Raw genomic sequence first — 68,711 nt, forward strand, 5'->3', positions numbered from 1 at the left:
ACAACAATCCAACAGCAACCCACCGAGCACCGCTGAAACTGTGGCCAGTTTCTGTTCCTGCTGCTCGCTAGCGAGGTTAATATGTGCGACTGATTTATGTTGGCAGCAGCAGCAGCAGCAGCAGCAGCAGCAGCAGCAGCAGCAGTAGCATCAGCAGTAGCATCAGCAGCAGTAAGACTAGCAGGAGACGCAGACTGGGATTGCGATTGGGCTTGGCATTCGGACGTGGCGGCTATTGCCGTCTTTAGAGTTGGCGCCAGGCGCCAAACGCACGCAGCACATCCTTCATCCTTCATCATGAAGCGCTCACATGCTGCCCCCAGCCCACTCGCCGTCAACCTCGCCCCTTGCTTAGCCTGTAGCTTGCGTGGCTCGACGCATTATAAATGATTTTAATAATTTGAAACGATTTGTTTAGTTCTGCATCAAGTCGGATAAACGTCGATGATTAATTAGCAGCCGCGTCTCGGCTAGGACAGCAGCAGCATGTGCTAAAGCGCGCCGTTACATAAGCATGTTTTCTATTTTCGCCATTTTTATCGCTTTGCCATTAAATTTGTATGTTTCGGCGCGCGGCATTTGCCTACGAACTGTGTGTATCTGTGTGTGTGTGTGTTTGTGTGTGTGTGTGTGAGCTTAGACAAAGGCAAAGTGAGAAAGTATGAGTAGGTTGATTGTGTTGCTGGCTCAATTGCCGTTAATCAACTTTGTGTTTTGTTCGCGCATCTTACGCAAAGCGGAAATTAATTGGCTATCCCCCAACCCTAAGCCCACTACAGCCCTAACCAACCACATGTTTGTCGCTTTCGCGTCTATTTTTTTCCCAAGAAATGGCGCCAATTGTGAACTCACAAACGCTTGAGTGAATACATATGCATATGTGTGTGTGTGTGTGATGCAAATTATATATGTACTCATTTTTTTGTCTGTGGCCCTTTCTAGTCACGCTTAGCTGATCGTATCATAAAGACTTATATGATACACAATATGAAATATTTTTGTCAATTACTTATTTAAATACAAAAACAACAAAATTTGCAGCTATCACTTGCACATTTTTCAACTGTCCCGCTCAAATACGCAACACTGCGTGGTGAAATTCACAATAAACAAAGCAAATATGCAGATCAAAGCGCGTGGTCAAAAACGTGCGAGCGAGAGTACAATTATGTTTGCACTCACTTACACTAGTTCATAGTGCCGGACATGATTTCACCATGCAACCTTGCATATGCACTCTCTATAGCGGCTTGATCATGCTCAATACAGCAAATGTTAAGCAGACAACTGTTATAAATCTGTAATTGTAGATGTTAACATTGTAGACGTGCTACTTAATATAATGCGCTACCCTTTTAGCTTGTGTACAGTAATTAAATTTGTAAAATAAAAAAAATTAATTATTTATACAGTTTAACAACGGACAGGCGACTTTAAAACCAATTTATGCAAATGCATACGCAAATATTTGCATTGAAATGTACACAATGCCAAATTGAAATTATTGTTCTATATACAAACATATGTGCGTTCGTGTGTGTGTGAGTGTGTGTTTGCGTGTGTGTATGTTGTTCCAGCTGCATCCTTCTGACTTCTGAGTTAACCGCATCCGCATCCGCATTCGCATAGCTTGGTCAAACCTCGAATGCCATCGTCCTGGTTGCCGTTGAGTCAAATAACAAACTGTTTCCAAGGACCTGCTGCTTGGGCCATTTGTTTACCAGCCAAGGATACATTAATTCTAAATAAAATACTTTGTAGGCAGCGCTTAATTACCAGAGAGGGAGAAGGAGAAAGAGAAGGAGAACGTGTTGGAGCTGCCATTGGATACCTGGGCCAATTTGTCCATCTGCTGGGCAATTTGTCAATGTGTCATTATTATTGACACATTTAATCCATAATTGTCAGCATTATTTGCTGGACAAATTTAAGGCCATAAATTGAAATATAAAGAGTTATAAATATGTTGGGGCAATCGCCCGATGCGACCGCCGCCTGCAGGCAATATTCACAAATTTATTATTTGAAACGCATTTCAGTTTATTTTATATAATTTTTTCAATATATATTTTTTTAGTAATGCATTGCGACAGCCAGGCCCAGCATAAATCATAATGCAAGACAAATACTTAATATTTGTTAATTCACAATTTGCATATTTATGCGCATTTATTGACGCTCCAGCAGGCTTCACGAATTCCATTCGCATTACTGCTTCGATTTATAACATTTACAATTTAAATCATTATTAATATATATTTTAAATGAAATCATTAAATGCTCTGTACGCCGTATTGATGGACATCCAGATATATTCAGCTAATTTAAATGACCAATCGTTGGCAAATTAAGCTTCACTTGCGACGGCTGCATCTCCCTCTCCCTCTCTCTCTCTCTCTCTCACGCCACCCACGCAGCATCCTGCTCCTGCTCCTCCTGGCCAGTGTCTGGGCGAATGACAATGCCATTTAATTAATGGGAAAAATCAAGAGTTTCAATTACGTGGCTTGCATTGATAGAAATCTATGGGCAAACATGCATAGCTACACCTGCACACACAAGTTCACACTCAGAAAAAAAAAAAACAACTTCGCTCTAAATTCTAGCACAAATATTAAAGGCATGTGCTATAAGGAAACTATAGAAAATATTTATTACAAGAATTTGCATGCTTGCAATTAACAAAATATTTGTAATCAAAATAAAATATTCCCAAATGATGTACTCTATTTAATGCATGTCAAATAATATTATCTTTAAGAAAACAGTTATTCAAATAAGAATTTTAGTCTCAATTTCAGAAACGTCGAACCTTGCTGGACTTAAGCAAACACTCAGTTTCCGTGAAGTGTACACAAATACCAAGCATATTTGAAGGCTGGTCTGAACTGGGCTGGGCTGGGCTGGGCGGGGGGAGACAACCCTAACATACATGAGTGACAGGTAAACGGAACGTAGAGAGAGCTGGAGAAAGCTATGTATGTTAATTATCTGGCACTATGATTTAACTGCTCATCTCTTCATTGCATAAATGTATTTGAGCAGTTGCCGTTCTCAGGTTCATTCCTGATGCAAGTGCTTCACGTTCGATTAGTTTGAGTGCACATATGAATATATGAATACAACTCGAATCGATGGGTATTTTAATCACTTTCCTTGCACTCAAACGCACACTCGTTTGCCTGTTTCCGAGTGCATTCAATTACTTAGGATAATTGAATACCCACGACCGGCTGACTGACTGGCTGGCTGGTTGGCTGGTCGGGCCCTTAACTACATACACTTACCCATCGTCGCGTGGCTCGCACTCATTTTGTCACGGATGAAATTAATTAATAACTGCACTCGCCGGATGACTGATTGTCTTCAAGGTGCAATAAAAAAAATGACACGCTGCGTGTCGTGCTATTATGTCAACACAGGTCACTGGGCGTGGCAGCTGCAGCTGCAGCTGCTGCTGTTGATTAAGTTAATGTGAAACGAATTAACACCAATTCTGCCCATAATCGGCGGCTCAGCCAGGCGCAGCCCAGCGCAGTTTGCTGGGAATGAGGGCAAGTAAATCTTGAAAGTATTCTAACACTTTTTTCATTACTGCTTAGTTATCGTTGTTCTTGTTGTTGCTCCATTTATTTGCGAGATTTTTTTAATACCCTGTAACAGTTTGAGAACGGGTATTCTGCACCGATTCGATAGCTTTGTATGTGAACAGAATCCCACTATAAGCGATCGGATAGGGAGAACGAAATTTATTTACGAATACAGTTTTTCATAGTTAAGAGATTACAGGGTGTCTCCAAGCCGTACCCTCGCGCCTTGTTTGTTTTTTAAGTTGCTTGCATATTTTGCCCAACTTCACTTGCTGACTGCGATTGCCGGGTAAGGGAGGGCTTGCCCGAAGCTGGGCTATAAATTTATTGCTGAACTTTGAAATACCACGGCCGCAGCTACTTCCTCAGCCTCGGCTGGAGTCGAAGCGTTTTAAAGAAAAACTTGTGCAGCTGTATTTTTCGCAATTATCCTTGAAAATGCAAGCAGCCAAAGTTGGAGCGTGTTGAAGGATGCAGCGGAAATGTGTTTTGGGGTGTTGACACGAGCGCAGCGACTAAAACTATAAGACTGAGAGAGATAGGAAGAGAGGTAGAGGGAGAGTGGAAAGTGGTGGAGGGGGGAGGGCGGAGCTGCGAATAATTTATTAGTTGCGTAAAGAAATCATTTATTTGTCGTTGTCTTACGGCAAGCTGAGGGGCACGGGATAAACCCCCTGTTGAAATGAAATGAAGCACAGTTCGGGTAGCACATTTCCATGGTTCATGTCTTGGCTACAGTTTGAGCAGCACTGTGCAGCAAGGTGAACAACCATTTGAGACGGCCAATGGCCGGGTTGTTGTCGCAGCTAAGTTAAGAGTTGTGATTTTATTAAAATTACATACACTTCACATTTACAATATGACGAGAATTGCAACAAAGGTTAAGAGTCCCTAGAGAACTAAATACCGCTTGGCTGGAGCCCAGATCCGTCTCCGGACTGAGCCCTTGCGGCCTGCCATTGATTAGAAATATGTTTCGATTCGGATTACGATTAGCAACTAAGTGTAGTTAAATATTAACAGCAGCGGTAACGGCAGCACCTGGTCTTCCCATCGGCTCACTTTGTCTTGGCGGTGCGTAAATTCGATGCTGACAACAGCGACCTGGTGGGTGGAGTACGCTCGTCCACATGGTAGCCATTGGGCCGTCGTGTGGCCGCGTCATGGTGCTTGCGACCCATTCGGCTAAGAGTGCTCGCGCTGGTTGCGCCATTATGCGGTGGTGGCTTGCGTGGCAGCGTGGAAGTCTGAAAATGATAAAGGCATGGGATTAGCTCAAGATTAGATGGTAACGAGAGTGCCAGATGACATACGCGCTTGTTCTGCTCCTGCGAGTAGTTGATCTCGTAGCCCTCGCTGATGTGCTTGGGCTTCCAGGGCGCCAGCATGGAGACAGAGCGAGAGACGGTACGCGTCATGGGCTGCAGAGGCGGCTTGGCAGCAGCCCCACTTCCAGCTGCACCGCTACCGCCCTTGCGCAGATCATCACGAGACATGGAGCGACGGCGCAAATTGTATGGCTGTGGTATATCACCCACGGTGGTGGCATGCAAATAGACCACGCTGCGCTGGCTATGCAGACTGGACTCGCCCTCGGTGCCAGAGCTTTCCGCGGGATAGCGTTCCCTACAATAAATAGTATTGATTAATCACTGAGACAGACAATCATTTTGCGGCCACTTACTTGCCGTAGCCGCCATCTGCACTGGGGTGCAACCCTCGTCGTTCGGCACTGCGAGCCGGCTTCGGCGGCCCCAGTAGCGGCCGCTCCTCAAAGCGCTGTGACACATCAGCCGTGCGCTCCAGCGACATGGCACGCTGAGCAACATTGCCACGCTTGTGCCGCTCGACGGGCTCCGGCTCGGAGCCGCTCTCCGATATGTCGTGTAGCTCGCGGGAGCGTGAATAGTGTCGCCGCTTGCGGAAATCCACCTCGTCGCTGCCGTGCTCCAAGTGCTGCATAGAGCTGGCACGTTGCCGAGCCGTTGTCACGGCCTGCCCGGAGAGACTCTGGCGATAGTCGCGCGACGGCGGCGGCGGGCTACGGTCCAGATTATAAGCGCTCTGCGAGTGTTTCGAGTGCGCCAGCTGTGGACGTCGTCTAGGCGTGGGCAAGATGTGAAGGTTACTTTAGGTTACTTTTACTTAAGATATCGGCTGTACTTACCGCGGCATGCTGCTCGCCTTTGATATTGTTGGCGGATTCGAATCCAAGTCTGTGTCACCAAAGAAACGCAAATTCTTGGCCGGCGCTGCGGACGCATTGCGTTTGCTACGCTTCAGGCTGGAACTGGCCTCACTGTGTCCATTGACCGAAACGTTCAGCTATGATAGAAAAGTTATCAATTAGTGAGTGCCCAAGAAAGAGACGGTCAACTGCTGCGCCTACCTGCTCCTTGGGATTGCTCTTGGCACGACGATCCAGGGACTTGAACCAACTGGTCTTCTCGGCTTTGACTGGCGTCGAGCTGGCCGTTTCCTTCTGCTTCTTGGGCGGCTTATCCGCGGAGCCGCGCTTCAGCAGCAAGGGACTAGCTTTCGGTGTGGAGAGACGGCGTCGCATAGAGATGTCCATAGTCTGTCGTTAAAAGAATTTGCTTTAGTTACGCTCACGCTCTGGCTCCAAACCGGGTCAAAGGTTTGCCCATTGCCCAACTGCCCAAGCAGCAACAGGTTGCCCAGCAATGTGGGGCAGGTGGCCTTTACACGAGCCTTGCCACAGCTCATGCCTGTCTAATGAGTGGCTGCAGCTTTGGCTGTGGCTGTATCTGGAACTGTGGCTGTAACTGTAGCTCCGACTATTGCTTGTGGGGGCGCACCAATCAACAATAACAGCAACAAGCGAGAGTGCTCGACTAGGAGATAACCTGTACACGTATATATCATAAAATGTATAGCCCTCAAATATGGCACCCAAAAGCATGTGGCACAAGGTTTGGCTTAAAACGATGTGTCCAGATCTTATAATCTTCAAGGTATGCACATAAAAGTTATTTTAAAATTGATAATTGTCAATCCTTAATGGCAATTATTATCCTTTATTATGGCAATCCACGAGAATATTTATGACGTATTCCAGTTTTTGCAAACGGTTTTAAACGATCGTTTCGTCTCAGCTGATCTTGAGCAAATATATATATATATATGTATATATGCTTTCTTCTTCCTTTGCACAAAAACCATCATACCTTCATTTAGGTCTTGTCATGGGGTACAGAGTATAACAATGTCAGCTCACGTTGCAAACAAACTTGTTTTGCCATTTGCGAATGCGAATTCGCTCGTTTTGGCCCAATGAGACTTTGCCCCACTTGCGGTTGATATTATATTTAGGCAGGTACACAAGGCACATGAGAGTCGAGTGTGTGGCAGGGTATTTATGTTTGTTCTATGCGCTGTTGTTGCTGTTATTGCAGCTAACAAACTAAGCTTTGCAATGGAACTCGGAATGGAATGTCGGAAAAAATCTAAAAAAAAAAATCGAAGCAAACACTTCGATTTGACGCTTACGCACCCACCTGAAATAATTAAATATTCAAATATGGCCGCCGCCTTAATATAGTTTATGGCCCCAACTTGTGCCATAAATTAGCTAACAACATTATTGGCGCACCATTTGCTGCGTATATTTATATCTGTTTTGGTCATGAAGAATCTTCGGAACGAATGCCCAGCACTTTATGTTCTTTCTTTGAAACATTTATTGTGCGGCTCCGATTTTTATGGCCATCGGGCATGAGCATGAATAATAGCCGCATATTGTCCAAATCGCTTACCACCAAACCATTCGAAAGTTTCGCTGCGGCACGCAATCATTTTGACAACGGTCCCTGGCCACATACTCACACACACAGAGACCACACCTTTTGATCACAAAAGAATCTGCAATCGTGTCTGGCCTCTCAGATGACGCCCCCGCGCTCCTGCAGGATTTTTGGGCCGCCCGCTGAGCTGGCCAAAAATGCTGCTAATTTGTTTGTACCTATCAATATTGTGAGCTGAGCAGGCTGCAAACCGATTTCAAGCGAACCGGTTTGAGCCCGGAACACCATCTTTACCCTGAGCCGAACCTTAAGCCTTCACCAAACAAAATTTAACAGCCCGGGTGCATCGAACCGAACCTGAATATGGCATTTGCTGCCACGCCAGCAGGTGAGGTTGGGGCAAGGCATTGTAGTGTGTCTTGCAATATCCGCTAGAACCAACGGTTGAGGCTAGCAACATCCTCTTGACAAGGTCTTGTAGGCCCACAAATCCGTTCAAGCATTGCAAATTAGCTAAGCACCAGCTGCAGTTGCGCCATGGCACAATGCCAATTGGCTGCGGGGCCCAACACCTCGGCACAGTAGCCCGAAAGCGTTTTGCAATGTGGAATCTGTGTGCGCAGCTTAATCAATTTCTCATACGCCCCGTTGGCCGTCGTCTTGCTGTCAGCTTTCCTAATTCTCGAGCAGAGCAGATAGTGAGACAGACAGAGAGAGAGAGAGAGAGAGAGAGACAGACAGAATGACTGACAGACTGACAAACTGTGTTACTGACAGCTGGTGCGTGGGCTTCGCTTTTGTTCTAGCTTAAACGCTGAGCGACGCCTCGTCGAGCTCTTTGAGTTCGCAACTCTATTTGGAAAACATTATTTAAACACAATTTCAAGCATTCTTTATGGCAGGCGACGTCTTGATTCGACTCGGATTTGTTTGGCCCCCTTCAGATGTGTCTCGAAGTGGCCCCAGCTGACATGACGTCGAGTCGCTGTACCATTTTCGGCTGTGCCCAGACGCCCACCTGGACAGCGACTGTGAGCAGGAAGTAGACGAGTCAAACAAAAAATAAAAAAAGAATAGTTAATATCGGCACGCCGAAGACTAGATACCCTTGCTCATATCTAACTGAATAATAGCAGACAAAATATTTCTATGCTGAGCCTTAATACCAAAAAAAAAAAAAACGATTGCTTGAAGAAGAAGATCCCTCAACGCTGGGATAATAACTTAATCTATTATAATAAGTGATAATAAAAAAATAATTTTTAGCAACAAATATATCTCAACTAATGCATTAGGCATTTTCTGGGAAAATTCGAATACCCCTTGGCAGAGCATCAGAAGTCACAACAATTGCAAAAGTTCGCACGTACCGCGACGGTTTGAGGGTGAGTCGGGCTCAAGACTCATCGCCGCAAGTTTTGATTAATTCGAAATTAATAAGAGCCAAACCCATGACCGAATGGGCGAGTTTAAGCAGCTTCGCTGACCAAAACTGACCCATCAGAGGGTTCAACGAACTCTAGCCAACAAACGCTATCAATTGGCCATTAAGAGCTGGGTCAGACTTACCTTTGGTTCGCGTGAGGTCTCTTCGGTCAGTGCTTGATGTTCGCGGTAGCGCGAACGCATCTCCTCCTCCCGGACCATATAGCGCTCCTTGTCCTTCTCCCTGCCCCTGTGCTCCGTGTTCTCCTTGTCGCGACGACTGAGGGTGCTGCTGGTGCCGTTGGTTAGACGCGACTGTGTGTCCTTCTTCGCGCTGGAGACATTGCTACCGCTGCTGCGCCCGCTGCCGCCATGGCTGCCACTGCCGTTGCCCGTAAACAGCTGCTTCACCTTCTCGAAGCCGCCCAGCTTTTTGTTGCGCTTCAGTGTGCTCGAATCCTCACGCTGTTTCACCTGCTGCGCTTGCTGCTCTCGGCGTCGCAATGTGCTCGTGGACACCGGATACTTGTCCAGATTCGGATCGAAGTGGGAGCCATCGTCAATAGAGCGCTCCCGGTACACATAGCTGTGACGCGTCGACGCCGATTGCCGCTGCTGTTGCAGCTGCTGGGCGCTCTCGCGGCGCTCCTTGCGCAAAAAGGACTCGCAGGCCCTCATATCATCAAGGGCCGTGCGCTTGCGCCATCTGTTTTGGACATATAAAAAGCTTGTACGGAGGTCAGTGCTGAAGCTACAAGGTGGACTTACCGTGTGGTTAGGTCGCCATTGAAGGACTCCTTGCGAAAATCGTTCTCAATGCCCGAATCGCCCTTGTCAAAGCTACGCTGCTGCAGTTTGTCGCGCTTCAGGCTGCTCTGCCAATAGTCCTGCTGCTGCGGCAGACGTCCGCGCTCTGTGATGCGTAGCTCTGGTGATGATCTATATTGATCCGTTAGCTGCGAGTCCAGGCTTTTCGGCTCCTGCTCGTGTCGTTCTGCGGAATTGTAGTCGCGCTCAATTTCCCTTGGCGAGGAGCCGAGACGTTCACGATGCCGCGACTCGCGCACCTGTCCATCCCTTTGTGTCTCCCGCACATAGGTCTCCTTAATGCCACCGTGACCATCGTCATAGTACTTGGTGTGGCGGTAGCGCGAGCTTTTCTCCATTTTCGGCAGCGTGCTGCTGTTCTCAGGCGTCGGGTGACCCCGATCCTGTGTATACTCCATCTGGGTAGGCCGATGGTAACGTTCATCAGCAGCCAACTCACGGTCCCGCTCTCGCTCTCGCTCTCGTTCCGGGCTGGGATAATCACGAAACCGCTCGTGCTCTCGCTCCTGCCTGAAGTTGTGCTGGCGTTCCAGCGTGGCACCCTCGCCAAAACGGCGGGTCAGTATGCGGTTCTCTAGCTGTGCTCTCCTGTAACCCAGCTCATCGAGGTAGGGCGCCGGACTGACGCTTCTTATAACCGGCACAATGGGTGGTTCTGCACGCCGTTCCCTCTCACGCTCCTGTTTGGGCATCTCGTCCTCGTAATACACCTTGCGTGTCTCAAAGCCCAAACCCTCATCCTCATCGCTGAGATTACGTGGACTCAATTGTTGCCAGGGTGATGGCGAATGAGAAGAGCTGGCCAGTCTCGCTGGCGGTGGTCCTCCGTTCTGTATGGGTGAGTAGCTACGCTGCGGTAGACTACGCAACGGTCTGTCGTTGGCCCTAGGTGGCCTAGGCGGTGCGAATTCACGCTGTGGTGTGCGCGAATCGCGACCAGAAACACGCTGCTGCTCGTCGCTGAGATCGAGCTGGGCGTAGGTGATGCCCTCGTTTGGCCGTATATAGGAAAAAGCCGGCTGACTAATGACCGGTTGGGGTGAGAAGCGCTCCATCGAGAGCCGCTTTACAAGCCCATTGACAGTGCGACCCTTAGTGAGCGGCAAGCGCTCTGCGGGCTGCTGCGAGCTATGCATATTCTCGCTGGACTTGGACTTGAGTGTCTCAATGCGATCCCGAATACCAGCGGATATTGAGGGTCCTGAATTTGTACCTGCACCTACACCTGTACCAGATCCTGATTGCTTTTTTAATAAAGAGCCGTCCACTTGCGCCTTGGATCGGCTGCGCGAGAGCAATTCAGTCAGACCCTTCTCGCTTTCATGCTTCTCACGCACTGTAACAGCGTCTGATTTGCGTCTCTCGCGTTCACGAAAATAGTCCTGCTCAAAGAAGTCCTCTCGTTGCGTTTGTTCAATGATCGGACTCAGCTGTTGTTTGACTGTAGTCGGTGGTTCGTTCTTTTTGCTCACTTTGCTGCGCGCCTCCTTATGGTTGGCACTGCCAACATCACTTTTACTGCGAACTAAACGCCGACCGCCGCCGTCCTCGAAACGTGGATCCCGATCCAATTGGCTGACATTCGTGTCGCTCTTGCGACTGAAAAGTCCAAAAATTGAGGGCCGCTTTACTGGTTTCTTGGTTGCCGCCGCGTCGCTGACGCTGCGCGCCACGGGTTTGCCCTTTTTGCGACGCGTGGGTAGCGAATGGAAACGCTGTGAATCGCTCGAGGCGCTTTGGCGCTTCTGCTTCACACGGAATGTGGGTATATTATCCCCGTTGGCCGCCTTGCTTTGGTGTTGACCGGCCTGTGCGATGACTAGGGCGGCCTCTTTGCGTATGTCCTCGGGATCGATATCCGGCGGGAGCTGATGGTAACTTTGTGGTATGCCAATGCTGCCAATAGGCGCTAGATCTGTCGTCTCGTAGTCGTACTCCGAGGGCTCGTTGGGACGCTTGGCTGCATGGAGAAACAGAAACAGAGAGAGAGAGAGAGGGGAAGAGAGTTTCGATTAGCAAAAAGTCACAAAGTTCGCTTCGGCGAACTACTTCGCATTCATGTAATGACAATTAGCACATTAGCCGACGCTCGCCTCTGCTGGCGATGATGTAATACGTAGCCAGTCGCAGCTGTTGGCCAAAGCCTCAAAGTGTGAATTGGCAACAGCTGCCTCCTAAATAAGGCAGCCTGACTGGCTGCTGCTGAATCGTTGCCACTAACAATGGACTCAGCATTAGCCCACGTCTCTTGGTACGTGTTGTACTCTGTAATCGGGCGCTGTAAGCGCTAATGGCCATTGAAGCGTCTCGGCCCGAGCCGAACGAGGCGCTACTAGAGACCGCTTCTATTCGAAGATCATCAAGATTCTTTCCATCCACTTCCTCACTTGTTCATAATCATTATTATTTAATACCCCCCGAAAACAAAAAACGTGCCGCTTCATCTCTATCCCAAGCAGCAGCCGCAGCGATCATCATGACCAAAAACAAGATTGAGAAGCAACAGCACCACCAAACTACATACAACCAGGGCAACCAGTAAAAACAGCAGAAACGTGCGTGTTCTTTGATAGCTTTTTTAGCTCTTTTTGTTGCCAATTCGTTTCTGCTACTTTTCTGCGGCTCCTCAGCTTAGCTCTAGCTAGCCAGCTGAACGGGAGCAATCACAACATCTTGACAATCAGCGCTTGTTAGGCGATAGAACATGCTTCACACAACACATCACACCAGTTCGTTGCCTAAGTCATTTGTTTTATCTGCTTGCCAACTGCATTGACCTTGGCCTTGCCATACTCAGCCTGTGAATCTATAATGAACTCCATTACAATTTTCTTAACTTAAAAATCAAGCCATTTTGATTATATGTTATATGTATTATGTCTACATATTAAAACCGTATATTCAATTTTCATTTTTCGATTTTAATACTCTCAAAAATACAACAAAAAATTCTATTATATTAAATATTTATTTTAATTTTTCTGCTCAATTCTAGGCAGCGACCTATATATTCCTCCGCTCCAATTGGGATTATCATTCACATTGGCGAGCTTGCCACACCTGGCCAAGTAAGAAATGAACCTGTGATTGGACCAAGTGACAACTGATTTGATAAAATGAATAATGACAAGCTGGGCGTGGCAAGTGTCAAATTGGCAGTCACCATTCAAGCGGGCAATGTTTGATAATTGTAAAGCTATACGAGAATTCCATGACGACTCAAAGCGAACGCCGCTTGCCAAAATGATGAGCAAACCGCAAGCTGTGATCAGTCATATGTGTCAAGGTGAAATGTAGCTATGCAGTGTGTTCATACATACTTTCGAGCATACATACATACATAAATACATAGCTTCAAGTTTGTACGCATTTTTAGTGTGCGTTGGGTGCCAGTCGACATGCGATCTGTGGGTCTTTCGAAGAGCCACTCGCATGTTTAGCAGACTGCGGTTGTTATACCCTTTACCAAATATAAATGGGAGAAAGAGGGTATGAGGTTTTTGATGACGGACTATGTCGGTTTAGCCATGGATGTCCGTGCAAACCGCAATCAAATTTATTATATAGGTTATATTATGTACAGATTAAAAATATGGCACTTTTTGAATATCCCATTCTTCTTAAAATTGACATATTCGCATATTTGAGGGCTATCGATAAATATCATCAACATGCGACAGTAATGACAAAAGTTATTCAGTATGCATGAAACAAAGGAAATAAGGAGCACAGCCTCTGCATAATGGTCATAATATCATCATGGCGCTAAGTTGAGGGTATCTCTAAGTAGTTCATTCGCAACATATTGTTCTTGTAATGTTGGCATACGCTGCAATGCCTTTGCGTTTTAGCTGGAGGTGGTTTTGGCCGCGTATTGTGGCTGCTTTTAGGCAACAGGAAAACATAAATTGCCACTAAGCGACAGTTGCTGCAACTTGAGGAGCCAGTAAAACTGAAGCTCAAGTCAATGTCAAGTAACAGTAAACGCTTGAGCGCATTCCCAAGAGAGAACTGAGAGAGAACCACACAATGAACTGGCTGTGAATTTCAGCGAGTGCAGCTATGATTGATTGCGAACAACAACACCTGGCGCAAAGGCAAAGGCTGCTGAAAGCCATTCATTAATTTAATCATCGATCCACTTAATGAATTCGAGCCAGGGCCGGCGGGCTCTATGATTTGTGTGCCCATGCCGAATGAGTTCAAATGAGTAGGAGAGAACTTAGGCCTCCAGGAATCGGCAAAAACAAGTCTTCGAAAATTTTAACGCATTGCGATAAAATATCTGATCCAATTTTCCGGCGGCCCAAACCTGCCTCAGCGCCTGTTCCGGTTTTATTATCCATTTTTTTTCGGCATTTGCTGTTGCACTTAATTTGGTTTTCGTGGTAGACAAGGCAAGCCAGTTAATAGTAGCAGTTGGGCTTTATATTTTATCGCAGCACACTGACCAAGTCTCATTCCATATAGCTAATAGTAGCAGTTGTGTTTTATTTTTTTCATTCAGCTGACTTTCACTTGGTCAGTTGGCCTCTTCAATGGCTCGAGCGGGATTGTATACATGATGGCATGTGCTTGCCTCATTAAGAGCCAGCTTAATGCCATTGGCGATACGTTTAGGCCAACAAATGAATCATATCGAAACGCGCCCACAATCTGTCATGAGCTAGATAACAGGGCTCTTAGGGCTCTTTCCAGCTTCACGACATGCCCACTACTGGTCTAAGTTCAAGTTCCTGCGCTAATGAACCGACCGAGTGGACGGGACTCACACTTAAAGAGACCCATGCGAAAGGCAAATGGGCAGGGGCATGCATGCCTGTGCCAAAGATCTTGGGGCTCAGGGCCGTTCGCCTGCCGCATGCCACGGCGCGGCGCGGCACGGCGCGCCTTTGGGGCATTTCAATTAACCTGCGCACTTTCGATTTCATTGGAACGGGGGCCTAGGCCTGACCAAGGCATCGGCATCGGCAACAGTATCGCCTTCGACTTTGACTTTATCTAGGCGGTTCGAGTGCAGCAATTCCAATGCTAAACGGCTGCGCACTCATTCCAGAATTGAAATAATTGAATGCCCTTGTGCGCTTATCGTGGACCAGAGGGTTCCCAGGCCCGACCAGGCCTCCCTCCTAATCACATCAAAAGAACAGGCCGAACCGCGCCGCGTCCTTGAATGCCAGCGAATACGCATGCCAGCCCAGCCAGGCTCTCCGATGTGACAAGTATGCAAATAAGCTAGTGTATTTTGACATGAGCCTGCACTCAATCCCGGCTCGAGCCGACACAGAATCTAGCTACTCGCTGGGCCTAATTAAAATAGCTGCACTTGAGAGTCGAAGTTTGAGTTGGGGCTGCTGTTAAAGCTCTCATCGAATGGCTTTCAAAACAAATACAAATATAAACTTTCGCTAAAGAATGGACGCGGCTGTAAAAAGACTGGCTAAGACGAAAGACTTAAGCGACAAACTTGTTTTGCACAGCAGCTGTCAACAGCACATTAAGTGAGAGCAAACAACAACAACAACAACACACACACACACACACAATCACATACACAAAGACCGTCTATAGACGGTACCTCGAGTGCCAAAAGTTCGCTAAATATAATCTGAGACTCATTTCAATACACATTTCGATAAACAAATGACGCAATCTTTGCATTTCAAAGTGATTTTTGCGCCAACTGAAGTTGCCTAGCAGAATATGGAGTTGTCTTTGATGAATGATTGAGCTGATGTCTGATCGAGCTGATCGAGCTGATCGGCAACTTCATTTACCCAATTCGCAATAATATCACTTATAACTCGATAACTTCAATACACATTTAATAACTGCGGCCGCGACGACAACAACACCCAATGCCAACCGGGTAAAGAACCTGACTGAGCCAGCGACTGAGTAGCGACTCAGCCAACAACTAAAGAGAGGGCCGAGCTGCTGCCAGCTCTGCTGCCTACGCCAATGTCACAAAAGCAAAATAGTGCGAAATGGTGGGCAGCAGCAGCCAAAATGCGACTTATTAATTAAGTTTCTTTTTGCTGACTGTGACAGTTGTTATTGTTATTGTTGTCGCTCTTGTTGTTGTTGTTGCTGTTGTTGTTGCTCTCACTATAAAACAACATATGCAAATTATGAATTAAAACAAAATATAAAAAACATAAATGGCATTTTAATGGTGGCAATGGTAGCGTGTGCTCCCAACCTCGCAAATCCGCGTCTATGTCTTCGACGTCAACGTCCCCCTTCCCTTTCGTGCGGGTGGAGTTCTCAACCACGTACAATCAGGTTTGACAAATTCAAGCAAAACAATTCTATGTGAAAATTGCGTAGTAGGCGAAGCACAAACAAAGTCATCAAATCAATTGTTTAATATAATCAACTATAAAATACCCTGTAAATTGTGAAGAACAAATAATTTGGCTATAAAAAGCTCCTTCTGTTATCTTAGCTGTCACTTATCCTCATGATTATCATACACCTTTTGCAAATATATATTGTCACAGAGTATACGAAGAGATCTGCAAATCAATTTCGCAGTAAAAAGCTCTGTTTGTGTCTGGAATCGGCTTGTCTGCTGGCTGTTATGAATTGTCACATTTCTCATACCTTTTTTGCTCATAATAAACACGAAGCATGCGAAAAAAAAACAACTAATCAAATTCAAAACTGGCCACAAATTAAAAATCACAGCAAGCAAACGGCATAGAAATTGCACGACTAGGAAACACTGCGGCAATTTCATAATGAGGCATACTCATTTTTGTTAAACAATTAAATTAATTAATTAAAATATATGCGAGCTAATTAAAATACGTGTGCATTATAAAAATACAGTAGCAAACGGAGCAGGCACTCATTTAATTACGAGTGCAAATTGCAAATCTTACGTCATGATCTACTGAAGCTACCCAATTACGACAACTTGCTGCAAGATCAAAGCCATAATTGAATCAATTAAAGTGACGCGTTATGGTAAACTCCAGCGTACTCTGCAGCCAGCCACAGATTATGTCATTCACCAAGCGCATACAGGAATATATGTATATATATATTTCTATAGATGCCGGGCATTGGCAGTTCAAGTATAAACAGTAGCATCTGCTCTGTCAATCTCGTGCTCCCGTGTGCCCCTGCCTGTCTGCAGTTGTCCGCCTTCAGGTGAGCAAGTGCATCAAAGAGACAACAATAACAACAATATTTACAGCAAACGCAATAACAACTTCAATTACAACAACAACCGTCCTGAGCTGTGGCAGCCTCTGAAGCAGACTTGTTTTTGCCAAATTTGTCGCTACGCAAGGTTGCCTACGAGCTGAGACTCATACACTCACACTCACACTCATATTCATTCTCATACTCAGACTCAGACTCAGACTCATATTCACATTCATAAGATTGTTATTGTTTTTATTCACTTGTTCATCAAGTGAGGCTCAAGCAAAGAGCAAAACTTGGCTGAAATTAGCCTCAGCAGCTCGAACGAAATGTGGCTTTAACCCCCACGAGCGGTTAATTTTCGCTATATATACACAAATACACGAACATTTTGAGCTCAAATTAAATCATCATTTTATCTATGTTTTCTCACATAATTGCCTCAATTTGCATGTGAACAACAAAGTCATTTAAAACATTATGGTTAACTACGTGTAGTCTGTGTGTCGTTAAATGTTAAATGCTGGCGCCTTGGCCGTCTTTAGATAGGACTTGAAGATCTAATTTCAGCAAATAAATCTAATTAAAATAACACTAGATAGTTGTTTTGCGTAAAATGAGACAACAGCAATGAAGTGGAGAAGATTTTTGCAAAGATTTATAGTGGGCTTATAGAAAGGCCCACCAAACTTGTTGTCTAGGCCAAATACAAAATGAAAAGTCGACCAAAGAACGTTTACAAGATTTGGCGCTTAATTAGATACAAACGCAGTTCACACCATATTTGTGTTGAGCCTCTTTCGCAAATAAGATACAATTTTTGCTAGAACTGCAGCGCCCATAAGGAGATTCAAGTCAAGCCCAAAACAAAAGACTCAGGCAACAAACGTGGCATGCCAATTACAACACACACACACACACAAACACACTAAGAATGGGCGCATCTATTAAAGGCAACTAAATAATTTACATTTGTGCCGCTTTTGTCATAATCAATTTTTAATTTCTTCATTTCAGACAGACGCCATAAATTCCATTCCGGCTTTGGTATAAATCGCATTGCCCTGCAATTAAATGCGGCTGCTTGGATGGGCGATTGTTCTTGTTGTTGTTGTTGTTGCTGTTGTTGTTGTTATTGTTGCTGTGGCTGCTGCCAGACATAATCATAACAATAATAATGTAGTCGACTCTGGAGACAAACGGACAGTTGCCGCAGCCGGGACCAGCCGGGGCCAGCCACAAGCCGTCGCTAGGCATATACATAGACTTAATGCGAGTGCCACTGATGAGTTTTGCTGCCACAGTCTCCCATTTGCCCCACTCCCCACTCCTCCCTCTAGCGAGCCTCAAAGACAGATGTGCAAAGTGATACTTTTGGTTTTAACAGGCAGACGCAGCAGCGGCAGTGGACAGTGTGTCCCCCTCTCTCTCTCTCTGCTCGGTGCTTGTAATGCCTTATAAAAATATATATATGCATATACATAACATATATATCTACTTATTTAAAATAGTTATTTGTGTGGCTGACTTTTGCGCGATTGTGTGTGCTCTCGTGCTCTCAAGGTAAACTACATTTTATTGTTGGGGCGGCATTGTTACGAGCATTGCTTTTGGCATTCGTTCTGGCTTACTCGCCCACTTCTCGCTTCCATCTTTATATATAAATACAATATATATATATACCCTATGTATGCATGCAATCAATATCAGCTGAGAGACTCGTCGAAATAGTTCAAAGAATTATGCATTTGATGGATGCCCAAATGTCATTTGCCAGCCCAGAGCAGAAGCACATAACCATTTTGGAACAGCACGAAGGTGATCCGCTTGCCAAGTGTCTGACCATCTTAGAACCCAACAGTTGAGCGTCTGCTGACTGCGACTGCGACTGCGACTGCCCAGTTAATTAGTTAGTTAAATTATGTAGTCAATCCGTTGCCGATGTGCTCAGCGTGGGTTGTTAGCGGCATTGATTGACCAAAATTAGCGTGTATGTCACTCAGTGTGTGCGTGTGTGTGTTTGTGTGTGTGTGCGCGCGCGAGTTTCTGTATGCATTCAAGAAAGTGCGAACGTCATACAGAGTATCACCCAGTCGGCCACACTCGACGAGAACACACTTGTTAATAATGAAATTTATTTATTGTTAAATTATGACAGCTTTCAGTTAGGCATGTGTGTGTGGGTGAGTGTGTGTTGCGGTTATTTTGAGGTTATGTTCCTTAGCACAACACACTGACCTATACGCTTCACATGTACATCCCGATTGAAGCTGACACGTGGTCCGCCATTTGTTGCTGCTGCTGCTGCTGCTGCTGATGTTGATCCTGGCAGTTGTTGAGGTTGCGGTGGCATTTTGTCTGATTGTGGATTGTGATTTGTTCAGTTGTTTATTCTGGTTGCAGCCGCTGCTGCTGGTTGGGATCGCTTTCAAATTTGCACTTTGACTTGGAGAAAAGTGTTAAGCTGCCGTTCCAGGCATTTTCAGATCGGTCTAGAAACCTAGGTTAAATTCTTGATATGCGACTCATCAAATCTTTTGTACTGCAAATCGAAATAAGAAAGATAACAAATCTCAAAGTCAAATTTACGAGCCTTTTGCATTTTTTAGTTGATATTATTTTTGTTGATTGTTGTTGTTGTTGTTTTGTTGTGTTTAGATGCGGCCTGGTTAGATGCGACCTCGTTAAATTTGGTTGGGTTAAATAAATCAACTTTTTACTTGCTTGATTATGGTCACTTCACATGTGCCCCACTGTGCCACCAGCGAAAGTGTTATTAAAATTAAATCAAAGCTGGTAATTTAGCACAAAGCCAGAAAAAAGAGCCCTCATCCTATTTGGCTTACAAGAGATATTTCGCATCCATTTGCAGACAACGCAATAAACCCCAAGAAATTAGAAACGCAAACAAGAGGAAGAAAACCAACAAAAAAAAAAAAAGAAAAAAAAAAAGTAAAAGAACAGGCAGTGAATAGAATAATTGCCAATTAATAAAAAGCCAATGACTCTGACTCCCCCGCAACTCCCTCCCTCCCTAAAAGTGTATTAAAATTAGTGTATGCTGGGCTCAGCCAGGGGGGAAGCAGAGCAAGAAGTGAGCAGAGCGAATCAAGTTTGTTTTGCGTTATGCTCGTTAGCCGGAGCATAAAAAAGGGAATGGTGTAGTCGGGAGTGCCCAACTACGAGATACCTTCTTATTATTAAACTCTTCACAATTAACCAATATGGAAAACTTATTCTTATTATTGAATATGGCACATAAATGTGTGTATTTTAAGAGAACGTTTAGTTTCCAATAAACATATTACATGTAGTCTGTGGCTAATATGGTTTTTAAGTTGTTAACATCGTCTTAAAATCGACGTGTATTTATAATATGAATATCGAGAGAAATTGATAAACTGATTCTACGTACGATGTACGAGAATTGAGATCGACTCTGTTAACCAAACGGGTCACAAATATCGGTTCAGAAATGCCTGTTACATGCTTAGTACAAAACCATAGTATCCTTTTTTTGAGTCGTTTTCAATGTGTACAGGGTATAAGAAGTAGACATCATGAGGGTGTTTGTCTGCATACGACGATATTTAATTCGACTCTCGCCTTTGTCATTGTCAAATGGAATGGGGTTTGAGTGAGTGGAGCGAATATCAATACAAAGCGGATGTCGGGAGCCAACCAACTGGCCGGCAACAATGTGTGTCTAGACCCACAAAACGACAATTTGGGTGTGTCCTGCAGCAAAAACAAAAATGTTGATTGCGATTAAGCAAACGCGATAATATTCATATTTGAATACGACTACGACTACGACTACGAGCTCGAGTACTTGCAGCACAAACTCTATTTAAACAATGCATTTGGCTCGAGGACATGCCGCACACGGCAGAATGGTGGTCGCAAGTGCGCTAAGCAGGCGCAGCCAATGAGCATCCACTTAGTTTGGGGCCAGTCGTTATAGCGCCTGCTGCATGCGGCCTGCTGCAGACACGCACCCACCCAAAAAGCCAAATGCGACGAGCAGGAGCGCGCTGTAATGGCTAGAAAATGCATGCCCATTATGGCACCTGGTCAGAGGCCGGGGCGCAATCATGGTCAGAACCAGAATCGGTCCCGAACAGACGATGCCCAGTGCTCATTCACTTACTGGCTTACTTACAGACAGGACAGCTTTCCACTCTAACAAGCACACACTCACACACACAGGGCTACACACAGGGCTACACACAGACTACACACAGGCTAAAGCCAATCGAGCGACTAGACATCAATGGCGACGGCGTATGATCATGACTAGAACCTCTGTCTGCCCAGTTTAAGCCAGGCTCTAGCTGCGGCGCATACACTCAGAGAAAAAACGACATAACTTTAAGAATAACTGGATGGATTTCGTGCTGTTTGTGCTTTAATAAATTTCAATTAAAAAATATTCTATAACGGAAAATAAGCATTTGTGCGATGAAAAACAGGACCTTTTATAAACTTGCAAAGTTAATAAATGCTTCACGTCTGCGCTTGATTGGAAATAGAAAATTCTTGTTGACTTTTCTTTAAGTGTACGCAAAATGCTTGGAGCTGCCAATAAAAATCCTTTACCATATAATTTGAGTGGCCATGCGTGCGCTCGCCGCAGCGACTGACGTTGATGGGAAGCTGACTAGTCAGCATGGACACCGACGCGTCCGACGCTCCGCTGGATTCCTGCTGCCGCACCGGGTCGGCCAGATGCCGATGCCGATGCCGATGTCGATGCCGATGCCGATTGCTGCGCGTTGATTGCGCCATGAACGTGATTTGTTTGTAAACACGCATTATTAAGGTGTAATAAACATAAAATTTGTAGCGCTTCAGAGCGTCCTCGCTAGACTCGCCATATATATCTATATGTATATATATATAGATATATACACGCATAAACGAGGGAGTGTGTCTATGTATAAATGTATATACATACATCATTCAATTAAACAACGTTGCCAAATGCAATTTGAATCAAATTTTGCGTAGTGTGTAGCTAATTTTATACAAATTATTTAAAATTGTACAATTATACGTATGACTGCGGCCTTTGCACTGCCCGTAAAATGTCTTGGAAATGGGGCTCTTAACGCACAAACAAACATACGCCCGACAGCTAAAGAAGAAGAAGAACAACAATAATGATTCTGAACTTGAACTTTGACACTGCGAATGAGGCAGAAAACGCAATCAGCAAACATAATGATGGCAACTGCCCAACCCAGCCTAGGCTCTATACACCACGCCCACCCCCCGCAGTGCCCAGCAGTGCCCAGCTACCACGGAACGATCGTGTCAAGTGAAACCAAAAGTGCGGCAACATCAGCGAAGTGGAGTGGACAGAGGCAGAAGCACGGGCATAGGCAGGAGCAGGGGCTGCGGAAAACAAACAACGCGTTCGCCCACTTTGCGTGTGTTCTCAGCGCCAGCGCTGACCTCTGGGGGGTTCAGGTTCAGGTTCAACACCAGCAGGGAAATACGTACAGCAATTGAGTCTGTCTAAGCCATGTCGAAGCACGGCTCGGCCTTTGCCTGAAATGAAAATGAAGGTGTAGTCCAATTTGTAAGTATGGCCAAGCCCCGGGCGCACAGCAGCAGCAGCAACAGCCGACGTCAAAGTTATGCAAAGCTTGGAGCAGAGAGTTGCAGTCTGAGCCAGAGCCAGAGCCAGCACCTCAGATCCTGTGCTCCCGCTGGAGTTGAGCTAAGGCAACGTTTGGGCTGCATTTTTCCATGCGTGCCGCCTTTTGCTTTTGCTTTGTTGGTGGCGCTCGCAGCGGCGACGACGACGGCGGCTCTGCTGCTGCGTCGTCCATTTGCCGACTTGGCAAATACTTAATTGCATTTCGATATCTATGCTCAGGCATCTGTGAGTAGATGCCGCACTAGGCTCAATACCTCAGACAGGGACAGCGGCATTTGGACATGCAGACAGCCAACGAGCGAGCTGGTCGTCTCGGCAAAGATGCGAGGCGGCTGCTCCGTTTGCTCTTGCTTGTTGCTTGTTGCCTGTGTTGCATGTTGCCTCTTTGCTGACCAACTACAGAGCTAGTCCACATTTTCGATTTTTACAACTAAATTCCGTTGATTCAGGCGCTTTACAAAAGAAATTAGTAATTGCTACGCCCATTTAGAGCCATATTGCATATCTACGCGCGCATCTGAGACGACAATGACGATGACAAGAGATTTCTACGCTGGCGCACTATTCTAATGCTGTGCACATACACCATACACAGCGCCCACACACACACACACACACACACACACACACACATACATTCCAATGCCAGCTCAACTGAGTTCGTCTCGTATCCGCTCGCATATTGTTTGTCATCGTTTTGTTTGCTGCCGCTGATGGCCGGCCGTCAATCTTGCCGTCAGTCGCAGTCGCCCCAACGTCCCCCCACTTCACCGCCTCCTTTCCCCTCCCTTGATCGCATTGTGCCTGAGCACGCTGTCATTTTCACGCTTTGTTAGCTCACCAAACTGTATCTTTAAGTCCGGCGTCTACTAGGAAGCGCCGAGTTTTTTTTTTTTTTGTATTTATGACTACATATTTAGTTTATGTTTATTATGTATGTTAGAAGGTTAATCTCTGCGGCATTACATTGCAACTTTTTGCGGCTTTGTGGCAATTTCTTTGCCTTGTATAACATGTACACTTGATAACAGTAGAATACGGCAGCAGGAGAAAAGATTTGCAGGCAATGTGAATGAAATGTGAAACTGTATCTATGCAAGTGACCTGGAGTGTACGTTCGCAACATCAAGTTTTCTGTTGTAGTCGGCATTTTGATGAGAAATGTAAATCAATTTCTAGTTTAATGGCAACTGCTATGATTAATGTGGCCCTTAACTATGAGCTGCTCCCAGCGGGCAGTTTGGACTACACAAATTTCACTTTTCGTATTCATAATACAATAATTAACCCAGAGAGCATCGTCTACATGAGCAAAAAAAACAAAAACAACACAGAAACAACAGTTATCTTTGGAATGTCGAAGCTTAAATACACTTGCAGACATGGGCTTAACAAACGTCATTTCCGACCAATTGTTCAACTACATAGAAGACCGATTTCATATGGCTTTACAGATATTTTGAGGACGTTATTGCCAAGAGAAACCTAAAAGTTTATCATATTTAATTTTAATCACTTGATTCGTATTACAGATAGATCTTTTATTGGTCTGTTTTTTAATTGCAGTCATGTAAGAAGCACAATTTTGTCAACATATCTTGAGGAACAAACAATTTTAGCCAATAACAACGATCATCATATAGTGCTATGATCCAATCGACCCCGAGTATTTATATATACTGTCTACAAAGTTGCATTAAGATAGCTTTTTAAACTAAGAGACTATAATTTAAATATGCTTTGCAAGAGTATTAAAAAAAACGACTGCTTTCGACTGGTGTGCCATTTCTCCATGTCACAGTTGCCGGCTGTGCGACTTTTAACCTGTGCAGAAATCAATTAGGCACCATATCGAAAAGATACACACACACACACACACGCACGCATGCAAAGACAAGCGATTTAGGTTTGCCAAAAAGCGATCGATCATCAGTGCCAAACAATCTCTGTGAAGCTGAAACATGAAATATGAACGTCATAAAGCGATTGCTGAGTTGGCCCTTGATTGTTGGTTCAGTGAGTTTCAAAATGTATTTTATTTATCAATTAAATGAATCGAAAATTGTGCGCAATTACTGAGCAAATAGTTGTAAGCCAAGTTTGTTGCCTAAGTCTTTCTAGTTATGAGCCAAGTTTGTTGCCTAAGTCTTTCTAGTTATGAGCCACGTTCGCTGCCTTTATTTTCTTTCACCGCGGCAATTCTCACTGAAAGGCCGCACGAAATCGGCTACTCTCTGCCTGCCCCTTGGCTGGTGTCAGTTTCATTTTCGGTTGCATCTCCCAGTCAGTCCACATTTCCGGCAGCTTCGATGCAGCGCCACGTTGACGGTGCCAAAGGTCACAACAGCGAAAACGAATCGGCACTTGGCACTTGGGCCCATGCAATCATGCTCCATGCAGCATGCTGCATGCAACGTTCAGTGGGAAAAAGGGCGACTGGCATGCGATGCCTTCTTTGGGTCTGTGGTACAAGTCATAATCAATGTTGCATGCGACTCTGGGCCATCTTCCGTCTTGCATAAGCCACAAGAGTTTCACTTTTTTTCATGTCGTTGTTTTTTTTCTTTCATGCCAAATCTGTCGCTGCCGGGTAATTAAAGGCAATGGGCTAGCGGTAGCTGATAGTTGAGCTTTAATTTATGCAAATTTGTGCTGAAATCTCAGTCTAATTATTAGCTGCCAGGCAGTGCGATATTTGTATTCACATTGATTGATAGAGAGGCAAAGTCCGCTCGGAAATATTTATTTACATATAGGTATGCACGTGAGTATCTCGTATAATAATATTATTGGGAGCAGCGTCTTCAGCTGATCGAGGGGTTCATTGATATGCGGTTCAAAGCATATCGTCAAATGTTGTTGACCGCAAAGTTACGCGGCATACAAAGCAGGTTGCGCCAGGGGGGGAGATGTATCGTTTGGGTGACTCAATTTCAACATTATTTTTATTGCTTGATACTTTTTTTTTGGGTGCGCATTGAGTAATGCGCACAATGGCAACCCGTCCCAAATGGTGGCCCAATTGCATTATGAAAGCGTTACGAATTTTCTTTACGAGTCCTCTTTAACAATTGGCAAACCAGGCAATGCCGCTTGATAAGACGCCCATTATCGTTAATGGCAAATGAACTGGGAACAAGCTAACAATACATGGCCGTAATCGGTCCAGTTTCCATTTGTCTCATTTGTATGCATGAATCTCTTTTTGAGTGCAGTCAATGTCACCATCGGCCATCAAATTAAACAAGCAAACCTGACGACTCCGGTTGCCCAATGACATCACAGCGGATCGGCCCACGCTGACCACGACAATTAATAACCTCTAGCAGACGCTAGGCAAGAGAAATTTGCTGAAATCCAGAAAGTCGCAGCCAGACGCAGTTCTTGGAAATTCGTAATTGGCTCGAGATGAAAGCTAAGCAGGCCCAGCGGCCAATATAGCAGTCAATACATCAATTTAATGACTTCATTGAAAGCATTTTTGGCTAACCTCATGCACGCCCCAAATATTAATATCGGTTCGATCCATTCGGCTGTCCAGCGACAGAGATTGGTTCTGGGCTTAAGTAAATAAGAACGCACGCCGCGATTCAGAATATTTGAACTGAGAGATACCCAGTAACAAATTTGTTTAACCGACCTACTTGCTAAACATTAGAAACTTGAAATCTTTATTTTGCACACTAGCTAGCTTTTGTAGCATAAGTGAGAGAGATTCATTTTCAAGTCTCATTTTTAATGAAAAATTCGCTGTGTTCAAGACGTCCCTACTTAATGTTATAGGGTAGATCACTGTAAAGCTTTGGTCAAATAAATCTGCAAGCATCGTTCCCAGGGCGTCGTATTGCAGCCCAAGTCTGCAGCTGCCAATGCCAACGGCGACACTTGACACCTCGAAAGCTCGAACGGGCCAAGACAAGACTCAGCTGTGAAGTGATCGATATACAATTTGTCGGCCTAATTGGTGCTTTTATCAAGCATATTTACTTCCGCACATGCTTGGCGCAGTGTCAAATGCTATTTACCGTTCAAGTGACCGCTCAACTTCCGCTCGCAATGCGCGATCTCAGTGCCAGCCTGCTGTGGCTGACAAATCGAACGCGATCGGGTTAACCAATTTGTTAAATAGCAGCCGTACCCTGCCCACCGCGACCCCATTAAATCAACAGCTAGTCAGCGCTTGCTTTCAGGCCGCCTCAACAATCAAGCACACACGCGCACACACACACGCACACACACACACAGATTGCGATTACGCCATTTGGAAGACATTGTGTGCTTAAGTCGTGTCTCAGACATTTCGAATTTGGTTTTGATATTTGTACCCTGTACACATTGCTAGTGGGCTTAGGCGGTGTATTGATTGGTATGAAGGTTCTTGTAAAGTATACACAGATCAAGTATATATCATGTTTCGATTCCTCCCGAACAAAGCGTTTCAAGACCTTGCTTTTAAGGCATACAAATGTTGAATAAGCTGCAGGGTATCTTTTGGACTGGCTGCCGCAGTTGGACCACACTTGTTTTGATTTTGATTTGTGTGGCCCGTGGGCAATTAAAGGTGCACGATGCGAAAGTGAATGTTATTGCCGCTTTGTTGACCCGATGCGCAGCCCCTTCGTTTTGATTAGGTAAGGTCACTCGGGACGAGGCGCATTCATTAGCAGCATTATTCAGTTTGGCAAACAGCAATACAAAAGCCAAAAAGCCACTAAAAGCCAGTCAACAATGCCAATTTGTTTATTTTTGTCTTTTAGATAGGTTTACATAGACCAAAAAGGTGTATCCACAATTGCAAGTGAAGAGTACATTTTTATTTCGAACAGTGTTAATCACCCTGCGGCACACTTGTGATGTTTGTGTTTGTCCAAAAAGTATTTTGTAGGTGCTAAACGGCGTACAGCGAATCGGACAATGAGTCAGGTAAGGGAAGCGTCCAGAGTTGGGGGCTAAACGAAATGAAATTCCAACATATTGCTGACTCCAATGGCTTTGCATTAAAACAAATCATCCTTGACGCATGCACACCAAAAACGGCAGCCTGATAAATGAATAACAACAACAACGGCCACAAAAATTAAATGTGAAAAAAAAACAGCTCCCAAAAAACGAAACAAGCCGTAGGACTGCGTACAAGGCAAGGCTGTACACCATTTTTGGCCACATCAACGAACAAAACAAAAAAAAAAATGAAGCTGCCGCTTTTTGAGAATTTTCAATTTGTAGTGTGTGCGTGTGTGTGTGTGTGTGTGTGTGTGTGTGTGTGTGTGCTTGTGTGTGTGCATGCACAACTCCCCTTAGTTCGCTGCTGCACAGGTTCCTTTGACGTTTATTGCCAGACACAAAAGACGACGGCCCCAAAAAGTCGCAACTTTCGAAAGTTTTAATGAGCGCAAAATGTGTGCGTCGATTTAATTTGGCGAAGCGTTTGAAAACAGGAACAGACCCAGACTTGGATACGTGCTTCTGCTGCTGCTGCGGAGCAAAACGAGGTGTTTAGCCGTTCGAAAGACACCTACACACACACACATACACACACTACTTACATGCAGTCCACACACACACAGACACCAGACACACACACACCAACATGACGTCATTCTGGCATTGGCATTGAACTGAAGGTGAAGATCGTTAAACAAGTTCGAAATGCTCCCACGTAGAGAACGTATATAAAAATATATATATATAAAAGTGCATAAGATTTTGTCTCCCTATGTGTTATTTCGATCATATTTCGCAAAGTTCTCATCCTTCCACAGATCCTTAGTATTTCCATATTAGAAATGGTCGCGCTATATACATTGAGTGCGAGGGATAGAGACTCGAAAGCGCAAGCAAATCGCCCAGCACAACCACAGAGACCTGGGCATATTGCACAGCTGGCAAACTGAAGAACCACACCAGAGAATCGCGCAGCCCACGAATTCTGTTCGACCTCGGAGCAGCTTCGGTGGCCTCAACAAGCTCCATGTCCTCTTAAAAAATATATATATATATATATTGTGCTTTGGAGAGGATTTTCTATTTTTGTTTTTTACTTGAACTTTCTCGAACAACACACTAATGAAGAATGGAGAAATTCAAGAATTTTACGTTTAGAGACTCGAAAGAGTTCTAGATCGAAGCTTAACTCATAGGGTTTTTGATTCTAGCAAATAAGTATATATTATGTATTTGGGCAAAAATACATAAATAACAAATTCCTAATCGCATTAAACACCAAAATTTATGTGCATTTTTAGGCTAAATTGTACGAATTTTTAATTTCGTTCAATCAAATTAGCAATGCTAATTTCGGCTCTTAGAACTGAAATCGATACGATAACTCGAAGCGAGGCTAATTTTTTTTTATGATGTCGTTGCATTAAGGTGAAAATGTATCAAAATAACGCCCATTCCCTACAAATTTCCAAAACTTTCACTAAAAAAGCTTTAAGGCAATAGATTGCATTGTAAGACCTTCTGAATTCTATTTCCGTTTCGAGGCACAATCAAGAAAAAAAAAATAAAGAGGGGCATCCATAACGTCTTGTCGAGCTCTCAACTCTCCACGATGTTCATGATTATCGTCATAATGACAGTGGAGCTTTTATTAACATTATAATTGGTTATTAATTTGCATCCCAATTCAAAGCACTCGCCGATCGCTAAACACGAAAACTTGTAGCTCCAACAAGGCTGTGAACGTAGCTGGAGCTTATAGAGGTCGCATATTTATCAGATTTATGTTGCAAATGCTTTAAAGCAGAAGGAAAGTCTTCAATATATTCGCGCACTCTTTGAAACCCGAATTACAACAATTAACTCTATTTAGAGCAAATGCTCAAAAGTCAAGAACCAAGAAATGACATATGACTCACAAGACGTGTGTCTACTTTCAATAGTCTCTCCAAGCTCAGAGAGTACTATTGTAATATGATTGTAATATACTTCAAGTCGGTTTTAGGAATTCTGGTACAATTTGAGTTTTACATTAAGGGAACTTTAAATTAAGAAACCAGTTCTTGAAATATGAACTTCCTTTTCAGACCAAACATTCGTTCGCTAGATTGAGTGCAAAATGCTTTGTTTTTTCTCTAAGTGTATGTACGCCCACACACACACGTATGCGTGTCTGTGTAACTGGAACAGCTTTAATAATATTCTAGGTCCATAAAAGCAACATTCACCCCGAGATCAAAAAGATTCGAATTTGGCTGACACATTTGCCTCCGCAGGTTTGAATTATTCAAAGCTGTAGAAAAAACCAAAATCCATGGTGTTTATTAAGTTTTTTAATTTTTAGTACAGCTACGATTTAGTTTTTGTTTTAATCAATTTATATGGGTTACAGAAGGAAAAGCGTTACAAAGTCAGAATTTGTCAAGTTTTGCTGCATTAGATGTCTTGTTTAGCGTAGCTCTACTGTAGTTCATTCGGATGCCTCTAAGCCCACGTTAAATATTTGTGACAATTGTATTTACAATTCTGTTCAGCTCACATCTGCTGGGCGACTCACCTCATAAACTGGCAGTTCAAAGCAATTTGCGCAGTTCTAATTACAATACTTGTGCCCCTTCTTGTTGTTGTTGTCGTTGTTCTTTTGTTGTTGCTGTTGCAGTTGCTGTTGTTGTTGTTGTTGAATAAACAACTTGTTATGCACTTAAAAAATGTTACACTTGCCAAGCCGAGTGTAGTTCGATCTTTTTGAAATCGTTCGACGTTTCGCGAATGCACAACAAATTTTAATAAGTCACACACACATACACCTGCACACACTCACACTCACACACATGCAGTCGTTGTTAAATGTTTTTTGTTAGAAAACAAAAAAAGAAGCAGCTCGGAAATCACCAAAATCGTTTGCACAATTTAAGCGAAAATTTATCACGATTTGTGCCGTATTTTTATTTAGCTTTTTGCACTGCGCACAAAGTCGTTTGTTTTTTTTTTTTCTATTTTTTTTTTTTTTTTTCTGTGTGGGTTGAGTGCAGTTGAATGGACGTGCCGATGGTCGTTGGCGATTGATCGCAAATACTCGTTAGTACAGGAAAGCACAGAGAAACACAGAGACGCAATGCGCTTCTATTGGTTTCCTAATTGCAATTTAGTGTTAGCTTAGAGGGGTGGGGGGGGTGTTGGTTTAGCAGCAGGGCTCGGCGCTGACCAGTTCGAATTGTATATAATATATACGTGTGTGTATAAATAAATATTTTAATCGTTGTAAATTGTGAATATTAAAGCAAACATCTCACGCGAACACACACACACACACTCTCGAGTACGCACGGCGCGTCTTGGGTTCAGCCAGGTGAACACCGTCACGTCAGAAAGTCGACTGAAGCCAAACGTCCGCACGATCTGCGGCTCGAGCTGTGTTCGTGAGCGTTAAAGCTCGTCGCCGCCGTCGCAGAAGAGCGTAAGCCAATCAGAGCTAGAAGGGAGAGCAAAGCAACAGGTAGCCGGCATTTCTTTCGCCCTCTTAACGGGCTCTCTCTCTCTCTCTCTCTCTCGCTCTCTTTGGCTTGAATTAAAAATTAGACGTCATATTGCTGCTCTGGTAATGCCGTCTGTGCGGCTGATGATGGCGATGTAAACAAGTGAAACCAGCTCGCCCAAGCATTCTTCAGATAGTTGGTTAGTTGCATCTTCGTTAAGATTGCATTTCGAGGATGGAGCTGGAAAAATATGGAAATTCTGCCAGCCAGAGCTGACAGACACGCTCAACACGACCAGCTGCTGTTGCAGGCTGCGTAAGAAAAACAAACAGTAACCCAACCTCCCAGACAGCCCAGCACCACACCCTAGTTCATCAATCACGATATTGGCTGGCTATAATCACTGCACTCAGAGAAATTCTGAATATGAAACGCAGAAACCTTAAAACATCAGGCAAGCATGCCCCATATTTGAATATTCTAAAGCTTGGTATACGAAGCCTTGAATTAAGAACATTATCGGTAATTATAGAAATTATAATTTTGGATATATGTTCTCATAATTGAAAATTCCGACTTCTTCGATTTTTCTCTAAGTGTGTTTAAATTCTAGTAGAAAAGGTAGAAAGTTTAAAGCATCAGGAGCATGGGACTTTTGGATTTGAGAGAAGAAATTTTCATTTATAAGATTTTTCTCTGAATGTGTGTTCAATTCTAGTATGAAAGGTAGACACCTTAAAAGAACATTCTTAAATATTATTTAAATTAGGTGAAAACAACCTTGAATTAAGCGCATTAGGATTTGTCGTAATTTACAGAAATTTAGATTTTGGCAATTTATTCTCATTTTAGGAAATTTCGATTTCTTCTAGTTTTCTCTGAGTGTACCTGCGTTCTATCACAGGTCATTAATGTGCTGGGCGCTTCACTAATTAATTCGTCTTGTAGATACGTTAGTTATGAAAGAGCGCTAATCCTCAAGGGAACTGAAACTATTCAGGCAAGTGTCATAAACAAAGCAAATCATGTAGGCAGTTTCAGCAGGTAGCTGCTGAAGACCAACTGGGCCCAAAACGAAACAGTCGGAATGAAATAATTCACGCAAATATTTCCACACACACTTGAATATTTGAATATCACAGTAATTAATCAAAAACTGAGAAATACGCAGAATATACAAATAAATCATCGATCGTCATCGTCGTCGTCGTCGTCCGCGTCAACCGGTCAAGAAACTATAAAGCACCAAGCTGTTGTCGTCCCACGTCCACTCCAACTGGGCACCCCCCGCTCTCCCTCCCGCCACTCCGCAAGGAGCCCATTTAACTTTTAATAAAGTTGTCAACGCACGAGAAACTGTCGTGTGAAGCATTCGTATCTTTTTCAAGGCGCCAACGTTTATAGACGGCCGAAATGACAGAACCAAGTGGACGTCTCACGTTTGCATTCCTGCTGGTGTTCAATCTAACGGTAACTTCGATAAGGTGAAAGCCCTTTCCCCATCATGCATCAACAAGTTTCACGGCTATTCTACGACAACTTGCGATTGGGATTTGTAAACTTTGGTAAATCCCTTGAGCTTTTAATATTATTTCAAGCATAATGAAAGCTCTCATTGGTGAAGCCTGCCAAGTGAAAAGCTCAGCTTTTGTGGGCAAATATTTTCTGTACAAAACTTTTCTCGTTCAGTACTTTTGCTGAGGCTAACAGCAAAGTTTGCGCCGTGTCTTCTTCAAGGACGAGTAAAAGTGAAAGCATCTTAATTAATTTAATTGCAAGATTTTGTCAAAAATGTGAATTAAATTACGCTAGAAGAAACAGTGATAGTAATGTAAAGTGATTAACATCATAACATTATGTTAATTTTGTTAATGTTAATGTCAAACGTTAGGTTCCCACTTGCTGCCTTATGTAAATGCCAGAGTGTCATCTTCTTCCCAAACCAAGCCATAGATAAATCATATAACGGCGCACGTGCATATCTTCTGTATACATCGACATGCATATAAATATACGTACCTTAAATAGCAATAAAGCTTAGAGCACTGAAAACGGGTGCTTTCTGCCCGTTACGTGTCAACAGCTGATTTTGGCTAATAAGGTACCACACTCACACGTACAACATCTGTATGGATTAAAACACACACACACACACACAGAATTGTCTTCATCGGCTTTGAGCGCGATTCTTGGCGATTTCAAATGGCTTTAATACGTTGCTGCTTCGAACCACCTGAACTGCCTGAGTTCTTCGATAGCTTTGTACAGAAATGTACCGATCCTGGTTGTAAGTATATCAATAATATTGCACAAATAAAATAAAACAAGAAATAAATCGAGCTATATGGGCCACGCGCTTAAACCAAAGTAATAGTTAATAGTGAGGAGCAATGCTGTTAAGTGCGCTGCATAACAGCACAGCCAACTTCATGTTTGAAAAGCGTTGCCAGACCGCCGCATATGACTGTGTGGCAGCTCCATGGAAATAAGGAAAGAGAAAAACAATATTCGAGCACACAAATTTACAACAGCAGCATAGTTTTATCGCAGCGTTTATTACCTAACGCCGCGATAAAAACAAAAGTAACGACTGTTGAACAAACATGTCTGGTGAGTAATTGGACCCAACAAACAATCAAATGATATAGCAGAGCGGCGCGATGTGACGTGACATGACCCCGAAATGAATGACACCAGCAATCGATGACGAACACAGGGATTTTGCGAAGATGTGAAGCAAAAGAGAATCAATAAAAATAGTATTCGCTCATATCACGCGATGCAGGTCAATTCGCATATAGCATGGCAACGATTATGGCGATAAGATAAACGACAAAATGGCCGACGCACCCAGTCCAACGGTGCGACCCCTACGGTGCCTAGAGTCACAGTTGGGGTTGGTTCTAATTAGTCACATTTTACCGATTGCCTAACGCACAACCGCAGTGGCGACTGTCTCCACGACGTAACAGACGCAGCGTCGCCGTCGTCGTCGTCGACGTCATGTTTACCTATCGCTGCATACACGTTTGCCTACCTAATCCCTCTAACAGCTGTGCCTTCCCATGCGCTGTTCTAGGTTGCTGCGGCTGCTGCTCAGCTTTGCGTCCGCGCTACAAGCGGCTCGTGGACAACATATTCCCCGTCAATCCCGAAGATGGTTTGGTCAAGTCCAATATGGAGAAGCTGACGTTCTATTCGCTAAGCTCGCCCGATAAGCTGGATCGCATTGGCGAATATCTCTACCAGAAGGCAACCAAGGACATCAATCGCAAACGTTACAAGTGAGTACAGACCGCTGCCTCCGAGCTGATATCATTAACCGATTGCATTCACAGGCTGGCCGAGATTGCCATGGAGGCTATGGACCTGCTGCTGCAGGCTTGCCACGCCCAGACAACCCTCAACCTGTTTGTGGAATCGTTTTTACGCATGGTGCAAAAGCTGCTCGAGGACTCGAATCCGAATTTAAAAATAATGGCTACAAATTCGGTATGAGGCGCCTAATCAAAGTCTTGCCATATATTTAACTGGTCTTCCCACCTTAGTTTGTTAAGTTTGCGAATATAAACGAGGACACGCCCTCCTATCATCGGCGCTACGACTTCTTCATCTCAAAGTTCTCGTCCATGTGCCACAGTGACAGTCAGGATTTGCGTGACAGCCTGCGACTGGCCGGCATTAAGGGGCTGCAGGGCGTCATACGCAAAACAGTGTCCGACGACCTGGTCGAAAATATTTGGGAAGCCCAACACATGGAGAAGATTGTGCCCTCGCTTCTGTTCAACATGCAGGTGGGTCCAGGTCAGTCGATTGGCTGCCAATAGGGTCAATTAACTTAACGTATTCCTAGAAAATTGGCAACTTCAACAATCTTAAACTAATTTTGTTGTTTTCGTATATTCTGTTAATGCAAACGAAACGAAACGTAACCCAAACCAATTCAACACACAAACACACAATTACGAATCCATACATAACCGACACAAACAAAGTTCTGTGTAAACGTTATGTTTCTGAAGAAAAATTTTCTGGCGGTAATTTCTGAATATTTAAATTGCATTTGTACCGAATTCCATAATTTAATTGTCTAGCTAAGCTTTATACACTGAGCGCTGTTTAGAACGGACCAATTGAAGAAAATACAAAGCTCGTAAGAGACAAGCAGTAAAAGAGCATCCGACGAATTGGGTTTGGAAAATTTTCCACGATTAATGTTCGTTAGCAGCGTTTTCACTGTATATATGTTTAAGAAATACCCTACTAGTTATTACACATCTCCTACTTGGCAGGTAAAAAATTGTAGCACTGACAACTTTTTTTATTCGTCAGTCCGGCGACCTCACGCCCATTGAAGATGCCGTCAATGTGACACCGCCTGTGCTGGCCGAGGAGGTGCTGCGCGAACTGGTGGGACGTGCCTCATTTGGACACATACGCAGCGTGCTAAAGCCGCTTTTGACGTGAGTTTAATCAGCCAAGTCATTCTGTATCTCCGATTAATCCTTGAGTTTGAATCTTCTACAGGCATTTGGATCGTCACGAGCTGTGGGTGCCCAACAATTTCGCCATACACACATTCCGCATTGTGATGATATCAATACAGCCGCAGTACTCGTACACGGTGGTGGAGACGCTCATGCAACATTTGGACTGCAACTTCAAGTCGTCGCCGAAGACACGCACCTCGCTGGCGGTGGTGCTGTCGAAGATAATTGCGATTGCAGCGGGCGAGAGCGTAGGTCCATCAGCTTTGGATATTATCAACAATCTGCTGACGCATCTGCGCACAAGCGTCAGCACAACGACCGAAATAACGCCCGAAGAGTCGCAGTACCAGGAGGCGCTTATCAATGCGCTCGGCGAGTTTGCCAACCATCATCCAGACTATCAGAAGATAGAAATCATGTTGTTTATCATGAACACTGTGCCCGATCTGTCCAAGAAGAGCAAAAGCGATCAAATGCTGCAGAACATATTGCTCAAGTCACTGCTCAAAGTGGGAAACCAATACAGCACAGTATCCTTCGAGAAAGCCTTTCCCGCCTCGTTTCTGCAACCCCTGTTGCGAATGGCGCGCGCTCCACACGATCCCACGCGCATGATTGTCATGCAGATCTTCCAGGCGCTGCTTGATCGCCACCAAAACGAGAAGGTGCTCAGCACCGTAAGCGTAAAGCCGTATCCGGCTCTGTCCCAGGAGCCTCCATCGCGCTCTGATATCATTTTCACGCACAAATATGGCGCAAACATCATGCAGGCGCTCATCGATAGCATGGCGCTGTCGGATCGCGTGGATGCCTTGACAGCTAGCTACAATACAGCTGCTCTGCTCATTGTGGAGATGTCGTGCAGCGAAACAGTGCAGGAGTTCTTGCTGTTCATATTGGGGTAAGCAAATACATAAACATAAACAATTCGGGTGCACTCCAAACTAAACCCGGCTATTATTAATCCCTGCAGCATACAGCAAGTGGCCAGCACTGTCGAGACCTTGGGCGCCGTGCACAGATGCAATCTGCACGCCATATCCATTGGGCTTCTGGTGCTCATCTCACGCGTCAGCGGCATCAATAATTTGCTGGAATACGCGCAAAAGATTGTAGAGGCGCGCCGCGAAGAAGCCGCCTACTATTTGCCGCCTTTGTTGGAACCCAAAAAGGTGTCTACGAAGAATCTAAACCTGTCTTTACCACATCTGGCTATCGATAAGTTGGCGCTGGGCGAATGCATGCAGAATGCGGGCATGGATGCGCAACGACTCAATACCGGTGCACCGTATACGCTCAACCAGGCCGACAATCCGGGCCATCGTCACTCCTGGGTTGAATCGGTTAGCACGCACATGACGCAACGCAATAGCTCCGCCGATCTGACCCTATATAATGGTGATGTGGACAGCGTTAACAGCTCACCGGGCGTATGCAAAAAAATCTTAGCACCAGAGTTTAACTTTGATGCAATGAAACGCGCCCTGGCCGAACCGACAGAGGCGGCGAAACGGGAGCAGCGCGAACGACAAATGCAAATTGTGCGTACCTTCCGCGAGGGCGAGTTCGACGATTTGGTGCGCCGCACCGAACCGAAGGTATATCCACTCCTCCTTGTCTTTCAAGGTTCATAGCTAATTGAGCCATCTATTTCCAGCATGATCTCATTCAAAACCGTCTGAATGAACTCTTCAACTCGCTGGCCGTGGAACGCCAGATTACGCTGAGCGACAATAAGACAGCCCCACTGCAGACCAACAATGAGAAACCCGTCTACGAGACGAAATTCCCAGAGCTGTTCTACTACTAAAACATATATTATTTGCAGTAACCTGGTCACGGAAACCGTACGTAGTATCAATAGTATATAATAGCGAAATTGTTTGTATATTACGGGCAGGGTATAGATATTTTTGACCTGGTCAATTTAAAATTAAATTTTTGTTATTACATGCTAATACTTGTTTAAGAGAAATATAAACGTTATGCTTATATCTGAATATATATGCTTATATCTACTCGGACTCTTATTTAATGGCAACAGACCATATTGTATCCTTGCTTTGGGGGCAGCACAAGCTCAATTAAATAGAAAAATCCCGTTGAGTATATTTAAGACATTTAATAATTTAGTGAGGTTAATTAAAATGCAATGAGTTTTAAGTGAGACGTTAATAAATTTAATGATGTAAGCAGTTGTGATTCGAATACGTTTTCTTCGACTTCGATAGTTGCTTAACTTTAGCGCTTAGAATCTGAGCTTTACATAGATAAATAAAAAATATATATATATATTTAACAGCAATGTGCCGAGCGCACAAAAAGTGTGCAAAAAAAACATAACCGGATCTGTTAGAAAATAATTTTACAATAGTTTCTAGGATAATGTAAACGATTATACAAAAATATAGAAGGGCGCATAAAGCACACTAAAGGATAATATACAATTATATGGCGTACCGTTAGTAGACTGTTTAACTATATGTATATATAGTATAATATATATATATACATATACATATATATGTGTATGTATAGCACGCTAGTCGTAGCTAGTCGTAGAAACGAATGTACAACTATATAAAACGAGGCTCGTGTGGCGAGTCCTTGAACAGAACGAGGTGGTTGTGCCTAATGTGGGGAGGACTTGGAAGGGGACGGTGTGCAACGCGCTCAACACGCCACGTCACGACATAAGGACTCGCCGTCGCTAGTCCTGGCCGCATTACCGCGCGGCCAACTGAAGCGTCCAGCTGGTCGAAGTCCCATGGACGGCGAGGATGGTGTCGATGCCTCCGAATCGCCACTAACACAAACAGCTGAATCATCGGCGCTGGCTGGCGTCAAGGAGCGCTCGCAGCTGGCCCCAATCTCTGAGATAGGTATGGCGGTTGCCGACAGCGACGAATCCTCGCTCTGCGGCACAATCTCCTTGAAGCTCTGGTTGGGCGGCATCACGACCAGCATGTTAATGGATATGAGCAGCGGATGCACCAGCTTTGGGTCAAGCACCATCAGCGACACCTCCTCGTTCTTCTCCAGGCTGAGCGTTGTGATCTCCGACGTCTGGGTAAACACCGGCTGGCGCTGCGCATTAATCGATGTGACCGTGGTGCGTATCATAAACTTTCGTTTCGTCTGCAAACTGAGCACCCGCTCGTGCTCGTGCCGATGGTGGCGTCGTATGTTCAGTCGCCGCGAGTCCATAATGAGTATGAGATCCATTCCATAATTGAAGCCCGTCCAGCGCCACTTCTGATATCCAGGCTCGAGCAGCAAACGACCGCAGCGCATGCAGTTCTCGAAGAACTGCTCCTTGTCCAGCTGCTGCGGACTCCTGTTTTATTGTGCAATCATAATTGGACTTAAATTTCGCAATTAAAATTGTTTACTGTCACTTACCCATCCTCCTGGCCGTGATCGATGCGCAGCAGGGCATCCCAGTGGCTGTGTATGTGCCTGTAGAGCCACTCCTTAGGAATGATGTTGTCGTTGAATATAATCTTCAGATCCATATAGTGATTGGTCAGGTACTGAGTGCGCAGTTTCTGGAATACGGGCACATATGCCTGACCCTCAGGCGTGGCCAGAAAGGAACGCTCCTCCATGCGGCTAGCAAAGTACGTCCATTGAACAACATCCACGCTGGGCGTGTGCGTCTCCACGCCGGCATTGACCAGTCGTTCCTGTGTCTTTTGTGCCTCAGCGCGTTGCACAGGATCCTCTGGATCGTACTGAGGATGCAGCTGTAGAAACATCCAGGTGCGCAGGAGTGTGTAAAGCGAGAACTCTGTTTGCATCACGTACAGATCGTGGCTGGCAGTTAGCAAAGTCATTAGATCAATGGATATGTGCCGCAGCAGATTGGGATTCTTATTGTAAATGCTAAGTAGATTGATCTGGAACCACTGAAAGGTGGACTTCTTGACGCTCAACACACCGTACTGGCAGGCAGCCTCATAGTACTGAATGGCAGTTTCTGCATTGATGCTGTCCACCATCACTTCGGCGCACTTGTCGATGATGCCATCCAGATGGAAGAGTGTGGCTGTAGCCAGAACGGGTATCACATCTTTGACTTCAATCTCTATTTCATCCGAGTACATGGAGCCAAACACTGCGTCCAGGCTATCCGTATTGATCCGATCGTCGAGTATTTTAATGTGCACAAAATTTTGTTGTGCCTCCTTCCACGAACCATTGAACATGCTGTAAAAGTAGGGACTCTGGCTAAGATAGACCTTGTGCAGATGCCACACCTTGTCTAATGCCATCACAGCCACATCCGAGTTCTTTTGCTCCTTGAACAGAGCATTGTATATATACTGTGTGGTCGTCAGCAGCTTCTTTCTGCACAAGCAACACTGTGGATTAGTGGATTATGTCTGGAATCTTCAGGAGCAACTTACTTTTTCGGCGATTTTGCGTCCAGTTGCGCCCGCTCGCGCTCCTCCTGGGACGCAGTCGTGTCTGTGCTACGTCTACGCTTCCGTCGGCCGCCGAACACCTCCGCCACATTGTTTTGCATGGATCCAACAATTTGGCCCATGGTTGTGCGTCTCTCTCCAAACAGGAGCACGTCCCAAAATTCTACAAACAGACACAAATAGCATGGATATACAAAGAGATCAAGTCTTTCGTGACACGAACAGTCACGAACCAGCCCTACGTGTCTGTGTCAATAGATAAAATATCGTGTGACTTAAAATCAAAAGTACATATTCGAAATTTATATAGATCTAAGGAAATGCTGTTCGCCCATCACTAATTCATCCAATATTTGGGCGGTGGACATTTGATGGTTTGGTCGCGTGGCTACATATTTTGTTTATGTACACAAAGTTGACCCACTTTTTGCCTCTCCCCGCAACGCCCACAACGGATCACGACCTTTTATGGTGGGCGACCGTCGAGTGGATTTTTGGGGGAAAGTCAACCGCAGTGGAGTTCAGTGCATTTAGCGCACAGATGTAGCCCCTCCTACGGCTGCTCCGCTTGACAGATGATGTCACCTGTGGGCAACCTTCAAAGTGGAGGCCCGTTTATAAATAGAACGATTTCGAAAGCGACCAAAAGTCCATCGAGTAGCAGATGTTGCGCCGCGAACCCGTTTATATGCTAAATACAACATGCATTCGCATTTGTTTATGTTTTTCTTGCTGCTTCTGCTGTTACTGGATGTTGTAACCGTGTCAAGGCCGTTGCCATAATAATAACAATACTTAAAAAAAGCTTTGATTTTGCTTTGTTTACAACATGTTTTTACGGGCTTGTTACTCCATATCGGAAATTACGCACTCAGTCTCAGTTGCGAATGCTCAGGAGCAAATACACATACACAGATACACACACACATATATACCTAGATACCCAGTTTGTTTTGGTGCGGCGCAGTTGAAGCTCTCAAAACCAGTTTGGGCACACTTTTCTTATAAGACCAAAACAAGATATTCGAATGCAGTGCCTGCAAATTACGTCACTACAAACAAATAACGAGAGCGAAGAGCTATCAAGAGAGAGAGAGAGAGGCAGAGAGCGAGCGTTTTGTCGTTACTTTCAAACGCTGATGATATCAGATAGCTTACAGCCTCTCCCACTTTGCTGCACGCGCTCCATTCATTAGACTGCATACAATTGAAAAAAAAAAAACTAATACTAATAATGACAGAGAATAGAATAAATATCCCAGCAAGTCGATTATTGTTTAAACTTTATATAAAAAGGTTCTCTTTAAAATGTTAACTATAAAAAAATTTACTGTAGCCCGAGTAGTTACGGCCAAGTAACGTGAGTTGTCGTCAAAGAAGCCAACAAGCTCGGGCGGAGCGAGATTCGAACTCGCACTAAACGCACGGAACGCTAAAGAGAGTCAAAACGTTTAAACGGCTGCGCCATTCTCAACTCTCAAACACTGTCTGCTAAACATCAACAAAGGTAGATGCTTATGTGTATTTGAGTAAATAAAACAAAATGTGCACGCATATATGTATATATGTGTTAAACATACTATGAAATATGTTTATATATGTTTGTGTGCAGGTTTAAAGTATTTGGCTTTGATATAGTTTGATTTGATATGAACAGACATACAAACATACATAGAGGTTCAGCGAACTTGCGAGACAACACGACGAGGCACGATATTCACAGCTGTTCGGCGGTGGATCGGAAAGACGGACCAGATTGGTAAATGCGCTGTTGCTGCTGCTGCTGTCGTTTTAAGTCTCCCAAATTTACTGTTGTGCGGCACTGATAGCGGGGCTATATGCATGTACATATACATACTCTAAGACAATTTAAAATAGAGTCGAAAATAAAATGTGCCAACGCTTGTCAACATGTGTGCCGCCCTCACCCCATTCTCAGTCAATTCGCGCACTCTCTCGCTCTCTTTGTTGCTTACACACCGATTTCCTGATGATGATACTGGCTGCAGCGATGCTGCTATTGCCATTGTAACAGTAAATCGTTAATATAAATAGCAAACGAAAGTAAATTTGGGAATATGTGGGGGAGAAGTGGAGAATACAACAGCAACGACGCAGTAATATACTAAGGTGGAGAGGCATACAATTGTCTGTATTGGTGAGTGCGTGGTGCAGAGAGAGGACTCTCTTTACTCTAGAGCACCAAACAAAACCAGAGCGAAAGACGCAAAATGCAACGACGGACCAAGGTACACATACACATGCAAAACTAGCTAGCGAACTGATAAAACAAACCAAATACAATGCAATAATGCAAACTTACTGTAAATGTGAAGTTACAGTTTTGCTTTTATTTTTTTATGTAACTGAAATATCACTAGACTTTACGTCAATTTACTAACAATTGTAGCACTTCTGTTCAATCACAACAGACTGTTTAAAATAATTTATTAAAAATTCATTTCTATTAGTTGTATTTCAATTTATGTATTCTTTTTCATGCACAATGGTTTTGCGCACTCCACAAGCAACAACCGTTCCGTCCCGTGAATCTTAAGCAACTCTCAATCATTCGTGCTTTTCTTGGAGAGCAGAAAACAACAAAAGTAAAAACAAAATAACACTGTGTTGAAAATGTTAAAATTTACAGTGCTGTTATTGCTAACAGCACAACACTAGCCAGCTTCCGTTACTGTGTCACAGCTATTAATATATATTTGCATTTAATATAGATACATGCAAAATAATTGCACTACAGAAATTTAGATAGCCGCTTGCATGCTTGAAAGAACATTAACACGAATTTGAATTTTACAACAAGCAAATATGCTCGTAAGCATGAATAACAGCAGTCTAACAGCCCACAACTGTTAAATTCAGAATCGACTAAAATTTCGATAAGTGGACTTTTACAAATGACCATCACTAACGCTTTTGACATTCACTGCGTTTACATTTGAAAATTTGAAAGAATCATAAAAAATAATTAAGGAAGCATCAGCATGAAAGTGACGCCAAAGAAATTACGCGGCACTGCTGGGGAGTCATCACTGCGTCCGCGGGAATCCCGTAAAGAATCATCAAAGGATGAACCAGAAGCGCCACTACCGATGCTGCAAATCGACGACGACATTGAATCCGAGTTGCCCATACGGGGTCGTCCCTCCAAGAAGCTACTCTTGCAAAAGCAGCAACAGCGCGCCCAGCTGAATGCTAAACAACAACCAGAATTAAAAACCACGTCGACATCGGCAACGGCAGCTGCTGCTCCAGCAACTGGTTCAGGGCGTTCCAAAGCAAAGCGGTCGCTCTACAAAAAAAACGGCAATAATGCAGCACAAAAATCCCACAGCGAATCGTACGTGATGCGTTTGTTTGAGCGCAGCCTAGACCTGTCCAAGTATAAAGATAAGACGCCGCTGTACCCGATATGCCGCGCCTGGATGGCCAACCAGCCGCGCAATCCAGCCGTGGCCATTTATAACACAGATGGTACAACACCAACAGTGAAACGGGAGGACGACGCGGAGGAGATTCTGGCGAAACTGCTGAGCGGCGAACTGAAGGTCCTAAAGGAGATGCCACAGGCGCGCAAAACAGATTTGCCGATAATACCGCCCCGCCTGCAGCAAACCCAGGACGCGAAGCTGCAAGACGCCAGCAAAGACGAGCTGCTGGCGGACAATGTGAGCCACTGGAAGCGGGTGCGCAGTCACTGGCTGAAGCATGCACAGAAATACGAGCATGAGCGCTATGAAATAATTGACCAGATAATGGATGCTGTTTGCAAGCGAGAATAAAACTGTATTTCACTTGAATAAATCTTTATTTGTATGCGTTTGCCATTTTCATTTATCTGTGTTGGTAATTAAGTCTAATTTCATGGACCACAGCGGCCACCTTTATATTTTGAATAGAATTAAAATGCTGTTGGATTGTTCTTGTTTGGTTCTGTTGCCACTGCCGGAGCGCACCAGGTTATAGGTGTGTATATGCGTGCGCGCGTGTGTGCATGTGTGTAGCAGGTGTTCACCACACATACACACACACGGTCTTCGGCTGTTTGCTGCATCCGACCACTTATTCGACCTTGAGCAATTCGACATCGAAAGTCAAGGTAGCGTTAGGGGGAATGACACCTGGATGGCCTCGGCTGCCGTAGGCGTAGTCAGGTGAGCAGATCAGCTTGGCCCGTTGGCCAACGCTCAGCTGAGCAACGCCCTCATCCCAGCCGCGAATAACTTCGCCCTTGCCAATGGTGAATTTGAACGGCTTGTTGCGGTCCCGAGACGAATCAAACTAAGATTTTGAGAGAGAATATAATTACAATTAAATGCTTGAGCTATTCAATTACGCACCTTGGTTCCATCGTCCAAAGTGCCAGTGTAATGCACCGAAACTTTTTGGCCATTCTTGGGGAAGGTACTGCCTGCAATACGAAGGCGTGTGAGAGTGAGATGCATATATGTATGTATGTATATAGAGAGCGGAAAAATACTTGGTTTTTTTTTATCAGAGCCGCAACAATAGGGTTAGGAAAGCATAAATCCAATAAAATAAATGTTTATTTGCTTACCATCGCCGGCTGAAATTGGAACAACTTGTACACCCATTGTTATGTTTTTTCGTTTGTTTTATTTTATAAATCGGGCTGCTGAAAAAAACTAGCACGTTTTCTCGTCGCGTCGAACAGAAAAACCAGAGATGACACCAAGTATTAAAAATCCCGATAGGTTGTGGCCTAGTCTAATAGCTATCAGAATCGACTTCCAGTGCGTCGCTGCATGCACTAAAATTATCGATATTACGCCCAGCACTAACGCCCAAATGAAAATACGCGCAATTTTTAAAAATTCTTTCATTAATCCATAACCTGGATACCGCTCTCGTTGATGACAATTCTTTTGTTGTTCAGCGTTCGTTTGCCCCTAAAGCAATTCAACTGCAACTTGTGATCTATGTTTATCGCTCTGGAAGGCGCGTATGACGTTTTTAGATAGCTGCTGTCCACGGTGTACATGCAGCAAACATAAAATCTCTTTGAAATCCTGTGTATTCGCTCCAGAAATTTCATATAGTATGTATATTTGCGCATGGGCACATTTGGCGGCAAGTCAAACCAATAGAATTCGCAAAGTCCGTCAATAGCAACTAGGCTAACCCTCTCGTTATCAAGCAGAATATGATGATCTAGAGCTTTTATGGCCAAGCGAACATCCAAGGATGAAAAGCAATTAATAATTTCCAATGAGTCCATGCACTTCTCACAGATCTCTTGCAATTCGACGGCTGTTGCTTGTGGGTTGGCATTTTTGACCGCGTCCTGCAAAAGTTTTCCAAGTAACTGAAGATCGATTTTATGGTTAATATTAATTAGTATGACATCACAGCGTGTTAAACAGTTTGCCACTAGCTGCATTAGCAGAAGAGTTTTGCCGCTCCTACGCTTGCCAGAAATTTCAACGAGTGATCTGGGCTCTGGTCCGCCTGTTGTGAAAATGCTGGGCTTCAAATCCGAGATGCTTGGCCGCAGCTCGCCTATCTGACGTAGGTAAAGATTAGCAGCAGAAATTATATCCATTTTTTCAGCAACTCAAATTAAATGAATTGAAATTGCTTACACTTTGCATGGATATGCCAAACAGGGCTGTTATGCGCCTATCGAACATGTTCAGTGTTAGAAAGTGCGAAAAAGCACATAATATTACCAATTCATTTAATACTGACAAGAAAATAAGAAAACTAAAGTGTTTAACTAAAGAGATTGTAACAATAGTAATACATATAGGAAAGAAACAAGATTCTTGGCTGTTTGGCAATCCTGCTGGTCTAGCATGACTTTGTAGAACGGCACACAAGCGGTTTTCTTTTACGACTTCAAAGTGCGTCGAATGCCAGTTGCAACATGCTGGCTGCTCCGGAGCCCGAGTCAAGCAGCAACAGCAACGACAGGCTGGCAAATGCAACGCAACTGGATGCCTCGGAGGGCAACACCAAAGTGTGCACCATTTGCGGCAGTAGCAAGTCCTCGTCATCCGCCCTGCTGGACCTGCGGGGCAACAGTGTGATGCAGCGACGCCTAAGCCGCGATTGGAAGCTGTCGGTAAGTGGCATCAGCCAGAGATACCTAGCGCCCATTTCGCTTCATTTTCGCACAATTGCAGGCAGACATAGTCAAGACAACGCTGCGAGCCATATGTGTCGAGTGCGTCTGCAAGCTGAACATGCACTCGGAGGTAACACGCACGCTGATGCAGCGGCTGCAGCGCCTGACCGTCACGGCGAAATCACAGACTGGAACGCCGGTGGAGCGAAGGCAATGTGACAGTCCGCCTATTGCCGATGCTGAGGTATCTACGACTGGGGTGCCCTTGGCACAGGAGGAGGATGGCACCGGAACAGTTAGAACCGTTTCGCCCACGTCCACTGCATCGTCGTGCTCAGTGCTGCAAGCGTACTCAGCTCAACCACCAGAATCTCCCTCCGCCACAGAGTCCGGTGGCCTGCGCAACAACAGCAGCAACGCCTTGGACGGTTGGAAGTGGCGCACACGGCGGGTGTGTCAGTATTGTGAGCGCGTCTACTCTCGCAAGGATCACTATACGCTGCACGTGCGCCGTTGTTGGCGCCGCCAGACGCAGCGTCGACCCAAGTGTCGAGTGCTCAATGAACCCGGCAACGATGAAGAGGATGACGAGAACGATAATGGGGATCAGGCTCTGTCGCAAACGCCACGACACTCGCATACTTTTCAATGCCAGAGCTGCGAGAAGGAATTCGCTGGCAGCTTGGCCCTGCGGCAACACCAGCGTATCAGCCACCAGCATCGGTGCAGTCTGTGCGAAGCGGAATTCGGCACGAAATACGAGTGGGAGCTGCACCATACCATCTGCAGTGCCAAACAAGAGGCAAGTACTCTAAAGCAGTATGTTCTAGATGGTATATTCAATTCAAAACGCTTTATGGTAGGCTTTGCAAATGCAAGAATCTCCCACACAGCCTCGATCTACACGATCGCGGTCGCGTGCCTGCTCGTTGGCCTGGTATAATGGTGAACTGGGCGATGAGGAGACGGATGAGGATCAGCAGGACGACGAAGATGCCACCTCCATAGCCGACACGATGTACACAAGGCGCATGAATTTCACAGGCGATTGGATAGTTAACCACAGTCGCAGCAACAGCAACAGCGCCCTAAATCTGACCATGCTGTACGATGATTATGTGCTGGAGGAGTCGCATATAACCACAGATAAGGAGTATGATCTCTACTTGCTGGATCTGCTTAAAACGCAGGTGCAGCTGAAGGCCTTCTCATGCTTTGTGCCCACCTGCTGCTATCAAACGGACACGCTCGTTAATCTAATGAAGCACGACTACATGCAGCACTGGAAGATGAGCTGGTTTTATTGCCACAAATGCGGCGACGTTTTCACCAGCAAGTGAGTGGACTCAAACATGTATTTTACGATTTTCATTGAGAGATTAACTTTCTGAGACACCTGGTAGGGTTTTCCTCGACTATCATCTGCATCGGCAAAACCGCGGCGTTTACATATGCCACAAGTGTCACGATGAATTTGAGTTCCAGCATCAATTGGATCGCCACCAGGTGCTGCACAGCAAGGGCATCAATTATTACTGCAACTATTGCCGCTTGGAGTTTCTTAGCGAGGCCAAGCTGTTGGCCCACTGCGAGCACGAGCGGCACAGCCCCAACGATGAGCCACCCCTCATACGCATCCAGCACGAGCTGTCCATTATCAATCCCGTACACAAAGAACCAGCCCGGACACAGCAGTACACGGTGCGCGTGCTGAACATACCGCACATGCCGTGGATATCCAATCGGCCCATGCATTTGCCAAATCATAAACCCTTCCGTTTTGCCATTGGCATTTGCGAGTTCGACAATCGCAATCCGCCCAATTGTGTGGGCTGCCTGTAGAGTTGTGCATATATATTTGACTAGAACTGAAGTACAGCTGGTTCTAGAGTATCAGCTCGTTGATCAAAGTCATTTTAACTAAGAGTACTTGCTTATAGTCTTATGTGTATAATAATTGTATAATTAGTATGATTCAATTTATTTCTGTGCTAAGCAACCACTGATGCTTATCGAAATGTGTATATATATATATATATTTTTATATTCGAATTGTAAATGTTGTAATAAATATGAGCCTACCATTGTTAAACCCTTAACATGCAGAATTAAGATCTCATTTGTATAGAAACAATGCACATGTTTTCTTTTATTCATATATGTGTAGATATATCTTCAGTCATTTTTATTTTGCATTCATACCGAAAATGTTGCCTTAATTATGATTTGCACATTGCAATTGTAGTTACAAATATTTAAGAAATTTTCAATTAACACTAACTTTTATATAACGGCAAAATACTTGGTTTGCATCCAATTATTTATGCATATTATGTACACAGGGATTGTTGTTTCTCATATCGATACGCTTACGCTCTAGAATTGTATAACAAATGAATTAACGCTATAGCTATATATATGTATATATATATATATCTTTATCGTATGTGTAAGAATAAGTTTTTGCATATACTTATGTGTACTTATATAGAGCCTATTGCATTGCCCCCAGCGCATGTTTGTTTGATTTTTGCATTATTTTTGCACTATAAACTAAAATTCTAATTACAATTCAATTAAGCTTACAATTAATTAATTCGCTTAGTTAATTTTGTACGCATTCGATTGGGTTTAAATGTTGTGCCTGCTTGCGTGTGTGTGTGTGCGTAAGTGTTTGTGTGTGTGTGTGAGTCGGTGTCAGTCTTATAAAATTCAACCCAGGACAATTATTTGATTAGTTTAAAATGTAACAAAAAAAAAAGCAATATATATATATATGTATGTATAGGAGTTAACTAGTAAAATATACCAATTGATTTTTGAGCCTTTTGAGGTAGTTCGGTTCTAGGTAAATGGAGCTCAAAATACATATCGTATTCAGTATAGTAATTAAACAAAACGTAAACTAAACAGCTGTTTGCTTTTATCTAGCGTTAAAGAAGTTTTAAAACAAATCACTGGCATTTTAAGATAGTTGTACAAAGTATTGCTAACTTGTTGTTGATCTAACCAAGATCCATTCTCAAATGCTATGCCTAACGAAACGATTCTATATATATATATATATATATATATATATACTCTATATAATGAGCCTCTTTTGCTCTGCCACACCCACTTTTCATCAGTCTTATGCGACATAAGCATTACCATGGCCTAACACTGCCTAGCCTATGCGTGTGTGTGTGTGTGTGTGTGTGTCTGTGTGGGTGCTCGTAAGTCTAGCCTAAGCCTAAACTAGCCGATATACATCTATATATCTAAATCTATTTATTTTTATGTGAATAATTCTATTTCTTTTAGGCACAAAGTGATGCTGACAACAAGTTTTTGTTTTATATTTATGTTTGATTTTTTTTTTTTTTTTTTTTTTTGTCTCTTGCCCTGCTTGCGGGTCGGTGCCGGGGTGGGTATTCCGGGATAAAATGGGTCATTAAAGCTTCACTACCGCTAAATCGTTGCCGAGGCATGTCGATGATGAGAACACAACAAATAAGTTTGCACGTTGTACGCCGAACCAGAGAAACGAATGGATGGGGTTATACACAGAGTGTGGTAGGTAAAATGGGTGGGTTGGTGGGTTGGTTTGGTTGCGTCGAAGATTGGCCTAGAATATGGAATCGTGGCTATCGGCCGCATACTGCCAGGCCATTGTTAGCATCAATCAGTCGGTGCGCGCCTGTGCCTCGTCGCTGCCGAGCAGCTCGCGCTTTAGGCCCACGCCCATGCTCAGGGGCTGTGATGCTGGCGATGCCGCCTCGCTGTAGTCCTCCAGCTCGTGGTCCTGCTCCTGCTCCTGCTCTGGCTCCAGCTCGTGCGCCCCTTTGCCATTCGTTGAGACCGACGCCGAGTTGGAGTGCATAATTACGCTGGCGCTCTCCATGGGCGAGGCAGCGCGCGGCGGGGGCGGCGAGTAGGGCGACTCGGGACGCTCTTTGCGTGCCAGCGACAGATCCTCCACCTGGTCGTGATCATCCTCGTCGTCGGCGTCGCGCTCCTCCTCAATGGCCTCGCGCTTGATCAGACGATGCTCGTGCTTGTCCAGCGCCTCCTGCTCGGCATAGTGGCTGGGCGAACGGGCCGCATGGCCATTGGAGCCCGGCGGACTGCTGGACATGCGATTGGCCGCTGCGTGTGCGGCTGCCGCCAGGGCCATGGCATGCAACGCCTCCCGACCTGCAATATCGCCGCCACGATTCTCTAGCGCCTGCTGCAGGAAGGCATGATCCAGCAGCGCAGCAGCCGAATGCGGAATGGTGGGCGGCATGCCATGATGCCCGGCATGGGCATGGGCATGCCCAGCGCTCTGGCCATGTCCGTGCTCCTTCGGTTCGCGCTCCAGCTCCGTCTGGCCGTAGTTGTGAGCAGCCGCCGCAGCTGCGGCCGCAGCCGAATAGGGGAATGCGGCCGACGACTCGACGCCTCCGACGCCAGGTGGGCTGCGCTTGGGCGTGCGATGGGTGCCACGGCCGGTGGTAATGTTCAGCTTGCGCACCTTGTCGTACAGCGTGCGGCTGGGCAGACCGAACTTGCGGCTGGCCTGAAGGGCGCTCATGCCCTCGCGCACACACTGGATGGCGCACATCATGTCCGCCCGGGTGTATTGCTTGTAGCGCTTCCATTCCGGCTTCTTGCCGCCCTGACCGCCTGTCTCCTCGTCGAAGGAGCGATCCGTGTGCGGCGACAACGGCTCCTTGTCGCCGCCATAGTCGGATCCATTGAAGCTGTGGCTGCCAGCGCCCGCAGCACTGCCGCTGCCCAGCTGATGCGCATGCTGATGCTGATGCTGATGCTGATGTGTGGGTGTCTTCTCGGCGGCTGGCTTGACGCCGGGCAACAGCAGCTGCTGGGGATTGGGCTGCGAGGAGTCCGGCGGATTGGCCTGGGCGAGCACATTGCGCAGAATGGGCGTGTCCCGTGTGGTGTTCAACAGCATGCTCGAAATGGCCGACAGCTTCTTGCGCTTGAGCGGATTCATGTCTGCCGCCGATTCGTACACGGAATTGAGCATTGCCGCCGCCGCGGCCGAGGGCGACAGCGGCCATTGGCCAGCCTCGCCGGCAGCTGGATGGGGCGTTGAGTGTGTGGGCGTCAGCGGTGCCTCGCCGGCGGATATGTGAGCGTTGATGTTGATGGGCACACCGCTGGAGGCCGGAAAGTTCGTGTAGGGCGTTTGATACGAGCCAAATGGCGGGGGCGGCGGCGAGCAGCTGCTCGAGATGGCTGCACTGGGTGATATATGCGTGGACGTTGAGATCACGGAGGAGGAATTGTGCTGGCCATGATGGTGTGTGCCATAGGAGCCATCAGTGCCGGCGCCATTGAGCGGTTTGCTGCTGGAACAGCTGGAGGTGGGGGCAGAGTGCGGATGCGAATGCGAATGCGGATGTGCACCAGATGTGCTGCCCTGGAACTGATGATTGTGTGGGCGCTCCTCGACCGGATTGCCGGCTGCCTTGTGATTGAACTTCATGAGATTGTCGTAGAGGCCCTTCACCTGCAGCTCCTTGGCGGTACGCAATATCTCCGGCTCCTGGCTCTTGGTCACTGTCGTCTCGCCCGTGTACATGTACTGCAGCAGGGCGGCAATTTCGAAGCCCTTCACACCCGGCAGTATGATGCTGCACTGATCCTGCGGCACCTCCTGCAGTATGGCCTGAAAGTAGGGCGAATTGGCTGCGAGCACAACGCGATGCGCCTTGAACTGTTCATCGTCGACGACCAGGGTGCAGTCCACATAGCTGCCCACCTCGTGCAGGGCGTGCAGTATCTGCACCAGGTTCGTCTGATGATTGTTCCAGCGCAGGCAATATGTCTGACCCTCGTTGCCGGCCACTGGCGTCGGCCCGCCCATCTCGCCGCTGTGTCGATCCCTCTGGCTGTGGCTGTGACTGTGACTGTGGCTGTGGCTGTGGCTCTGGCTGTTCTGACGCTGTCGCTGGCGCTGGCGGTGCGCTGGGCTGAGGCTGGGCTCCGGCTCCTCGTCCGGTGCGGTGTCACTGCTGCTGTGATAGGCGCTGTTCAGGCTGGTGAACGCGGCGCTCAGCAGTGTGGGCGAGTATGAGGCGAGGTGCTTTCTGACCTTGAGCGCCAGCTTAAGGCTTACGGTTCACCAGTTGCCTGTTGTTGTTCGGAGAGATAGAGAGTGGGAGAGAAAGAGAAGGAGAATGTGAAGCGTTTTCGTTACAATTAAAATGCTGCTGCTGCTGCCAAGTCTGGAACTGATTTGCCTAATGCCCCTAAAGATTTGCACAGATATTTGGGAAATGCCAAAAAAAAACCTGAAGCGAATTTCGCATGGGTTACTATAATCAAAATGAAAATTGGCAATGGAACTGTATATGGAAATGGGAATGGAATATGCTCAAGAACTCTCTGCCTAATCTCCTCACCTAAGTCACCCACAATAACCCCACCCCCACCCCCATCCCCACCCCCTCCTCAGTCCACTGACAAAACAGGCAGGTGTGCGAAAATATTGTGTGTATTTGGGCATGGTTACGCATCCTCCATGCTCAGCATCCTCCCGGTCGGCCCTAAATTTCCTGAGCCATTTTCATTGCAAAAGTTTTTTTTTCGTTGGTTTTTGGCGGAAAATCTACGTTTTTTTTTCTCTTTATTTTTTAAATTTATGCCCAAAATGCCACCCTGCCAAGTTTTATGCGCCATAAAAAGTGAAAGCGCCTTTTGCCAATGGAGAACGGGACGAAATATTAAGAGAGCGGGGGAAGTGGAAACCGGGGCGGTGCGGTAGGTGGGTGGGTGACAGAAATACGCGGATAAAAAATGGGGGAAAATATGCAAACATCCCTCGGAAAACGTGTGCGCGTATTTTTCCGGCTGCTTTTCGCGCGTTTTACTTTACATATTTTTTTTTATATGCGAACTGGAAAATGGAAAGCGTCACACACACACACACACGCACGCACACACACGGACACGCTCACGCATATAAAAACAAAAAACGAAACTGAAAAACTTGCAATAATTTGCTTTGCTGAGTTTTCATTCATTTTTGTTGTTGTATTTATTCTTGGCTCGTTTTTCCTGTTTTTCCTTGCTAAGGGCGAGGGTGTGCGTGTTGTGTGTGTGTGTGTGTGTGTGTGTGTGCGTTTGCCTGTTCTAGGCGCGCTGCAGCCGCGAAGTGGTTGTAGCTCTAACTGGAACCGCGTCCCAATGCTCGTATTTCAGTTTGAAACTCGTTAAAATTTGAGTTTTTGGCATGGGCCACCGCTCGAGTGGTCACCATATGTTGGCCCTATGACCATGTGCAGCATATGTTGGACATGCGACCGGCGACGCCATGTGTCGCGTGCGTTGCACTGCGGCCAATAAGCCAAGACGACCTTCTGATGGAGTTCGTGGAATGCTCTTGAGATTGCCAACAGGTAAATGTGCGCATATTTCCCCCAATTTTGCACGATCGCAGTGCGTCGCAGAATAATTAATTTCACAAAAAAAAAAAAAAAAAAACAACAACAACAACAAAAATTGCCAGGATAATGGCAAACGAACAACAGGGGAAATGTCAAACAGACAATAGGCACAAAAATAAACGACCTGCATTGTCTGCAGCTTGAAGTGCGGAAAATGCGCAAGACGCTCGCCTTTGTGCTCGCTCCATTGTCCGTCCAAAGCGGATAATGGGCAAGAGCGCGCAACCTGCCGAGTCTCAAACGATCCCTTAACAACTGCCTTTTGCGCAACGGCGACAACAACAACAACAGCAACAGCAATTGATATGGTGTGCAGGTAGCTGCGTGCCTGGCATAATGGGATCAAAATGGGATCGCATGAACGCCTCGCATGGATTATTGCGGCCACAAGCTCTTATACTGTGGCTGTGGCGTTGCGCATACGACGCGATCGCCAAATGGCTGCAAAGCTTTTGCGAGCTTTTTGGTTAACAGCGCTTTAACAGCGGTCGCCATTTTGTTTGCTTCCAATTTCAAATATGATAAGCCGAACGTCATTGAAACGAATGCACTTGGAAACCGGTTTCGGATTTTCCAGTTTATTTTTATTTTGTGCCCTTTTGCTGTTTATATACGATACATATATTTTTTTGCTGCTGTTTGTTAATTTTTTACACGTAGCCTATGGTTTAGTTGCGGCATTTAAGGCCTTAACTTTTTGTTATAAAAACAATATAACAGAAATACAAGAAAATAATATTTGCAGCAATAAAATAGGAGAGCATAAATTAAAATTCATTTAAACTGTATATCTTACCACAAAATTGTACAAATAATTCGCAGCTGCAGCTCAATTGCAAATGGCACTAAATTGATTTACGATTTCCACAATTTTATAAACTTAAAAGTTGCTTGCGTATTTATAAATTAAACTTTTGTTGAGCTCCGTTGGCTATTTTCATTCGACTTTCGCTCTTAGAAACTGTCGCCAGTCAATAAGAAAATTTGCAGTATTTTTGTTGCTAATAAGTTTCTAATTAACAATATCGCGATAATTGCACGCACAAAGACACGAATACCATCCGAAGTGCAGTTTATCCAAGTAGTGTGTGTGTTTTTTTAAAAATATTTTTTAATTTTTTTTTTTTTTTAACTAATTTTTGTTGTGTTTGTTTTTGGAGTGCCCAAAATAACTGCGACACGTACGAAATTGCGTTTTGAATTTTTGCGTGGCACGTTGTTGCAGATTCGAGCGCTCAAACTTGAATAAAACTGCCACGGCGCTCGTATGCAGCAAGTCATTGAAAACAAAATTTCCCGAGCGAGACAGCGCGCACATTTTCACGCACACACAAGCAGCAACAAAACAACAACAACAACAACAACCATGAAAAAAAAGAAGACCTCTCACACGCACAGCGGCAGGCGCACGCAGGGGAAGTGCTCGGCACATATAACGCTAAGGAAAAGCCGCAAAACTGTGCTACGGCTCTGGCAACCCTCTTGCTGTCTCGCTCTATGCGCTCTGACGCCGCTGTCGACGTCGCCGTCGCCGTCGCTGTCATTATTGCAGTCTGCAACTGTGTGCGTTTTTGCGCTGCGCTGCGTGTGTGTGTGTGTGTGTGTGTGTGTGTATTTCTCTGTGTGGGTGAGTCTTGCATATGGCGGCTGCTGCTGCTGCTGCTGCTGCTGCCATTGGCACCCAAGAGAGTAACCTGTCCATGTGTGTGAGTGTATGTGTGCATGTGTGCATTTGAGTTTGTGCTCTTTTTGGCGTATCTTGGAGAAATAAAAAAAAGTGTGGCGGCTGCATTTTTTCAACTGCCTAAAGTTGCCCAACTGGCTGCAGGTTGTCAGCGTGTGCGTGAGTGTTTTGTGTGTGTGTGTGTGTGTGTGTGTGTATAAATGTATTAATGTATGCGTACAGCGCTGGACAGCAAAAAAAAAAAAAAAAGAACTGGTTAGCCCGTAAGCGAATGAGAAACCCTTTTGCCTCAGCTTCAGTTATTTAATTTTTTTTGTGGAACTTTGAAATTTATTCAGATCGCAATGTTAACCATACAAGCCATAAATGCCAATCTGCTAAGAGCATAAAACGTTTAGTAGGTAAAAAAAAAAGAAGCGGAGCGAGGCAATTGGAAATTGTACAATTTATTTGGCATTTCGCTCAAGTTATGCAAATGCGATTGTGCCTTAAGACGTGCAGCGAAACCTTCAGCAATCAATATGCATTGAATGCACTTTTCCTTTTTTAAGGGTCGCTTGCAATTTGCATACGGGTTTTATTCCTATTATTTATATGCAAATTGCTTGCCCTTGACAATGTTGTAACGGTTAAAAGGTGTTTTTTTTTGCCGCCTAATGCTGATGACGTCACAAATGGTCACTTAAACGAAGCTAAAATAAAGCTGCGTTTAATTAACGAATGCACATGTGTGCGTGTGTGTGCATGTGTGCGATTACGCATGGAATTGCAGCAGTTATAACGCGCTGCGATTCGCTGACACACACACACGCACGCACACATGCAGACAGCATCCGCAACAGTCGCCGAACTGCGGCGCATGTGCAACTGTTGTGCTCTCGCTTGCACCCACATGGCCTGAATGGCATCAGTTGCTTTTTGCGGCATTTGCAGCACATTTAGTTGAACAACATTTAATTACATAATTATGCTTATTTTAACAATATGTGGTTAGAATTTGCTGTACCTGCAACTGTTGCCGCTGTTGATTTCGATTGTGCATCATTAATTTCTCCGTTGTGGCCGTTGTGCCACAGTGGACGCCTCCTCAACTCTGGCGCTGCTTTTTTTTTTTGTGTCTCGATTCATTAATCATGGCAAGACCGGGAAATTAAGGTCAAACGCATACACGAGACTATTCGAACTGCACTTTTGGCATTCCCTTGGCGTCTAACGATTTGTATTTTAGCTATTTTATGTGAACTCTTCTACTAAAAGTCAGTTGCAGCCAAATTTCGTGTCTAACAAAACTAGTTCGCAAGTGCATTCAACTTCCCCTGCCCTGCGGCCTGCTGATAAAACAACAATTAAATAAAACGAAAGACCAGCAAGCACAACGAAATACCGAACTTGAAATACCCTTTACTAGCTAACTTTAATTAAATAAAGTGAAGACGGATGCGACTCAGATAGTAAAATACACGTTTGCAGTTCATCTAATACAGATTTATTTCATCGTTATTTTGTAGGGTATGCTGCCAAGTCGAACTGTGCTGACTTGCACCATATAATCTATGGCATAATGCCTGTGAGCTAGTTGAGTTCTCTCTAATCTTATCAGCGTTTTTCTTGGCTGTCAGCCGCAGTCGCAGAGAAAGTTTCGGTTTTTCTTGCAGTTGCATTTTGCGTTTTCATGTTTTATTTAGTTGTTTTTTTTTTTCTTTCATTTCTAGATAAGAACTGGCGATTCGGCTATGTCCGGAAACTGTACAGATTTGCGGCCACATGGTTCGTGCGACTTGTAGAAATCCCTAAGGGGATTATCCTCTTTGGCCGTCAATGTTGACTCTGCTGACTTTTTGACTCTGTTTTCGCTAGTGAATGAAGCTATCCTATGACCGCTCATTATGCGAGATTAGCCCATGGCAATCCACACATAATCCAACCGCAGCAGCATCCAATAAAGCTGTGTGCCGCCCTAATGAGCGGCAGGTACAGGACACACTCGAGTGCAGTGAAAGCAATTGAATTGCATGCCGTATGTACAAATGATATTTGACGTGGTCCGGCCTGGCCTTGGCGGTGTCTTTGACCTTGCCACAGACAAAGGAACGTGTCTCCATCTCAAAATCGCATTGTTGCCTCGGCAATTTGCGATTATCGCTGGGCAAAACGCACAAACAGTTGCTTATCTCGTTGATTTTGTAAATGTTAAATGGAAATGGAAAAACAAATGGAAATGAGTGCATTTGTCATTTCGCGATAAGTTTTTACCAGCTTTCGGGTTTCTTTGTGGCGAAAAATGTTCATGGAACCCGAAATGGGACTGCGTTTTATGATCGTAAAGGGTTTTTAGGTTTATGTCTTTATTGGGCCCAGAATTTTTGCGAAATAGTGCGAAAATTGTTCACGAGAAACTGGATGCGATTTATGGCCATGTGTAACCCTTTTGCCAGGCAAAACTACGGATCGTTACCATTGAGCAAACTGTTTGGTTATATGACGAAAGGATTCAATATTCCTGGAACTGTGCTAAAAACCTGGCCTGCATCGTCTTCATTATCATCATCAACATCAAACTAAGGGGCTGACGTTAGCTCAATCAATGTCTGCAGACACAAAATAAATAATTCCCATTTGTCACAAGCATATGCAAAAAGCAGAAAACTCCGTCGCCTCATTGCCCGACCGATAACCCTTTCGTCGGGATGGTCCAGGTAGGGCCGACTGGTCGGCTGGCCGACTCAAGTGTCCCCTTTGTGGCCGAAAGTAGCCGCCGATCTTTGAAGTTGCGAGCGGCATGTTGAAGTTTTTCCTAAATATATCCAACACAATTAGCAATTAGCGCTCAGTTCCGACAAATGGACCAGGACCCGGCCGACTGTTTACTCAGCAGCAGCAGACCATAGCCGAGGCTGCGGCTCGGCCCAAAAAACAGAAGCTGCCGCTCGACAATCGACCAACGAGCATCGACAATGGGCGACCTGCAGCGCACAGGTTAGCGCTCAGTCTCCGTTCCGGCTTGAACCCGAGCTCGAACCCAACTCCGAGCACGGGCTGGCCATAAAACGCATTTGCAATACGCTGCTAATGGATGCGAAAATTAGAAACCACACGGACAGAAACGTCGGACTTGGAAGCTAACAGATTTGCCAAAAAACTTATGTAATATCTTCATGAAAATATTTTTTCAATTTTTCATACAATTTTTTTGTAATTTTTCCTTGAATGAAAGGCAAATCGCAAACTATCTCAAATTGCAAGCAAGCTGCAAATTTATTCTGAAATTTAATTTTTAAATATTTTCTATTACAAATTGGTTTATTCGCGCTACAAACAGTTTTTGCAGAGAAAAAAAAACTTTAAATATTTCTCGAAAAATGATGAAATGTTGAATCTCTGTCCGTTGATACAGCTTTCACTGTACTTACAGTGAATACAGTTTATATGATATAAACTGCAAATAATCAAATGATTTATTGTTTAGAAAAAAAAATACGTGAAGTTAGCTTAGGCTATAAAAATGTAGCAAATAGATTTTATATTCATTTGATTAGGTGCAGGGAACGATGCAGACATCGAGATATTATACTAGATTCCCCTCCCCCCCTACCTCTCCCTCCACTTGGTTGACTGACAAATGTTTATTCGAAATTCGACTGGCGGAAGGGCAAAAATACGAAATATCTACCAAATATTTATTTTTATGTGTATGTATATAAACATGTTTATGTATATGTGCCTGTAATTGTGTGCATGTGTGAGTGTGTGTGTGTGTGTGTGTGTGTGTGTGGGTAAAGCAACAGTCAGAAAACAAACAAAACTGCAGCAATGAACAAAATTAATAAAAATGCAACAAAACTAGAAAAACGAAAAATGTGTGCCTCTCACTGTGTGTGTGTGTGTGTGTGTGTGTGTGCGTGTGTGTAACAACATCACGAAAAGCAGAGGTATTGAAAACTCTGGAAATTTATCGCGCGCGTCATTTTGCTGCAACTTCAAGCGCGCGTGTGTGTATGTGTGTGTGTGTGTGTTGCGTGTGTGTGTGTGTGTATGGAAAGCAGCACGTAGGCATAGAACCGGAGCTGCGTCGACGGCAGCGACGTCGTGTTGGCGTCGAGGGCAGGGCCGGTGGAATGGCTGGAAGGGCGGTTGGGGGCGCTCATTCGCGCTACGCATGGGTCATTGCACTTTTGCAACGCGGCAACGGCAGCGCGGACGAAGACACAAATACATGCGCACACACACACACACACACACTGGCAGATAGTACACACAGATGCAGATACATGCGGAGATAGCAAAAGGCAACATTTGACGGGGAATTGAATAAAAAACGTACGAAAAATTAGGCGAAAGCAAGCAGAGACAATGATAGAAGAAGAGAGTGGAATACGCTGGGGCGGGGAGGGGGGGGGGGGGGGGCGGTAATGGGAGAGCGAGAGGCGGGCATAAATATTTGAAGCGCAGGCATAGAAACTGAAGCAGACACAGTTACGAATACAAATACACTCGAAGAAAAAAGAACAAGAATTTTGTACGCAAATCAAGTGTTAATCAACATTTCTTAAGCTAAAAAGGTAACACTGTTAGTCAAAAAACATTTCTTGTTTTGTATGTTAATTTCTTGTAATAAAGCTCCTTTGAAAACATTTTTAGTCGAAATTTTCCATATACGTGTTTTTCACCTTATTCAAGTCGATTTTTCTGCTCAACAAGCTTCATTTGAACTTCACTTATGAATTGCTAAAAACAAATTTCACCAAAGAGCCCCCTTTTTTCGCTGAGTGTGTGCATATGGCCGTTGTTCGTGAACACTGGCACTGGCACTGGCATTGTTGCATTGCGGCTGCGCCGGCAACTTTGACTTTGCATTGGCGGCCATTTTGTTTGGTCGCGTTAATTTCGCCTGCATTCACAAATGAGCACACACAAACATGCACTTTCTAAAAATAGGGCCCACGCAGGCGACGAGCTGCTTGTACATATACATATGCATGCATACATATATCAGCTAGTCTGGCCCTGCCCCTGGCCCTAGTCGCTGGCAATGCCATTTGTGCCGCCAACGCCACTCGAGTGTTGCAGTTTGCTGCACATGTGGAAAAAACACACACACAAAATTGAAGTACAGCAAACAGTGCGGCGCATGGGGTGCGTTTTCCATGTTTTTACCAAAAAAAAAAAAAAAATTAATACAATTTACACACACGCACATTTCCCAGCGTCTATTTTTAGCAATTTGAATGTGAACGAAATTTTCAAGTCCAGCACAATGAGAATTTTTAAGGCTTGAGCACAGAGGGGAATATCAACGGGTCGATGGCTGTGGGGAGGAGGAGGGAGCGGTGACATGCGACGTATATCTTTTGCAGCACAACCATAACATACCTTCTTCCGTTGCAGGGTATTCGCAGCTGATAGAATTAGTTGAACAGATCGGGAAGAGTTAACAGTTGATAGTTGATATATATATATATGATACATATATCGCGCGAGGTTATAGCTGATCTCTGGACAAGTTTTCACTTGCACATTTTTGCAAACTTTTTTGCCACGTGTCACACTTTCTCACTGTCATTTCGCACATTTCGCCAATGCTCGATGATTCTTAAACTGGTTCTACTCACAAACTCGCGACGTTTCGGCCACTCTGCGAAATGGCTAGAATAATCAGAAATTCAGTCCGAGTTGAGGTTACAAGTTGCGCGAGTTGCTTACAAGCTAGCTTTTCTTCTTTTCAGTTTATTTGTGGATCTATGCAAGTCTATGCTAAGCCATGTAAGACCTGGCGGCGGTTCGGATAGATTGGACGTGGTTGTGGACGACTTGAGCTGACCTTGAGCCAAGTTACGACAAAATTGGCCAAGGGTCTGGGTATGGGGTCGGACTGTTTGTCTGCCTGCCGGCCGACTAATTTTGTTTCTGTCTCTGGATTGCGTTTCTGAAACTAATTCTGAGTAAAGCGCCAGAGAGGCGGTAAAAGCTCCCAAATACATAAGTCCATGTATGTGTGTGTGTGTGTGCATATGTACTCATATGCCATGCTATATACCAAACTGCTATATACAAGCTCACACATACACATACATACAAGCGGACACAAACTGACTCATGGAATTGAGCAAAAAAACAAAACGAATAAAGTTTACATTACAACAACTAGTTACGTATACTGTGGAGGAGAGGGCGTGGGGACCGGAGGGCTGCAAAAGCTCTCGAGCAGCATAAAATTATCAAGCAAAGGGCCGGAGAACGTTTAGATTGACGCTCTCCGATTCTACGAAACCAAAAAAGCATTTTGCAAATAGGAACAACAAAATATGAACAAAACAAAAAAATATTAAAATGAAAAAAAAGCAAAAAACAAGAACCGCCATTTGGTCTCTCGGGTATCTGTAGAACTTTTCAGGGTCAGTTAATTATTACACAATTTTTGTTTACAGCGAAAAATATAACAACGAAGAAGAAGAAGAAGAAGCACTGTTAGACTTCTGTTGTTGCTGGCAAAAAAACAAAATGTAAGTAAATGTAAATGTGTGTGCCTGTGTGCGTGTGTTTTGTGACAGCGATTCTGTTGTTTACAACGAAAACAAATTTAATTAAGTTTGTTGTTTTCGTCGCTGTAGCTGTGCCAGGGCCATCAAAACGATTGCAAGTTGTGTGTATGTGTGTGTGTGTGTGTGTGTGTGTGTGTGCTGGATATATTTATACGTATGTATATGCGGAAGATCTTATTCAATGCTAGAAATGACGAGCACATGTAAATGTGTAACTGATTGCTTGGCCATTTATTGAGCTACATATGTATGTAGTTCAAGGCGTTGTTTTGTTTTTAATCGCAATATTCTGCGCAATTTCTCCCGCCCACAACAACAACAGGCGCAACAAGTTACGTCAACCGCAGAACCCGGGCGTGTTATGTACTATAATAGACGGAAAGCACGTTAAAAAGCTAAAAAAAAAAACAACTATGAAAAAACACTCAACAACAAGAACAACAACATAAGCAGAAAGCAGACGCACGCCTCGCGGCGCCGTCCCTAAACTTGAACTTGAAATACTGCGAAAACAAAATTCAAGAGCAAAATGCCGGCAAAAAACGCAAAAAACACACGCCAATAACAATAACAAACGTGCTAAATTTCACAGTCAATGACTTTTCCATACCCTGTAACAACTAAACACATGCTTCTTAAAGCTTTATAATGACTGCACGCATAATATTTGACATACCTTTGTGTTGTTGAAACAATATTTTTCACATAATACAAAATAAATTATAATACGCGAGCTGCCTGTCACTGGCGATTGCAACATTTGGTACGCATTGCTTAACCCTTTAGCGTTTTTGGTTGCACAGGGTATAGCATATAAGAGCTCTCTATCTTTCACTCGGTCTCGCGTTTCGGCAGAGCCGAAAGCTCCCGACGCTACCCGAAGTTTGCAAATGCGAAATTGCGATTCGGCTCTCCAGTCGCGAATTTGACGGCCGACCAATCAGCTCGACTGGGAGCCGAAAGCTGCCGCTATGTTCGCACACAATGTGCAAATGTATTTCGCTCACTTTGCTTATTTTTGGCACAGATAAGTCGCCATTTTCGCGCAAAAGTCTACTCAAAGCTGGCACCAAACAACAACTGCTCTGGAGAGAATGCGTTGTCTCCGGCGTCGTTCTATTTATTTACTATTTATTGTTTGGCTTGTGTGTTGATTAGGTAAATTGAGGAACCAGAAGAAGACACGTGGTTAGCTGGCGCGTATATACTTTGTTTGAGCAAAGCTCTCTGCAGAGCGTTTGGGGCTTATCTACAAATAAGTCCAGCTCACTTTGCTCGTATGAAGGTACTTGAGGTGCTACTAGGCGAGGTTCGATGCTAATATTCTAAAAATAATATATGCATATGTATATGTAATAATCCAATATTCATTTAATAAATTATGATTAATTCATTTCAACTCTTATAATATATGTTTTAAATAACGATTTTATGTAGAGCAGATCTGGACACGCAAATATTTTGGCGAATCGCTTGGCAGATTTTTCTGCCGCTTAAGCTTTTTGCGTGCTTTCGTTTACAGTGGGGTTCTTGTCTTAGCTTAGGACACTTATACGCCCAAGCTTACAGATCGTGTTTAGTATATAAGTAGATTGAATGTTGGGTCTCGCGTATTATCGCATTGTGAGAAACCGCAATAATTGATCGTATACTGATTATCCGAATATGCCCAATTCTGTGCACCTTTCATCTACACATTATCCTCTTTCCCAAGCCAGGGGCTATTGATGCAACCTGCCGCATTTCAGCTGCTGCTGCTGCTCGCCCCCTCCTCTCCAATTTTCGACTGACTTGCAACATGTTTCTATCCGCAACAGTCTGTCCTTCTGGAACGCAATCGTGTGACTTTTCATGTGATTCTTTTGCTTCAAATCAAAAAGTTAACTTTTCCCAGGGTTTCTGCCGAGATGCGTCCCGCATGTGTGTGTGTGTGCCTGTGTATCCTGTTGCTCGCGTCCTGCACGCACAGGGAAAACAACCATAAGACTCCTCCGCCGTCGCCGTCGTCGCCCCTGCAACAGAAGCAGCAATCAATTTGTGCATTCGTTTTGGTTTTTGCCTGCTCAGCGATCTCCGTGTGTGCCTCGTTTATCCTTTTTGTGTGTGCCATAATTTTCCGTCATTCTCTTGGTTTCCTATTGTTGCTACTTCTATTGATGGGTTATTGAACTATTGATTCCACTGAATTTATTGTTCGACCCGGCACAGGTGATAATTTTTCAATTCGAGATTTTTGTAGCGACAAGTGTTGGAAAGCGCATTGCGCAGGCATAATCGCATTAATATACACCTTTGGCAAGCTTCCAGCTTTGGTAGCCAGATCTGTGTTATTGGTTTTACCTGTTTTGGGCTCCCTCAACTGTTTGCTGCACTGCACACAATCGGTTTGTTTAAAACATTTTCACACATTTTTCATTCTCAACTGCCAACAACTAAGTCAACAATTGCACGGCAGGTAGTGCCAGCAGCAGCTCACTGTTTGGCCAAGAGACGTGAATATTCTCTTGGCCAAGTCTACTCAACAGGCGCAAATTATTTTGACAAGTGGCCGAAAAATTGTCTTGCATTGTTTAAGACGTGTTGTATGCACAGTAAAAAGAAAATTACATATATATATATATATATGTATAAAATGACAACAACACTGTTGGTTTGCCAGGGTAGAGCCGGGATGACGTTCTTTTGAGTGGCAGCGGCTATTAAGCCCGGCCGAATCTTGAGTGGTCTTAGGACAGAGTATCTTTGCTATTGAATAAATATTACGGCCCATTAATTACAATCCAAGTGCCACACACACACACACACACATTGCACATTAGAAAATATATTTTACCACTGACATTTAATCAATGTCATCTGTGAGTCGAATAAAACTGCATTGACAGCAAAGACAATTGCAATAGCAGAGCAAATGTAATTTATTTGCACTCTCTCGTGTTCTCTCTTACTCTGTTATTTAGGGAAAATGTTATTGCATAGCAGAGCAAAAGTCACTTCCTCGCTGCAATAACAATGTAAAGCCAATTTCCTTGCATTCCTACAACCTTGCGCTCTCTTACTCACTTACTCTCTCACAGCAAAAATGTAGCAAACGCAATGTATTTATAAATTCATCTTTGCATTTGCAAAAACAAAGCATTTCCTTTCCCTCACGAATGAAAACACAGATAACGAAGCAATTAAATATTGCCAACACAAAAGAAACGCATTTAATTGTATTCGTTCTTATACGATTTTCGCTCTCTTTAATTGCAAAGCGAAGTCGCCGTCCAAAAAGCAACGGATCTTAGTTTGCACTTTTCTTCGCTTGCTCTTTCGCTTATTCTTTTCGCCGCAATCCGCTTATTAAACGAGTTGCGTTTGCGCGTCACGTGTGTTAAATTTATTGAAAATTGCTTAAAATTGATTAGAAAAGTCCGTTAAAATATTTAATTATTTTCTGAGTTTCAATATATTAGCTATACAATTGTAAGAGGAATGCCAACGAAAATGTAAATTGACACGCATATTGGTAAGAAATGTGTTTATTTTGCATTTATGATCGTAACTTATAAATACGCTTAGGATATCTGTGTGTATGTATGTATGTGTGTGTATTTTTGTGGTACAGTCCCTTTCTAAGTGCTATCTGTTGCGCTGGTGTGCAGCCGGAAATCGCCAGCAATTGCACGTTTCGGTCTCTTGTGCGTGTCTTCCCAATTGCATTTGTCTGCTTATTTTTATTTACTTTTTTTTTTGGGAATACGGCAACAAAAACAACGCTGCGACTGTAGAATAACAAATAATTAGCATTAACCACGCAATTGACTACAGCAGCGGCAGCGTACGTTGGCGGCGAAAACGGCGATTCGAGTGCAATGTGCACTGGCCTGCATACATATGTATGTACATACACAATTTTACACAGGCACACACACGCATACGCACGCACACGCACACTGGTGCAAGCAAAGACGAAGACGTAGAAAACAGACAGGGCCGCCAATCAAGCAAACAACAAAAACAACAGCAACGGCAGCAGCAAAAGCAAAAGCAAAAGCAACAAAGATAGTACATTTTTGGGTATGTCAACAAAACGAAGAACGAAAACAAATTGTGTAAAAGCAAAAGAAAATGCCAATGTTGAGAGAGCGAGCGCTACTGGGAGCGAGCAGAAAGAGAGAGGGAGAGAGCAGCTACTGCGCCAGCCTGGGACGTGGGCGCAGCGCTGCCCGTTTGACTTGATCAGCGACGCCATTTTTGAGTTGGAGCTGCGCATGCCAAAGGGCAATAGGAAAAAAAGGCAAACAAAATAGAGTCGGGAATTCAAGTTCAAATCGTTCTTTTTTAGTCGTGAACTAGTTCAGCTCTTCATGATGCATTCTTTTCAGTTTTTTTTAAATGCTTATTATTTTTGATGTTAATTACCGGAACGAAATACGACTTAATTCTTGATCTAAATAAACTAAATAGAGTTTGAAAATGTGGTTCAATTCGTTCTTTTTCGGGTGTAAACTAGTTCAGCTACTTATGATGCATTCTATTTGGTTTTCTTTTAGCTAAATGTATTTGTTATGTTAATAATCGTATTAAGTTCACATGTTCATTTTAATAATCCCTTCAATTCAACTCTACAAAATATCATATATTCGTGTGTGTGTGTGTGTGTGTGTGTGTGTGTGTGTTTATGTGTTGTATGCGTTGCGGCTGCTTTTGCTCCATGCCTCTGCCTCATGTGGCGCGATGGCAGCCCTACGTCAACATAAACTGAAGTTTGTGCTGCTGCTAATGCTTGTGTGGCACGTCGCCAAGATGCGTGAGGGGCATTCAAATGAAATAACGATTGCATAATTGCCAGTACTCATAATGCCTTATTGGCTGCGCCTAATTTACCCACAAAGGTCAACAAGTCACAACAATGCCCACGGAGCTGCAGGGAACTGTAGACTGCCACACGTCCAGCATAAAGCAATCCTGCAAATAAAGGATGTCCAAACGAAAGTGAAACGCGCTCATCAATCGCCTGAAGACGCAAGGGCATAAAAGCCGAGTCACAAAACAATAGAGAAGAGCGCAAACGTCTGACACACGTACACGCTCCACGCCAAGACAAAGGATCTGTGCGGCTGAGGGAGAGTGAGAATGAGACTCGGATTGGGAATGGGAATGGGAATGGAAATGGGAAAGAATAGCACACAGAAATGCGACAATTCAAACATATTTCAAGTCAAAACTGCCAGCTATCTATTGTAATTGGATACTTTTCGAGATCCTTGCGCGTGTGAAGCACGACGAGTGCGCGTTTTCCTTCTGCTCCTTCTTTTTTGTCGCTTAAAAAACCCAAACCGTAACCTATCCCTCGTCGTCGCCCTTATTTGAGATGGCTGTTGCATACGGGTGTACGGGTCGCCAACTATGGCGTTTAATTTATGCCAAATATGACACTCGTTTTCTTTTTTAACATCGAATGTTTGTCCTTTAGGTTTTCACTCGAGTTCTTGTCCTATATTCAAGACTTGTAAGGCATCTATATAGATCAGCCATGTTCGACTCTCTGTGCCAACCAATTTCGCAGGCTTAAAGCTTTCGTGAAGATAATTCTTTTATATCCCTGTATTATAATGTTGTCTTGAAATGTGTTGCGCATAAAAGGAGACAGCTTCGACCCTATAAAGTATATATATTTTTGATCAATCGATATAGCCTTGTCCGTCTGTCCGTATGTCTGTTTCTATGCGAACTAGTTACACAGGTTCAAAGCTATTGTCATAAAACTTTGCAAACGTCCCTCTTTCTGTTGCACGCAGTACATATGCGCATATATCGGCGCCGGCTGGATCGGACCACTATATCATATAGATCGGTCGAAAATGAGGTTCTTGTATGAAAAGCGTTTTATTGGTCCCTGTGTTTCTTAGGTTCGGTCTGCAAGAGTAACACATCTTCGGCATGCCGGAGATAGCCCTTCTTTCTCGCTTTTTATAAAAATACTTGTGCATGACTATATTTTCCTGAAGTTGTGCCAGTGATAAGGAGCATGATAACCAAAATAAACCTTAACAACTCTCGATTCTTATTTGACTACTCTTAAGCATAAACAGCGCCAAACAAAAAACAACAACAGCAATCGCAGTCTATGCCACAAAAAAAGGCGCGGAATGCAGACCCGGGGGTGGTGGCTGTTGCTACGACTTCTACTTCTACGGCCTCTGTTGCAGCTAAGCTTTGGCTTCAACCCCCGGACAGGGCGAATGAATGAAAAAAATTTGCATGTTGTCGCTGCAAAATAAGCAGATACAGAGAAACGTCTACGGGTGTGTGTGTGTGTGTGTGTGTGTGCATGCCACACGCAACGCACTCCACATTTATGCGTAATAATGTGTGTTGGCAGAGTGCGTAGAGCTAGGCAGGAGAGAGAGTGTGCTTGGGGTGTTTCGATAAGTACTTTACGAGACACAACCCTCGTTTTGCGGATTTTTTTATGGTTTTGCCCAAACAGAGGCAACATCAAAGTTCATACATTCAATTCGCCCGGGTGGTAGCTGCTGGGCTGGGTTCTAGTTCAACGGTGGTTGCTCACCTCAGCTAAGTCCCAAGTCTGTTCCTATTCCTGTTCCTGTTCCTGTTTGTGTTTCTGTTTGCGACGCGCATTGGCTGGCATTTGCAATTTAATTGCAATGATGACGGTTCGATCGCTTTTTGGCAAACGGCATTGGCGATTTTGCAACTTTCCGACTGGGTCTTGCTTGGGGTTGCAACAGACACCCCAGAAACCTGGTGGTGGTGGAAAGCAATGATGGGAGGAGCCGTGCAAAGCCGTGCAAATCCGTGCAAAGCAAATGTGAATTATTTTTTGCAATTTTTAAACAACAAATGGAGAAAAAATGCATGAGACCAGCTCAAAAAGAGCATCAATTGGGGCTTTTCAAGGTCAAAATTAAACATGAATAAAAAATAGATCATTTTCTGATGTCAAGCAAACATCTACGTTACTTTCGTAGACGCTAAAAACACCCAGCTGAATGCCCAGATAATTAGCATATTTTTCGCCTTTGCTAAGTTCAAAGAAGGTACAAAATATGCAAATTGAGCAAATCAATCGAGAGCTAAATGAATATCGATCAAAATTGATTTGTTGCCCGGTGCGACGTAACCCAAACAGAAGAGTGAACGCTGCAACCCGCAAAATTTGGAAAACCCAAA

General features: G+C 44.5%; 8 protein-coding genes across 14 annotated transcripts; 3 read left to right on the forward strand and 5 right to left on the reverse strand.

Annotated features, from left to right (window-relative positions):
- Positions 1-4,397: 4,397 nt before the first annotated feature.
- On the reverse strand, positions 4,398-30,743 carry blo (bloated). The gene is made up of 9 exons (XM_002058871.4): positions 29,929-30,743; positions 19,001-19,304; positions 9,548-11,567; positions 8,924-9,485; positions 5,980-6,168; positions 5,758-5,915; positions 5,275-5,691; positions 4,904-5,216; positions 4,398-4,837 (listed from the first exon to the last, which is right to left on the reverse strand). Exons 2-9 carry the CDS (start codon positions 19,113-19,115, stop codon positions 4,649-4,651), a joined length of 3,963 nt encoding a protein of 1,320 aa, XP_002058907.1. The 5' UTR covers positions 19,116-19,304; positions 29,929-30,743; the 3' UTR covers positions 4,398-4,648.
- Positions 27,145-28,538, reverse strand: LOC26530399 (uncharacterized). 2 transcript variants are annotated; one of them, XM_015169252.3, is made up of 3 exons: positions 28,469-28,538; positions 27,974-28,405; positions 27,145-27,902 (listed from the first exon to the last, which is right to left on the reverse strand). In XM_015169252.3, exon 2 carries the CDS (start codon positions 28,398-28,400, stop codon positions 28,194-28,196), a length of 207 nt encoding a protein of 68 aa, XP_015024738.1. In that variant the 5' UTR covers positions 28,401-28,405; positions 28,469-28,538; the 3' UTR covers positions 27,145-27,902; positions 27,974-28,193. The 2 variants fall into 2 exon arrangements, with proteins under 2 accessions (XP_015024738.1, XP_015024739.1); XM_015169253.3 differs by having other exon boundaries at positions 27,974-28,497.
- A 1,829-nt stretch (positions 30,744-32,572) lies between the features above and the next one.
- On the forward strand, positions 32,573-37,337 carry stmA (Protein EFR3 homolog stmA). 5 transcript variants are annotated; one of them, XM_015169188.3, is made up of 10 exons: positions 32,573-32,678; positions 32,739-33,134; positions 33,927-34,131; positions 34,186-34,339; positions 34,396-34,641; positions 34,843-34,884; positions 35,180-35,310; positions 35,375-36,238; positions 36,311-36,935; positions 36,995-37,337. In XM_015169188.3, exons 2-10 carry the CDS (start codon positions 33,050-33,052, stop codon positions 37,145-37,147), a joined length of 2,505 nt encoding a protein of 834 aa, XP_015024674.1. In that variant the 5' UTR covers positions 32,573-32,678; positions 32,739-33,049; the 3' UTR covers positions 37,148-37,337. The 5 variants fall into 5 exon arrangements, with proteins under 5 accessions (XP_015024674.1, XP_002058906.1, XP_015024676.1 ...); XM_002058870.4 differs by having other exon boundaries at positions 32,573-33,134; XM_015169187.3 differs by lacking the exons at positions 32,573-32,678; positions 32,739-33,134 and adding an exon at positions 33,300-33,457.
- Positions 37,338-37,494: 157 nt separating this feature from the next.
- Positions 37,495-42,352, reverse strand: gcl (germ cell-less). The gene is made up of 4 exons (XM_002058869.4): positions 42,088-42,352; positions 39,747-39,927; positions 38,740-39,687; positions 37,495-38,674 (listed from the first exon to the last, which is right to left on the reverse strand). Exons 2-4 carry the CDS (start codon positions 39,884-39,886, stop codon positions 38,011-38,013), a joined length of 1,752 nt encoding a protein of 583 aa, XP_002058905.1. The 5' UTR covers positions 39,887-39,927; positions 42,088-42,352; the 3' UTR covers positions 37,495-38,010.
- Positions 42,353-42,676: 324 nt separating this feature from the next.
- Positions 42,677-43,598, forward strand: mip40 (Myb-interacting protein 40). Its single transcript, XM_002058868.4, has one exon. It carries the CDS (start codon positions 42,767-42,769, stop codon positions 43,562-43,564), a length of 798 nt encoding a protein of 265 aa, XP_002058904.1. The 5' UTR covers positions 42,677-42,766; the 3' UTR covers positions 43,565-43,598.
- Fkbp12 (peptidyl-prolyl cis-trans isomerase Fkbp12) lies at positions 43,572-44,501 on the reverse strand. The gene is made up of 3 exons (XM_002058867.4): positions 44,341-44,501; positions 44,123-44,193; positions 43,572-44,063 (listed from the first exon to the last, which is right to left on the reverse strand). The coding sequence occupies exons 1-3, from the start codon at positions 44,375-44,377 to the stop codon at positions 43,845-43,847; spliced, it is 327 nt and encodes a 108-aa protein (XP_002058903.1). The 5' UTR covers positions 44,378-44,501; the 3' UTR covers positions 43,572-43,844.
- A 962-nt stretch (positions 44,502-45,463) lies between these two features.
- Positions 45,464-48,700, forward strand: LOC6635356 (zinc finger protein 184). Of its 2 annotated transcripts, none has more exons than XM_032437451.2 (4): positions 45,464-45,867; positions 45,929-46,672; positions 46,734-47,206; positions 47,263-48,700. In XM_032437451.2, the coding sequence occupies exons 1-4, from the start codon at positions 45,670-45,672 to the stop codon at positions 47,582-47,584; spliced, it is 1,737 nt and encodes a 578-aa protein (XP_032293342.1). In that variant the 5' UTR covers positions 45,464-45,669; the 3' UTR covers positions 47,585-48,700. The 2 variants fall into 2 exon arrangements, with proteins under 2 accessions (XP_032293342.1, XP_002058902.2); XM_002058866.4 differs by having other exon boundaries at positions 45,466-45,867; positions 47,274-48,700.
- Positions 48,701-49,196: 496 nt separating this feature from the next.
- Positions 49,197-54,553, reverse strand: rib (ribbon). The gene is made up of 2 exons (XM_032437450.2): positions 54,103-54,553; positions 49,197-51,990 (listed from the first exon to the last, which is right to left on the reverse strand). Exon 2 carries the CDS (start codon positions 51,722-51,724, stop codon positions 49,535-49,537), a length of 2,190 nt encoding a protein of 729 aa, XP_032293341.1. The 5' UTR covers positions 51,725-51,990; positions 54,103-54,553; the 3' UTR covers positions 49,197-49,534.
- Between the last annotated feature and the right edge of the window lie 14,158 nt (positions 54,554-68,711).

Source organism: Drosophila virilis, chromosome 5 (assembly GCF_030788295.1).
Source record: "Drosophila virilis strain 15010-1051.87 chromosome 5, Dvir_AGI_RSII-ME, whole genome shotgun sequence".
NCBI lineage: Eukaryota > Metazoa > Arthropoda > Insecta > Diptera > Drosophilidae > Drosophila > Drosophila virilis.

Coding starts and splice junctions, on each gene's coding strand:
- blo (XM_002058871.4), bottom strand. CDS start 19,115: ATGCCACCGCAACCTCAACAACTGCCAGGATCAACATCAGCAGCAGCA. Junction 11,568..19,000: donor TGTACATGTGAAGCGTATAG/GTCAGTGTGTTG, acceptor TTCTCCATGCAG/CCAAGCGTCCCAACGAGCCC. Junction 9,486..9,547: donor AATGGCGACCTAACCACACG/GTAAGTCCACCT, acceptor TGTCCAAAACAG/ATGGCGCAAGCGCACGGCCC.
- LOC26530399 (XM_015169252.3), bottom strand. CDS start 28,400: ATGGAGCTTGTTGAGGCCACCGAAGCTGCTCCGAGGTCGAACAGAATT.
- stmA (XM_002058870.4), top strand. CDS start 33,050: ATGGCTTTAATACGTTGCTGCTTCGAACCACCTGAACTGCCTGAGTTC. Junction 34,132..34,185: donor ATCAATCGCAAACGTTACAA/GTGAGTACAGAC, acceptor TTGCATTCACAG/GCTGGCCGAGATTGCCATGG. Junction 35,311..35,374: donor GTGCTAAAGCCGCTTTTGAC/GTGAGTTTAATC, acceptor AATCTTCTACAG/GCATTTGGATCGTCACGAGC.
- gcl (XM_002058869.4), bottom strand. CDS start 39,886: ATGGGCCAAATTGTTGGATCCATGCAAAACAATGTGGCGGAGGTGTTC. Junction 39,688..39,746: donor GACGCAAAATCGCCGAAAAA/GTAAGTTGCTCC, acceptor TTGCTTGTGCAG/AAAGAAGCTGCTGACGACCA. Junction 38,675..38,739: donor GATCACGGCCAGGAGGATGG/GTAAGTGACAGT, acceptor ACAATAAAACAG/GAGTCCGCAGCAGCTGGACA.
- mip40 (XM_002058868.4), top strand. CDS start 42,767: ATGAAAGTGACGCCAAAGAAATTACGCGGCACTGCTGGGGAGTCATCA.
- Fkbp12 (XM_002058867.4), bottom strand. CDS start 44,377: ATGGGTGTACAAGTTGTTCCAATTTCAGCCGGCGATG. Junction 44,194..44,340: donor TCCAATTTCAGCCGGCGATG/GTAAGCAAATAA, acceptor TTCGTATTGCAG/GCAGTACCTTCCCCAAGAAT. Junction 44,064..44,122: donor CTTTGGACGATGGAACCAAG/GTGCGTAATTGA, acceptor TCAAAATCTTAG/TTTGATTCGTCTCGGGACCG.
- LOC6635356 (XM_002058866.4), top strand. CDS start 45,670: ATGCTGGCTGCTCCGGAGCCCGAGTCAAGCAGCAACAGCAACGACAGG. Junction 46,673..46,733: donor TCTGCAGTGCCAAACAAGAG/GCAAGTACTCTA, acceptor GCTTTATGGTAG/GCTTTGCAAATGCAAGAATC. Junction 47,207..47,273: donor GGCGACGTTTTCACCAGCAA/GTGAGTGGACTC, acceptor GACACCTGGTAG/GGTTTTCCTCGACTATCATC.
- rib (XM_032437450.2), bottom strand. CDS start 51,724: ATGGGCGGGCCGACGCCAGTGGCCGGCAACGAGGGTCAGACATATTGC.